Raw genomic sequence first — 72,089 nt, 5'->3', positions numbered from 1 at the left:
GGATAACACTGTTAGACCTCCACACATTTACAACCCTGATATACTAGAAAAAACAACACCAATTGAAGAGCATTGTTCCTTTCTATTGAGTAATGTCACTTGTTTTTGTATCAGGCCTCTCAAGCCAGTATGAGTGGCCAGCGCAGTGCCCTGACCAGACCTCCCGTCCAGCTGCTCCACACAGAGTGAGTACTGTACTACTGGCACTGACCTGAGACACTGGATCTGTGGGCTTGGCAACTTCCCAGTTCTCCAGGAACAAGCTGCAGCAGGTCCATACGAGACAAATGACTTACATGTCCTCTAACTCTTCACTAGTTTCTTTGCTGGGGCTCTAGAGACAGCATCAGTGACAAAGCAGTGACTTCCCGGACTGAGTGAATTCCTCTCTGTGTGTTTCTAGAGTAGAGCTGAGACATGGGTCAATAGCAACAATCACCAACACATCTCAGACAGTATTGGTTAAGAGCGGGAGCCCGTCTATAACTCATAAGAGCTATTGGCAGCCATGTTGATTTCTGTTGTTCTGGGATTAGCATCTGTGTTTCTGGGGGCTAATGGTCCGTGTCGTCCGGCTGTGAAATCAGTGGCCTGAGAGCCTCTGAGAAGCCTGCAGATTGGTGTTTCAAATCCCCACCCCCCTCTAATGCAGCACAGCCTGTCTCAGCCACTCTCTCCATCTCCCAGAGTAGAACAGTTTCGCTGTTCCCGAGTTCCCCCTCCTCACCCTGGGTGACCCCCACTGCAGTCTCCCCACGCCTGGGCCCAGACGCCACCAGCCCTTCCTGCCCCACAGGACCTCTGCAGCTTGTTAACACTGAAGATACATTTGTGCAGTCAGGCAGGAAATCCTAGAGGTGGCTATGGACGGTGGTAATCAAAGGCCTGGTGCTCTGACACTGAGGACTGGAGGAGGGCTTAGAGATGACCTCTAGTCTGGCCTCCTATCATGGCCGATCATCCCAACAGACGGACGGACAGACAGAGCCATCCAAGGACACGGTCTCCTCTCCTCTGGGCCAGACATGTCTTAGTCATGTCTGTTTTCAGACACTCAGACAGACATCACCCACACATTGCCATGGTACCGACTATATCTTTTTAAAATTGAACTTGCATTTTATATGTGATGCTGAGAAAAGGTGATTTATTGGTGAAATTGTGTTCCATATGGTTGTTTGACAGTTGAAGCCTTCTCATTTTGCGCTGCCTATACCTCCTCGCTTTAAAGTAAGCCAGTCCTGTGCTCACTGGCATTTCCCTGTAATACGTTCCCGTCGAATTTCCTCCTAAATTGAAATGCGGTAAAGTTAGGGCTGATTGGAGGGATTACTTTTGGTGAGTGTGAGATAGGAGGGAGAGAGAAAGAGACTAGACTGGTTGTGAACCCAATCAGAGCCCTGTGTTGACTGTGCTGATTTAGAGGCTTGTAGTGAGTGGGATCCATTCTATCCCATCATTCCCTGTTTGCTCTGATAACGGAACCTCAACACTCATCATGTCCCTAACCTCATCTTCATGCTGTCACTTACAGCACACCACACTGATCCCTCTCAAACGTCTTATGCAAGGTGGGTAATGTACCAAAAGACCCTTTAGAACTTGAAACCTGTTTTGAAAGAATAGTTGGCATGCTTTGGAAAAAATTCACTGGTTGGCTGAGTGTTAAAAAACATTTAAAAAGTTGCAAAAAGTTGGACATTGCTCTGGAGAGAGTACCGTACGCTAATAAGTGTGTGCGTGCGTTGTGCGTGTTGCTTTGCCTGATACCAATGGAGGGCAGATGCAAACTCAGCCCATAAAGGCCCACTGGATGGCTGCGACTTCACTCAGCTAATGTTCCAGGACATCCAGGAAGCCTGTAGGGAGCTGGGAGAACACAGAGGAGCGCTAAAAAGCAGCCAGAGAGAGAGTAAATAGAAATAAATAGATAAATAAGTGAATGGCATGAGAGGAGCAGAGGGAACAGTCGTCCATTCTCGTGTACGCACCGTGTTTGTTTATTTATGGTGTCTGAGGGCCTGAGCAGGGCTGGTGGGGGGAGGAGGAGGGTGCTGGGGGAGGACACTGGGCCTCTCCTTCCTTACGCATGCCTGGCTCTGCTCCCCAGCTTTCATTAAGTGTCATTACCAGGGCTTTCAGCGCTACAGCCAAGCTGAGACCTTACATCCACTCCATAGATATGTGTGCATATGGATGGACTGCTGATCCTTCTTATCCGCCACTGAGGAGGGAGAATTAGGCCGAGGAGAGGAGAGGAGAGGAGAGGAGAGGAGAGGAGAGGAGAGGAGAGGAGAGGAGAGGAGAGGAGAGGGGGATTCCAGAATATAGCTATTACTTAAATGGAGGACAGTATTCATGCCTGATTGGTTGTCATGAATATGCCATACGGGTCAGGTTATCCACATTTAAAGTGTTTGTACACTGGTGATTGTAAGGGCTATGTACACTGGTGATTGTAAGGGCTATGTACACTGGTGATTGTAAGGGCTATGTACACTGGTGATTGTAAGGGCTATGTACACTGGTGATTGTAAGGGCTCTGTACACTGGTGATTGTAAGGGCTACACTGGTGATTGTAAGGGCTATGTACACTGGTGATTGTAAGGGCTATGTACACTGGTGATTGTAAGGGCTCTGTACACTGGTGATTGTAAGGGCTATGTACACTGGTGATTGTAAGGGCTCTGTACACTGGTGATTGTAAGGGCTATGTACACTGGTGATTGTAAGGGCTCTGTACACTGCAGTGTGTTGTAGATCAGGATGACTAGGATGCATATTGATACAGTTACATATATCAGGATATTCTAGTTGACTGTAGCTGCACCAAAACACCAGTTTTTTTCCTTCATCTTTTTAATGTGGGAGCCAAAACAAATTCAGCACTTCATTTCCATGAATGATCAAAACTTGTTTTCTCATGACTCTTGTCACTGCAGCAGACATATGGTGAGCCATATGATTGGAACATCAAATCACAATAAAATCACAAATACCGAATCACAACACATATAGAATCGCAGTATATATCGTAATCGGCACCTAAGTATCACAATAATATTGTGTTGTGAGATGCCGGGCCATTCCCAGTCCTAATGGCCAGTAGCAGAAATAAAGGCATGCAGCTGATGTGAGATGCCGGGCCATTCCCAGTCCTAATGGCCAGTAGCAGAAATAAAGGCATGCAGCTGATGTGAGATGCCGGGCCATTCCAGCCCTAATGGCCAGTAGCAGAAATAAAGGCATGCAGCTGATGTGAGATGCCGGGCCATTCCCAGCCCTCATGGCCAGTAGCAGAAATAAAGGCATGCAGCTGATGTGAGATGCCGGGCCATTCCCAGTCCTAATGGCCAGTAGCAGAAATAAAGGCATGCAGCTGATGTGAGATGCCGGGCCATTCCCAGCCCTAATGGCCAGTAGCAGAAATAAAGGCATGCAGCTGATGTGAGATGCCGGGCCATTCCCAGTCCTAATGGCCAGTAGCAGAAATAAAGGCATGCAGCTGATGTGAGATGCCGGGCCATTCCCAGCCCTAATGGCCAGTAGCAGAAATAAAGGCATGCAGCTGATGTGAGATGCCGGGCCATTCCCAGCCCTCATGGCCAGTAGCAGAAATAAAGGCATGCAGCTGATGTGAGATGCCGGGCCATTCCCAGCCCTCATGGCCAGTAGCAGAAATAAAGGCATGCAGCTGATGTGAGATGTGCATTTCCTTCTACGCAAGGTGTTCATTATCAATGTCCTTTTCCAGTTCACTTCCTGTTAGAAGGCCGGCTGATTGATGGCTTGTACTGTTTATTTGGATATCAGCGAATGAAATATTCATGTCGTACGCTTTCCCAAGCAGAAGTTATCTAGATGCAGCGTAAATGGTACTTGGGATTAGATTTTCACAGCAGATTGCTGTTATTACAGGAGAAAAATGTGAAAAGAGACTGTGTGAGCAGTCGTTTTCCTGGGAGGCAATCTATTTCTCTTCCACTCAGAGCACCGGAGCGCTGGACCAGGCTCTTAATGCGCGGGAGAGAAAGTGCTTTGGTCTGCAACCTTTCACACCTTCACCTCCCCTTCATGTGATTGAATAGTTAATAACTTTGACTTTCCTTTGAAAGCCTGTGACGTGGCTCCTACTGAACAGCCTGTTGTCTGGCTGACACACCTGCCTATTGCTCTGTCTGGCCCAGATGCCAGATTGTCTGATAGCCCACCTCTCACTTCTACAAGCCCTCTCACTTTCAAGCCTGTCCCTCGCCTGAATTACGACCTAGCTTATCTGTCTTTCTTAAAGGAGCCTGTACATTATCAGAATTTTGATGGAAAGGGGTTTGTCTTGCTTATTCTTCCTTCCTCCCTCAAGACACACACACACACACACACAGGGAGCTCATTAGCGCACCCCGTGCTCACAGCTCCAGCAGAATGTAACCTTGCCTAATTGTGCGCCATGCTCATTTGTTCTCCCTGCATGATGTGGCGATTGCTTATTTATTCTCCTCAGGGCTCCTCTCTCACATTAAAATTATTGACTTATTTCATTCACTGCACATTTGCCAAGCTTTATTTGATAAGCTCATTTCCCTTGGTGCCCAGAATCCCCCCTGTTCCCATGTTTAAAAGTTCTAATGTTCCCAATGCAGATTATTATTCATACTTGTGATTGTTTCTTCGTCTAATTATCTGTGTTGGAATAATTTTGCATCTGTGAGCCTGTTTATCCCGGCGGACTGAAACGGCACAAAAGGGCACACATTAACGATGCGTCCGGAATAGCCGAGGAGCCAGTTGTGTACTCAAAGCTGGCAGACGCGGTCAACAAGAAGCTTAACAGGGATTGGGACATCGTGGAAGGTTTACCAAAATAAGCAGACTGAATTTGCATTTGGTTAGAGGGCTGTTGACAAACAGAGCCATCAACATTTGGTCCATCAGGTAATGAGACAGGCTCTTTTGATGTGGATATATGCAGCGAGGTGGAGCTAAACTAGTTGTAGTCAATAGAGGTCATGGTTAAGGTGGGTAGTGCAGATCCATTCCACTCTGACCCATTGACAACCATCAGCCCTCTCCTCCCCTACAGTGGGGAGACCCTCCCTGCCCCACACCAAGAGGGGAGTTCTAGAGAGACTCAGCAGTTTAGAGAACAGAGCCAGTACCAGAGCAGAGACAAGCTAGTAGCAGGAGACCTGTTCAGTAGTGTACCGGTAGGTTAATACACTGAAATGGACATCAACTCACCAACAGAGGACACAGTGGGATAGTATTAGGTAGGGGAATGATTGGCAGTATTTCTGCAGTGGGAGGTGAATGATACCTCATGAGTCATGTATTAACAGTAATTATATGGATAATATTCATGATGACAAATATGCAAACTTAAGGTCCATGGTGATGCCAACATATGAAATAGTAACACTGAGCTCTGAGGCTGACTATTGAAGGTATCTTATTTGAATAATCTGTTTCTGTCTGCCTCTGCTCTGTCTCAGATCTGCTCTGACTGCGACAGGAGCCTTGAGTGGCCAGAGAGACAACCTGTGGAGGAGGAGCTCTGGCTGCCAACCTGCATCTGCACTAGTGCCAGACTCAGCCTGTGTCTGCCTGGCAGGGAGGGGGGCCACGTTTGCTGCTTAGGTGGCCAGAAGAGACCCTGGAGCGCAGACCCCTGCCATGTGACCACCACCGCTGGAGCAGACCCGCTCTCTCAGCTGGGACAAGCCACGCCCTACACATCTCAGGGAGGGACACTGGTGGGGGCTAGTATGAACCAATGAGAAGGGAAGTACAGGTAGTTATGACTCAAGAGAATACAGCACACAAATATTTATGATTTTGTAGCTTGATAGATATGAATAAATTATTGTATTATATTTAAGATTATTTAATGACAATACCTAAACTTGAATAATTTAATTTCTTTGGTATTTTCAGTATATATTTTTTCAAAAATGAATCTTTGTGGGACAATATTGTAATAATAATAATAATAATATTGTAATATCTAACCATTACTCCTTCAGCCCAGTTCTACATTATGATTGTCTACGTATTCACAACAGATTCTGTTGAACACATATTCTGTGTTGTGAATAAGTAGACAATTACAATCTTACCTGTACAGTATCTGGGTCCTTCCACCAGTTCGGTGCCTTTTTAGAAGTGTAACTTGTGATTTCACAAAATGTTGACATTCTGTCCTAAAGAGCACATGTTCAACTTCATAAAAAACACGTTGCCATTCCAATAGGTTAAATAAAAAAATACTATAGCTAGTGCCTATTAAGTGCTAAATAAAGTAGCAGGGTTGACGGTATCAGGGTTGACGGTAATCAGGGTTGACGATCTCGTTTTAAATCAGCCATAAATCCTCTCGTGACAGGGGGAATGGAAGCTTGTGTGTAACAGGAAGTGGCAATTGAAACCCGTTAGTTTTCTATCACAAAACAGAAAATGGCCCAACAAGTTTTTACACTATGATTTGACTATTTGATGTTCAATGTTTCTTTTGAAAAATACATTTTAAATGAACAGTTTCACCATATTAAAACTAGAGGGTTGACCTTAAAATGAGGGACAGATGTGAAAGAATCACTAATCAAATGAAATAAATATAATCTTCAGAACTGACTTAAGATAACTAGGGATGTACAATGGAGAAATGTTTGGATTACATGGGTTGAAGTCTTCCTAGAAGTGACACAGGGTTGGCAGAGGGACATGTCAAAATGCTGAATTTAGCAAGCCTTTATTCATATTAAAAATCAGATTAATTGAATTTTCCATGCCGTTTATATTAAAGGGCACTTCATTGAGTAGAACAGGCTTTTAAAATTAATATCAAAAGGCACTCTTCGTGGAACGACCCATCTGACAAATATTTGTATCTATCCATTCAGGGTTTTGATTTACATTTTTATAGAAACCTAGAAAGAATTAGAAAAAAGTGTCCAGCCTTTTATTGTGGTATGAGAAATAGTCCTGCTTATTTCTGAGGTTGTCAAATGATTAATTGATGTCTAGATCAAAGTACTAAAAATGTATTGGGGGGGATTTCATGGTTTCAGTCACCTAGAGCAATACATCCTTGAGTTCATCGTAAGTCCTAATGAATTGTGTAGGCAGAGAAGTCTTTGTGGCCAAATAAAAGTCTGGTAAAGGCATCTAAACCCATAACAAGTGTCCCTTTGTTCTAGCGCTACTCTATTCATCATGAGTTGGCTGTGTGAATCCAGGCATTGCTGCAGCTTTGAGAGCAACTCTGAGTTCCATGCCCACCAGCTTTCAATAACTGGGGATGTCGGAGCTTGACAGTAGAAAGTATTTTTTCTGACTAGAAGAAAATAAGAGCCCTAAGCAATAGTAGATGAGCTGTTAGTAAGCACACAGTCCACTGGGAGAGAGACATGGCAGCATACTATACATAGTGCAGTGGTGAAGGCGAAACAAAAGCGAAATGTAATACTATTGTTTGCAGATATTAAAGATATCCAAACTATAGTGCCCCCTAATTACAGTACTAAACCATAACCATCATTGTAATGATCCACACCAGCATGCAGGGTGAACTTTAGAGGAGGTGTGTTCACAGAGAAGGTTTGTGTCCTAAAGAGGCCCTAGTCAGCCAATGGGATCGAGCAGTGGCTGTTGTTCACTGGCAGCCTGCTAGGATTAATCCCAGCCTTACAGGAAGACACCATCTTTTTCTGCCTTGGTCAGATCAATAGGCAACATTCTCTCCAGCACAGCAGTCAATACCCAACACTTAAGGTGTCTGTGGAAACTAAAGAATGCCAATAATTGTTATTAATGCCTAGCATTTCCCCAAGTACTGCATTTATAGGGTAATTCCAGTGGAACAGACATTCAACCAACATCACACACACAACACCAATGCCCTCCAGAGACGTAGTGTGTACATTAAGAAACCTATACACAAATACAAAGATGGAAAAAAAATCTACAAAATGGAAGTGCATCCTTTTTTCAAATAAGTATTGTGTTTGTAACCTGATTTATAAATGGTATTGCTCTTTTGAGTCTGATACTATAATGGTACTGAGTAGTGAGCTACTGCACCATGCTCTGGGTAAAACCTTGGCCCATTCAGGCCTTATGGAGAAATTGGTCACACTAAATTCCAATAATTTGTCCACGGTGCTAGTTTATTCAGTATGCCTGATGTGCCTTTGGTATATTAATCAATACGGCCTGAGGTGTGATATATAAGGCACAAGTGGGTGTGGTATATGGCCAATATACCATGGCTAAGAGATGTTCTTATACACAACGCAATGCGGAGTGCCTGGATACAGCCCTGGGTGGTTCGAGCCCTGGATGCTGATTGGCTGACAGCGGTGGTATATCAGACCGTATACTACGGGAAGGACAAAACATTTATTTTTACTGCTCTAATTACATTGGTAACCAGTTTGTAATAGCAATAAGGCACCTCGGGGGTTTGTAGTATATGGCCAATATACCACGGCAAAAGGCTGTATCCAGGCACTCCACAATGCATCGTGCGTTAGAACAGCCCTTAGCCATGGTATATTGTCCATATACCACAAACCCAGAGATTCTTTATTGCAGTTGTAAACCAGTTAACAACATAAATATAACAGTTAACAAGTAGTTTTGCGTTATACCTGTGGTATGTCTGATATATGCACCGATGGAATGCTGTTTCAGCCAATCAGCATCCAGGACCCAAACTGCCCGGTTTATAATGGCATTTAATAAAATGTTGAACATTTTGTGTGTGTGTGTGTGTGTGTGTGTGTGTGTGTGTGTGTGTGTGTGTGTGTGTGTGTGTGTGTGTCTTTAATAGCAGGTGTTATTCCGGCCATGTGCTGAGGAATGGATTTGTGTTGATTGTGGAGTGTTATGAAACATGATGACAGACATTAAAGAAATAGCACATTGTAATGCCTTTCTCCTTGCCTCTAAGATCAAGAGGATTTTTTCTGAGAGCCAAAGAAAGGCCTTGATTATTTTGTCTGATTGCTCAAGGATCATAATTATACCTCTGCCACTTTGAAGCTGCTCTGTCAGGAAGATTTCTTTTTAAAAAAAAAAAGTAAAAAAAAAAGAGAATTCTAGGCATTGCCTGCCATATGAATAAGATCGCATTACATACATTAAAATATGTCAATTTGACCTTTCTCCCATCAACCCTACCTCCTGAAGTCCTTTTTTCATCTACTGCCTGTTAAGATTCCAGGAAGTAACAAAGAATACAACTTCAGAATTGACTTTGCCATGAGTATCTACTCCAGCATGGACGTGGGCTGTCCTGTATGGATTTTGGAATTCCATCCAATTGTGTGTTAATTCATTCTGAAAGCACAGGGTCAGAGTTCACAGGTTTTAAATGTAAGCCATCGTCATTTCACAAGGCCTAAATACATACTGTACATAGGTGTTACAAGGACAAGATCTCCCATTGGGTGGGCTGCAGCAGAAAGAGTAGGACCGCTTCAGGGAGAGGGGCCCTCGGAATTGCTTTTATTTCACTCAAGCACCACCACTCCACACGACACAACAGCCGCTCTAGCAGTGGAAAGTGAAGGACAGTAAACTCCAAGCATACATTCCCTACCTCCTCTTTCCATTGAGAACCACGAGTGAGGGGGGCGGGGGGTGTTCTAAATTCAATCAAGCGAAGGCCGTCCCCGGCAGGCAGGGGCACAGAGAGAGCGAGGGGACGGATGAGGGAGAGGAGGGAAAACTCAACTTAAGTTTCCACTGGGCCTGCTGGGCTCCTAATGCGGCCTCGGATGTAATTGGGTCCCAGAAGGCTGTTCATTATCGTGGCTGTTCATTATTGAGGCAACAAAACAGGGGTGGAAAGGAAATAAATGCCTCGCTCCACTCTGTGCCCTTCGCTCTGTCCTAGCGCCATTGTGGGATTGGAGTTAATTAAAAGAGCAGTTGATGCCACTGTTTTCCTCATCAATCTCACTTGTGCTCTTATTACGTTTGTAATGACAGTGGGGCTTGTCCTGGTCTGCCACACAGCAGGGGAGAGGGGGAAGAGAGTGGGTACGAGGTATGAGGGACAGATATTTCAACAATTTCAATTTCAACAATCTCTGGTAAATAATGATGGAAATGTCTGTGGCATGGTGTTTCTGGACCTCCAGAAAGCCTTAGATACAGTAGACCATCCTATTCTACTCTACAAGCTAATGGCCCTAGGTTTTAACAGCATGGCAGTAGACTGGCTCAGATCGTATCTTTCAGGAGGGTATCAGAGGGTTGATGTCAAAAGCACTTTTGTCTATTGCCAGGTTAATCAGCTGTGGAGTTCCACAAGGGAGTGTTTTAGGGCCCCTCTTCCTGTTATATATCAACTATATGAAATCATCTTGTTCCTGTCAGCTTTTTTTGTATGCAAACAATTTAGCTATTTTGGTCTCACACAAAGACGAGAGTATGGTAGCAACTAGGGAGCCAGCTTTTGCAGAACTGGAGGAAACCAGAAAGTCACATTTTTTGCCAGAAAAGCCACATTTCTGGATAAGGGTACCTTGAAAGTACTTTCAACAGCATTAGTGCAGCCTCACTATGATTATGCTTGTACTACTGGTACAGTAGCTCCCCAAAGGTTTTAAAAACAAATTGCAAACGGCACAGAATAAAATGGTAAGGGAGATACTGAATCTTAGCTCTCGTTCTCAGGTTGGCCCTTCTCAACTCAGAGAACTCCAGTGTCTAACAGTTGATAAAAGGGAATTGTTGGGATTGACTCACAAAATCCTGTATGGCACAGTCCCCGGTATCTAAAAAGCTATTTTACTTCAGTGAGGGACTCACACTCTTATGCCATGAGGCAGTGCCACAGACTTTGTGCCATATTTTTTACTTTTGTTTATTTAGTAAATATTTTCTTAACTCTATTTCTTGAACTGCATTGTTGGTTAAGGGCTTGTAAGTAAGCATTTCACAGAAAGGTCTACACCTGTTGTATTTGGCTCATGTGACAAATAAAATGTGATGTTATTTTAAGAGCTGTACTGGGGAAAACATGTTTTTATATATATATATGGCATTGGTAGTGTGGAACAAAATCCCGCCTGCGATGAAACAGTATCTGACAGTCATAGGTTCAAACACCCCTGCAGGGCTTGGTTAATAATGTAAACCACCCTGCTCTATTGAGGGATTCTCTATGCGTGTATATTTGCCTTTTTGTCTACACTGAGTGTACAAAACATTAGGAATTCATGCTCTTTCCAGGACATACACTGACCAGGTGAATCCAGGTGAAAGCTATGATCCCTTATTGATGTCACTTGTTAAATCCACTTCAATCAGTGTAGATGAAGGAGAGGAGACGGGTTAAAGAAGGATTTTTAAGACTTGAGACAATTGAGACATGGATTGTATTTAAGAGCCTTTGAACGGGGTATGGTAGTAGTAGTTGTGACTGAATAGAATGTTGGGGTGTACAGTATGTCTTTTGCTGGGTGTTAATTGTTTGTATTTTAAATTGGCAAATCAATTTTTTTTAAATGGTGACTGCTGACACTAACACACAAGGACTATTTCAAAATGTCAGCCTATAGCCCAGATTTGTCTCATTAAAGTTGGTGGAGTCCATTATAGCCTCCCTCTCCTTCATTAGCCTACTCTCAATCAAGCAGACTTGGGGAATTGAGAGGTTGAAGGAAATGTTCACAATTATCTGCATTTGCATAAGGGTTACTGGGAGAGAGAACTAAATTGACCAAGTAGAAATTAAAATTCAAGAGGGAGGCTGCCTCCACACAGCACAGGGGAATAGGCAGCAAGTTGTTGCACAACACTCAAGAAGGAATAATTCACAACAAAGCATCTATTTTTCATCTAGTCCTCCAAATGGTTGCCAAGGAGAATATAAGGTTTCAACTAGAAAACAAGGACATCAAGACATGTCACCAGAAACACGATGATGACACTGGCACATCATTAAGGCTGTTTGTTTCATACTGGGTATGACCTCAGAGGATTTACATATGGCTTCAGACTCAAGAGAGATGCGAGACACATCTACTTAGCTCCTCTCTTTACACTCAACATCTCACAGCTGAGAAAATCCAAAGCACTGGAATCATTCATCTAGAGCTGTTGCTGCATTATGGGAGGAATTCAGACCTGAGTTACGTGCATGTAAATGGAACTTATTTCCCTTTTTATGCACTCTCTCGAGACACATATTCTGACCTTGGGGAAACGCATGTGCCAGACAGGTATTTGTTTGGGGTGTCAGAGGTGTGTCTACTCTAACAGTAGTGGTGTGTGGGTAAAATCACCAGGGAAGCCAAGCCAGGGAAAAAAGGCACATTTTAACCTGTGTTGTGATAATTGGGTTGTTTGCTCTATAACCTGCTAGTTCATATGCCTTGACACCGTGATATATAGGCTTATGGCAGAGACAATAAGAAGACACAGTGGCAGGATAAATTGAACCACACCTTTGTTTCACCACAAAACCCGAGAGCAACATCTGTCTGGTGAAGTCCACAGAACATATTGCATGTAACAAAGAGTTACATGACCTACAGCATGGTCAAGCAAGTTCATGTTTCTGACATTTTCAGACTACTATACAACTATTGATTTAGAACCATGGAGAGCTGCCTCCACTATTATTCCAGCACCATTTCAACAGCAAATCAAATCAAACATGGTTAGCAGGTGTTATTGCGAGTGTAGCTAAATGCTTATGCTTCTAGATCCAACAGTGCAGCAGTATCTAACAGGTCATATCTAACAATTCCACAACAAAACCTAATACACACAATCTAGTAAAGAAATTAGATGAGAATATATAAGTATCAAATATATAGATTAGCAGTGACAGAGCGGCTAAGATACAATAGACAGTAAAGAATAGATAGTGAAGGATACAGTATATACATATGAGATGAGTAATGCGAGATATGTAAACATTCTTAAAGTGGCATTATTAAAGTGACTAGTGTTCCATTTATTAAAGTGGCCAATGATATCAAGTCTGTAGGTAGGCAGCCGCCTCTCTGTGGCTGTTTAACAATCACCTATGCTTAGTCTAATACAGTGAAATCTAAAAGATACCAAAAATGATTTGTCCAATTAACGTAAATCAAATCAAATTTTATTTGTCACATACACATGGTTAGCAGATGTTAATGCGAGTGTAGCGAAATGCTTGTGCTTCTAGTTCCGACAATGCAGTAATAACCAACAAGTAATCTAACTAACAATTCCAAAACTACTGTCTTATACACAGTGTAAGGGGATAAAAAATATGTACATAAAGATATATGAATGAGTGATGGTACAGAGCAGCATAGGCAAGATACAGTAGATGGTATCGAGTACAGTATATACATATGAGATGAGTATGTAAACAAAGTGGCATAGTTAAAGTGGCTAGTGATACATGTATTACATAAGGATGCAGTAGATGATATAGAGTACAGTATATACATATGAGATTAATAATGTAGGGTATGTAAACATTATATTAGGTAGCATTGTTTAAAGTGGCTAGTGATATATTTTACATCATTTCCCATTAATTCCCATTATTAAAGTGGCTGGAGTTGAGTCAGTGTGTTGGCAGCAGCCACTCAATGTTAGTGGTTGCTGTTTAACAGTCGGCCTTGAGATAGAAGCTGTTTTTCAGTCTCTCGGTCCCAGCTTTGATGCACCTGTACTGACCTCACCTTCTGGATGATAGCGGGGTGAACAGGCAGTGGCTCGGGTGGTTGTTGTCCTTGATGATCTTTATGGTCTTCCTGTAACATCGGGTGGTGTAGGTGTCTTGGAGGGCAGGTAGTTTGCCCCCGGTGATGCGTTGTGCAGACCTCACTACCCTCTGGAGAGCGTTACGGTTGTGGGCGGAGCAGTTGCAGTACCAGGCGGTGATACAGGCCGCCAGGATGCTCTCGATTGTGCATCTGTAGAAGTTTGTGAGTGCTTTTGGTGACAAGCCGAATTTCTTCAGCCTCCTGAGGTTGGAGAGGCGCTGCTGCGCCTTCTTCACGATGCTGTCTGTGTGAGTGGACCAATTCAGTTTGTCTGTGATGTGTATGCCGAGGAACTTAAAACTTACTACCCTCTCCACTACTGTTCTATCGATGTGGATAGGGGGGTGTTTCCTCTGCTGTTTCCTGAAGTCCACAATCATGCCCTTAGTTTAGTTGACGTTGAGTGTGAGGTTATTTTCCTGACACCACACTCCGAGGGCCCTCACCTCCTCCCTGTAGGCCGTCTCGTGGTTGTTGTCCCGGTTCCGGGTTGGAGCGAGCGGTCGCATCTACACTTCGGTCCGCAGGTAGTATAACTTTTCATTACATTTTCATTACATTTTCATTATAGTACAACGGTTTGATTTGTCTAATCTTAGCAATTTCTTCTTAGCTAGCTACATAGCCGTCTTTGTATCAAAGATAATTGCGTAACTATCGTATTTCGTCGTCCTAACGTAGTCTACACTGCTATCTGCCCAGCAGCTAGCTAACGAATACCAGCACTGTAGAAACTATTCACTCAACTGAACGACTCGATTAGTGTAGTGTTAGCTAGCTACATAGTTGTCTTTGCTGTCTTCGTATCCAAGATAATTGTGTAGTTTAGAGTGTGTAGACTTAGAGTGATTATCTTAATTTACCGAGGTTAGCTAGCCAGCTATTTGTCGTCCTTAACGTAGGAGATACTGCTAGCTAGCTAGCCAACAGCTAGCCAACGTCTACCGAATAGAACTTCAACAACCCGGTCAACATTCCGCTTCGCTCCACAGGTAGTATCACATTTTCATTTCACTTCATTACAGTACAACGGTTTGATTTGTTTGATCGTAGCTAGCTAGCTACATAGCCGTCTTTGTATCTAAGACAATTGTGTAGTCTAGAGCGATTTTCTAGGTTAGCTAGCCAGCTATTGTCGTTCTTTTAACGTAACGTAACGTAATCAACACTGCTAGCTAGCCAGCTATCCCCGAATAGCAGCACTGTAGAAACTATTACACTCGACGGAACGACTTGATTAGTGTAGTGTCAACAACGCAGCCACTGCCAGCTAGCCTACAAAGTCAACAACGCAGCCACTACCAGCTAGCCTACTCCAGCAGTACTGTATCATTTCAATCATTTTAGTCAATAAGATTCTTGCTACGTAAGCTTAACTTTCTGAACATTCGAGACGTGTAGTCCACTTGTCATTCCAATCTCCTTTGCATTAGCGTAGCCTCTTCTGTAGCCTGTCAACTATGTGTCTATCTATCCCTGTTCTCTCCTCTCTGCACAGACCATACAAACGCTCCACACCGCGTGGCCGCGGCCACCCTAATCTGGTGGTCCCAGCGCGCACGACCCACGTGGAGTTCCAGGTCTCCGGTAGCCTCTGGAACTGCCGATCTGCGGCCAACAAGGCAGAGTTCATCTCAGCCTATGCCTCCCTCCAGTCCCTCGACTTCTTGGCACTGACGGAAACATGGATCACCACAGATAACACTGCTACTCCTACTGCTCTCTCTTCGTCCGCCCACGTGTTCTCGCACACCCCGAGAGCTTCTGGTCAGCGGGGTGGTGGCACCGGGATCCTCATCTCTCCCAAGAGGTCATTCTCTCTTTCTCCCCTTACCCATCTGTCTATCGCCTCCTTTGAATTCCATGCTGTCACAGTTACCAGCCCTTTCAAGCTTAACATCCTTATCATTTATCGCCCTCCAGGTTCCCTCGGAGAGTTCATCAATGAGCTTGATGCCTTGATAAGCTCCTTTCCTGAGGACGGCTCACCTCTCACAGTCCTGGGCGACTTTAACCTCCCCACGTCTACCTTTGACTCATTCCTCTCTGCCTCCTTTCCACTCCTCTCCTCTTTTGACCTCACCCTCTCACCTTCCCCCCCTACTCACAAGGCAGGCAATACGCTCGACCTCATCTTTACTAGATGCTGTTCTTCCACTAACCTCATTGCAACTCCCCTCCAAGTCTCCGACCACTACCTTGTATCCTTTTCCCTCTCGCTCTCATCCAACACTTCCCACACTGCCCCTACTCGGATGGTATCGCGCCGTCCCAACCTTCGCTCTCTCTCCCCCGCTACTCTCTCCTCTTCCATCCTATCATCTCTTCCCTCTGCTCAAACCTTCTCCAACCTATCTCCTGATTCTGCCTCCTCAACCCTCCTCTCTTCCCTTTCTGCATCCTTTGACTCTCTATGTCCCCTATCCTCCAGGCCGGCTCGGTCCTCCCCTCCCGCTCCGTGGCTCGACGACTCATTGCGAGCTCACAGAACAGGGCTCCGGGCAGCCGAGCGGAAATGGAGGAAAACTCGCCTCCCTGCGGACCTGGCATCCTTTCACTCCCTCCTCTCTACATTTTCCTCCTCTGTCTCTGCTGCTAAAGCCACTTTCTACCACTCTAAATTCCAAGCATCTGCCTCTAACCCTAGGAAGCTCTTTGCCACCTTCCCCTCCCTCCTGAATCCTCCTCCCCCTCCCCCCCTCCTCCCTCTCTGCAGATGACTTCGTCAACCATTTTGAAAAGAAGGTCGACGACATCCGATCCTCGTTTGCTAAGTCAAACGACACCGCTGGTTCTGCTCACACTGCCCTACCCTGTGCTCTGACCTCTTTCTCCCCTCTCTCTCCAGATGAAATCTCGCTTCTTGTGACGGCCGGCCGCCCAACAACCTGCCCGCTTGACCCTATCCCCTCCTCTCTTCTCCAGACAATTTCCGGAGACCTTCTCCCTTACCTCACCTCGCTCATCAACTCATCCCTGACCGCTGGCTACGTCCCTTCCGTCTTCAAGAGAGCGAGAGTTGCACCCCTTCTGATAAAAACCTACACACGATCCCTCCGATGTCAACAACTACAGACCAGTATCCCTTCTTTCTTTTCTCTCCAAAACTCTTGAACGTGCCGTCCTTGGCCAGCTCTCCCGCTATCTCTCTCAGAATGACCTTCTTGATCCAAATCAGTCAGGTTTCAAGACTAGTCATTCAACTGAGACTGCTCTTCTCTGTATCACGGAGGCGCTCCGCACTGCTAAAGCTAACTCTCTCTCCTCTGCTCTCATCCTTCTAGACCTATCGGCTGCCTTCGATACTGTGAACCATCAGATCCTCCTCTCCACCCTCTCCGAGTTGGGCATCTCCGGCGCGGCCCACGCTTGGATTGCGTCCTACCTGACAGGTCGCTCCTACCAGGTGGCGTGGCGAGAATCTGTCTCCTCGCCACGCGCTCTCACCACTGGTGTCCCCCAGGGCTCTGTTCTAGGCCCTCTCCTATTCTCGCTATACACCAAGTCACTTGGCTCTGTCATAACCTCACATGGTCTCTCCTATCAATGCTATGCAGACGACACACAATTAATCTTCTCCTTTCCCCCTTCTGATGACCAGGTGGCGAATCGCATCTCTGCATGTCTGGCAGACATATCAGTGTGGATGACGGATCACCACCTCAAGCTGAACCTCGGCAAGACGGAGCTGCTCTTCCTCCCGGGGAAGGACTGCCCGTTCCATGATCTCGCCATCACGGTTGACAACTCCATTGTGTCCTCCTCCCAGAGCGCTAAGAACCTTGGCGTGATCCTGGACAACACCCTGTCGTTCTCAACTAACATCAAGGCGGTGGCCCGTTCCTGTAGGTTCATGCTCTACAACATCCGCAGAGTGCGACCCTGCCTCACACAGGAAGCGGCGCAGGTCCTAATCCAGCCACTTGTCATCTCCCGTCTGGATTACTGCAACTCGCTGTTGGCTGGGCTCCCTGCCTGTGCCATTAAACCCCTACAACTCATCCAGAACGCCGCAGCCCGTCTGGTGTTCAACCTTCCCAAGTTCTCTCACGTCACCCCGCTCCTCCGCTCTCTCCACTGGCTTCCAGTTGAAGCTCGCATCCGCTACAAGACCATGGTGCTTGCCTACGGAGCTGTGAGGGGAACGGCACCGCAGTACCTCCAGGCTCTGATCAGGCCCTACACCCAAACAAGGGCACTGCGTTCATCCACCTCTGGCCTGCTTGCCTCCCTACCACTGAGGAAGTACAGTTCCCGCTCAGCCCAGTCAAAACTGTTCGCTGCTCTGGCCCCCCAATGGTGGAACAAACTCCCTCACGACGCCAGGACAGCGGAGTCAATCACCACCTTCCGGAGACACCTGAAACCCCACCTCTTTAAGGAATACCTAGGATAGGATAAAGTAATCCTTCTCACCCCCCCTTAAATGATTTAGATGCACTATTGTAAAGTGGCTGTTCCACTGGATGTCATTAGGTGAATTCACCAATTTGTAAGTCGCTCTGGATAAGAGCGTCTGCCAAATGACTTAAATGTAAATGTAAATGTTGGTAATCAAGCCTACCACTGTTGTGTCGTCCGCAAACTTGATGATTGAGTTGGAGGCGTGCGTGGCCACGCAGTCGTGGGTGAACAGGGAGTACTGGAGAGGGCTCAGAACGCACCCTTGTGGGGCCCCAGTGTTGAGGATCAGCAGGGTGGAGATGTTGTTGCCTACCCTCACCACCTGGTCTGCGCATGCTCTGAGGGCGCGGCTGGGGATGCCGTCTGGGCCTGCAGCCTTGCGAGGGTTAACGCGTTTCAATGTTTTACTCACCTCGGCTGCAGTGAAGGAGAGTCCGCATGTTTTCATTGCAGGCCGTGTCAGTGGCACTGTATTCTCCTCAAAGCGGGCAAAAAAGTTATTTAGTCTGCCTGGGAGCAAGACATCCTGGTCCGTGACTGGGCTGGTTTTCTTCTTGTAGTCCGTGATTGACTGTAGACCCTGCCACATACCTCTTGTGTCTGAGCCGTTGAATTGAGATTCTACTTTGTCTCTATACTGACGCTTATCTTGTTTGATAGCCTTGCGGAGGGAATATCTGCACTGTTTGTATTCGGTCATGTTACTAGTCACCTTGCCCTGATTAAAAGCAGTGGTTCGCGCTTTCAGTTTCACGCGAATGCTGCCATCAATCCACGGTTTCTGGTTAGGGAATGTTTTAATCGTTGCTATGGGAACGACATCTTCAACGCACGTTCTAATGAACTCGCACACCGAATCAGCGTATTCGTCAATGTTGTTGTCTGACGCAAAACGAAACATATCCCAGTCCACGTGATGGAAGCAGTCTTGGAGTGTGGAATCAGCTTGGTCGGACAAGCTAAATATGATGTGGCTGTCCATGGTAATGATGTGTGTGTGTGTGTGCGTGTGTGCGTGTGTGTGTGCGTGTGCGTGTGTGTAAGTAAATTATATATTTTTTTACTCACCCTACTTAGAGAAATGCCAATGCCATCCCCCTCTTTCAGGTTGCCTAAGCGGTCAATGACTGTCATATACACTTTTAGTTTTTGTTGTCCTACCTAGGCTACCTGGCTAAAATGCTTGCTCGCTAGCTTAGATCCCTTTCATGGGCAACGATGAGCCGTGTCCAGCTAGTGAACATTAGCCTAACGATTACTACATCTAGCTGCATGTTTAACTTCCATCTTCTCAGGCCAGGAGCAAATGTATGAATTTATGGTTGGATCAGAATCACCGTTATAATCATTGGCCAGTACAGAGAATTAAGTTTAAAATAGTCCAAATCCCTATCTCCGTCCATGGCTAATTTAGAAAAGGGACGATTTTAGCTAGCTAGCTAGCCACTGGAGGACAATGACACAAGGAGATGGAACAATTCAAGTCTTGTTAATGACGTTTGGCTTCTAATGTGATGCGATTAGTGTGACGACAAATCAAAACTGGCTTCCGTTAAGACTTTTTTGGGGGCGCCAGGACCATTCACAGCTGAGCTCACTCTGTTTAGCTCAACTATTATTTAATTTACAAAAATATCAAGAGGCCAAATGCTCGCTGGCTTCCCTGGTATTCAATGCTACAAGTGGCAACAATGTCACTCTTTTTTTAATACTATTACCCCTTATTCTCCCAAATTTCATGGTATCCAATTGATAGTTACAGTCTTGTCTCATCACTGCAACTCCCGTACGGACTCAGGAGAGGCGAAGGTCAAGAGCCATGCGTCCCCCGAAACACTCAAACAACCCGTACTGCTTCTTGACACTTAACCCGGATGTGTCAGAGGAAACACTGTACACCTGGCGACCGTGTCAGCGTGCATGCGCCTGGCCAGGCACAGGAGTCGCTAGAGAGCGGCCAAACCCTCCCCATGGGTCTCCCGGCCGAGGCCGGCTGCGACAGAGCCTGGACTCGAACCAGGATCTCTCGTGGCACAGCTAGCAACTGCAATGCAGTGCTTTAGATCACTGCGCCACTCGGGAGGCCCTGTCTTTTTGACCAGACAGCATAGATGGGATACACATGCAGAGATAGAGGAGAGCTGTTTCGTTCGCTTGGATGCTTTCTCCAGTGAGATACATTCAGCCTCTTGTGAATTGAAGGAATTTTATGAAACACAGAGACAAAATAAATATTATTTGGTATATATTTTTTCCTTAGTAATTGTCTTTGCATGGCTTCCCTTGGTATCTATGAATACGAACCACTGAGTGTCTACAGATATGCCGTATTCTGACCTTGACTTAATTCTCTCTCTAATACCACCACTTTTACGTGCAAGGAAGCCATGAATAAGGTCACGCAAACCTCTCGGTTCGAAGAAATAACACCTTTCTCCATGCACTGTCATTTATAAATCGATGAGAGCTATTAATAAGCGCTAAGTAAATGAGTCATCCGTTTGGAGAAAGGGATCTTAAATACAATTAGCCATTGTTTTAGATAATTTAATTCATTCTGATCGCTGGAGATGAATGTCATGGACACAAAGTGAAAAGCATATCAACATGACAAGCATTCCCGCCCCTTTCCACAGTGAAGTATAAAATGCTGTGACCTTATGCATAATTTTTATTGTATGACATTTGAAGAAACTTGGAGATGCAAGCCAAATGGGTAGGCCTGGAGCATGTGATGATGATGCAAGCATTGTGCAATGACAGTCACACCATATTTAACCTTTGGGCACTGTTGAATGTTTTAATTATATGCCCTGACTTTCTCTGTGTCCTACTATTTATTCATGTCAAATATTAGCCTCTATCAGTATTGACTGTCAGTAATAACCACACATATTTAACTGCCAATTTGGTTGGAATAATACTGTGAAATTGTAGAAATTATCATAATGCCCTTTTAGTGTTAGTTGAAAAGGCCGCCTGAAATTTCTGCATGTTTTGGCTTACCTGGTGACATCACCAGGCAATGAATTAGTTAGACTAATAAAAAGAGTTCCAAACCTCTCCCAATAACAGCTAGTTCCCCCCTCCCCACTCAGACCACTCCCAGACAGTCCTAGCAAAGTTCTTACTTGAGAAAGTGCTCTTTGCTAAGAAGCTATTTTTATTTTTATTTAAAACCTGCCACACCCGCAAACCTCGTTACGCACATGCATAGGGTAAGTTTGAATACCAAATACTGAAGTTCTTAAATCAAAATGCATCAAAAGGCATACATTTCTTTTGCCTGAATTGGACCCTATGTGCTGGGGTTTAATTGGGAATTCAGAGGTTGGAGAGTTATGCCAAGATTAGGGGTAGGACTCGATTCAATCCGTATTGCGGAAGTTCAGCACTATAGTGCACTTGAAATTAAAAGGCAATGTCCCTACGTTTGCGCAGACTGCATTCACGGTATACGCTGCGCATATGTCGGCTCAATTGTAAATTACCTTTACATTTGACCTTTAAATTGAGCTAAAGCACTGAACTTCCGCAATATGGATTGAATTGAAGCTAAGGTTAGGGTTGTGGCTAGGGTTGAGGCTAGGGCTAGGCTTGAACCTGGATGTGGACATAAAACTATGGTTAGAGTCACGGTTGGAGCTAGGGTTAGGGTTAAGCTAACATTCAAAGATAAGGCTTGGGACAACACTAGCCCAATCCCTATTCCTAGCTCAACACAACCCTAACCCTAGCTTCAAGTCCACATCACGGTTCAACCCAAACCCTAGCTTCAAGTCCACATCACGGTTCAACCCTAGCTTCAACCACAACCCTAACCCTAGCTTCAAGTCCACATCACGGTTCAACCCTAAACCCTATAGGAAGGGTTGTGGAAGGCCACCAAAAGTCCTGAAATGTCCATCCCTAACGATAACATTTTCCGACAAGATAAAACTGCCAAAGGGGGCGGAGTTGCAATCTACTGCAGAGATAGCCTGCAGAGTTCTGTCATACTATTCAGGTCTGTGCCCAAACAATTCAAGCTTCTATTTTTTTTAAATCCACCTTTCCAGAAACAAGTCTCTCAACGTTGACGCTTGTTACAGACCCCATTCAGCCCCCAGATGTGCCCTGGAGACCATATGTGAATTGATTGCCCCCCATCTATCTTCAAAGTTCGTACTGTTAGGTGACCTAAACTGGGACATGCTTAACACCCCGGCTGTCCTACAATCTAAGCTAGATGCCCTCAATCTCACACAAATTGTCAAGGAACCTACTAGGTACAACCCTAAATCCATAACCATGGGCACCCTCTTAGATATCATCCTGACCAACTTGCCCTCTTAATACACCTCTGCTGTCTTCAACCAGGATCTCAGCGACCACTGCCTAATTGCCTGCGTGCGTAATGGGTCCGCGGTCAAACGTTCCCTAAAACACTTCAGAGAGCAGGCCTTTCTAATCGACCTGGCCCGGGTATCCTGGAAGGATATTGACCTCATCCCGTCAGTAGAGGATGCCTGGTTGCACTTTAAAAGTGCTTTCCTTACCATCTTAAATAAGCATGCCCCATTCAAAAAATGTAGAACTAAGAACAGATATATCCCTTGGTTCACCCCAGACTTGACTGCCCTTGACCAGCATAAAAACATCCTGTGGTGTTCTGCGTTAGCATCGAATAGCCCCCGCAACTTTTCAGGGAAGTCAGGAACCAATATACTCGGTCAGTTAGGAAAGCTAAGGCTAGCTTTTCAAACAGAACTGTGCATCCTGTAACACTAATTCCTAAAGTTTTGGGACACTGTAAAGTCCATGGAGATTAAGAGCACCTCCTCCCAGCTGCCCACCGCACTGAGGCCAGGAAACACTGTCACCACCGATAAATCTACGATAATCAATCATTTCAATAAGCATTTTTCTACAGGTGGCCATGCTTTCCACCTGACTACCCCTACCCCGTCCAACATCTCAGCCCCCCCTGCAGCAACTCTTGCAGCTGGTGATTCTCTGATCCAACTCTACGCAGACGATGTGTGTAAAACCCAAGGCATGCTGTATACATCTGGCCCTTCTTTGGACACTGTGCTACCAAACCTCCAAACAAGCTTCAATGCCATACAACACTCCTTCCGTGGCCTCCAACTGCTTTTAAATGCAAGTAAAACTAAGTGCATGCTCTTCGACCAATAGCAGCCCGCACCCTCCCGCCCGACTAGCATCACTACTCTGTACGGTTCTGACTTAGAATATGTGGACATCTACAAATACCTAGGTGTCTGGTTAGACTGTAAACTCTCCTTCCAGCCTCACATTAAGCATCTCCAATCCAAAATGAAATCTAGAATCGGCTTCCTATTTCGCAACAAAGCCTCCTTCACTCATGCTGCCAAACATACCCTCGTAAAACTGACTATCCTACCGATCCTTGACTTCGGCGATGTCATTTACAAAATATCCTCAGCAAACTGGATGTAGTCGACCACAGTGCCATCCGTTTTGTCACCAAAGCCCCATATACTACCCACCACTGCGACCTGTATGCTCTCGTTGGCTGGCCAGCACTACATATTCATCGCCAAACCCACTGGCTCCAGGTCATCTATAAGTCTTTGCTAGGTAAAGCCCTGCCTTATCTCAGCTCACTGGTCACCATAGCAACAACCACTGTAGCATGTGCTCCAGCAGGTATATTTCACTGGTCATCCCCAAAGCCAACACTTCCTTTGGTCGCCTTTCTTCCAGTTCTCTACTGCCAATGACTAGAACGAATTGCAAAAATCACTGAAGCTGGAGTCTCCCTCTCTAATTTTAAGCATCAGCTGTCAGAGCAGCTTACCGATCACTGTACCTGTACACAGCACACCCAACTACCTCATCCCCATACTGTTACTTATCCGCTTGCTGTTTTGCACACCAGTATCTCTACGTGCACATCATCATCTGCACATCTTTCACGCCAGTGTTAATGCTAAATTGTAATTATTTCCTATAGCCTATTTATTGACTTACTCCCCTACTCTTCTACATTTGCACACAATGTACATATATTTTTCTATTGTGTTATTGACTGTACGTTTGTTTATGTGTAATTGTGTTGATTTACACACTGTATCTAGACTTTATTTTTTCTACTGTGTCATTGACTTGTTTATTGTGTTATTGGCTTGTTTATTGTTTACTCCATGTGTAACTCGTTGTTGTTGTCTGTGTCGCACTGCTTTGCTTTATCTTGGCCAGGTCGCAGTTGTAAATGAGAACTTGTTCTCAACTGGCCTACCTGGTTAAATAAAGGTGAAATGAAAAATAATAATAACTAACCCCTAATCCTAGCTTCAAGTCCCAATCACGGTTCAACTCTTACCCTAGCCTCAACCACAACCCTATTTATCTTCAAGTCCACATCATGGTTCAACTCTTACCCTAGCCTCAACCACAACCCTATTTATCTTCAAGTCCACATCACGGTTCAACTCTTACCCTAGCCTCAACCACAACCCTATTTATCTTCAAGTCCCAATCACGGTTCAACTCTTACCCTAGCCTCAACCACAACCCTATTTATCTTCAAGTCCCAATCACGGTTCAACTCTTACCCTAGCCTCAACCACAACCCTATTTATCTTCAAGTCCCAATCACGGTTCAACTCTTACCCTAGCCTCAACCACAACCCTATTTATCTTCAAGTCCACATCATGGTTCAACTCTTACCCTAGCCTCAACCACAACCCTATTTATCTTCAAGTCCCAATCACGGTTCAACTCTTACCCTAGCCTCAACCACAACCCTATTTATCTTCAAGTCCACATCATGGTTCAACTCTTACCCTAGCCTCAACCACAACCCTATTTATCTAAGTCCACATCATGGTTCAACACTAACATCAACCACATCCCTAGCTTTAAGTCCAAACCATGGTTAAATCCTAACCCTAGCTGCCTGCAACTCTAATTTTGGCTTAACCATAACCTTGGTTTATCATACTTTTATCCTACTTTGCTTTTTGGACCCGTAAGGTGCTGAAGCTCAGCATGGCACACTCTCGAACAAGGTGCAGGAGTCTGGCTCTGGGTTGTCCAGCTCAATTTAACCACTGCATATCTGAAGGGAAAGGGGATAACTAGTCAGTTGCACAACTGAATGCATTTAACCCAACCCCTCTGAATCAGAGAGGTGCGGTAGGCTGCCTTAAATCGACATCCACAGAGCAGTTGTTGTCTGGGGTTAATTACTTTGCTCAAGGGCAGCAGATGTTTCCACCATGCCAGCTTGGGGATTCTAACCAGCGACCTTACGGTTACTGGCCCAACACTGTTAACCGACAGGCTACCTACCCGTGTTTGTGTGAGGGGGATGCACTGATTTATTTTGTTTTATCTGACAGGTTTACTCATCTAAGCTCAAGTTGTGTTCACTCTCTCCTATATCAATAGATTTGATCAATTTGATCTTGTCAGAGCTAGGTGTTGAGCCATTTCTACTCTACTACACAGTGACATCAGTCATCATGACCTTTGCACTCCACCCCTATGGTCAAACATATGAGAAAAGAAAGTACAAAATACCACAAATCCATACTAGCTGGCTGGGAGAAACAGAGAGTAAAAAAAGACACTGCTTTGTTTGGCCACAGAGGGTCATCCATCATAATTAGAATTAGAAAGTGTCACCTCACCTTTCTGCCAGATCAGCGGCTGATTAAATATTCTCTGGCTGCAGCCAATAATTGAATTGTGTGTGTATGTGCGAGCATGTGTGTAAAACCCAAGGGCTGCTGGGAAAAGCAAAATTAATTACGGACAGGTCTGGCGCCGCTAATGAACGGGCCATGATTAGCTGCATATTTATTCACATTGGGTTGTTGGGCAAGGTTCACCATTCTCTGGCAGAAAAGCTGTTGGAACTGTAGTCACTAGTCAGACATTAGCAGGTTATATACATGAAAATCTATCCACCTGTCAATCATTAGCAGGTGATTACATACAGGTAAAAGACTGCACTAAACTACATAAACATGGACTATGGGCTGGATAAAATCTGTATCACAGAAGATCCGTGTTGAAATGTAAGAGTTATTTCCAATTGAGCCAACATGGCTTATGCAGTGTTTGCCGTGAATGCAGTCTCCGCGAACAGGGCCTTTAAAATGTCATTTGAGCTATAAACGCAGATCTTCCGTGAAACGGATTGAATCCAGCCCTTCAAGCATTGATCATTAGCTCAGACATGAGGTTTAGGAGATGGATTCAATCCGTAATCGCTGAAGTTCCGCGGTAGCATTGAAATGTAGGGCTGGATTCAATCCGTAGCATTGAAGATTGGAGTTGTAGCGCGGTAGAAATGGTAAAATCATTTTTGATTTAGACATGCAGTCTGCGGATACATTGCCTTTAAATTTCCAATCACGTCATAATGCTGATCTTCGGCAGTACAGATTGATTACAGCCCTTAAAGGCAATGCTCCCGCGTTCACAGAGACTGCATTCACAGTAAACGCTGCATGTCGGCTCAATCAGAAATGACCTTTACATTTCAATTGCACTTTACTACAGCACTTCCGCAATGCAAATTCAATCGAGCCCTTAGGCTCTGACTGAGATAGTGTTTACTTTGTTTTACCTGTGGTGAGGGAATCAAGGACACATAAACCAACAGAGTAAAAAATAAGACCATTTATTTTCAGTTCCCAAACTGTAGTCAAGTTAAAAATTATATTCGCAAACCATGGGCTGGTGTTACCAGAGCCTAATTTCACATCACAAAACAGAATCACTGACCACCACAAGACAAGATACTGGTCTGTACAAAACTATACAAAGTCAATCTAGTACACAGAATGAATGACTTCAGAATCAAGTCCACCGCTTGGAACTTGCTGAAACACCTTGCTAAACCTGACTACTCAAGTGCAGGACATATCAGTCTGGTGAAGAGACATGATGTAAGACAGGGTTTCCGAAACTCAGTCCTGGGACCCCCCAGGTGCCTGTTTTGGTTTTTGCCCTAGAACTACACAGCTGAATCAAATAACCAACTAATGATTAAGCTTTGATTATTTGAATCAGCTGTGTAGTGCAAGGACCAAAACGTGCCCCTGGGACTGAGTTTGGGAAACCCTGATCTAAGAGACGTGCCACAGTTACACACACACATATCAACTCCAACCATGGGCCCTGCAAAATACATTTCTGGGATCATTCACCCACTTGACTTGGAGGGGAATCTCAAGATAAAATTGGTGGCCATTTTCAACACAAGGACCATGAGAGGCTGAGGCCATCATGAGTTTCATCCAGGTTCTGACATTCATGTGTAAACGGAGAGAAGCTGAGGAATATTACAGTGCTGTGGAGGGCTAATGGGGTTAGGAAAAGCTCAATTGCTAAAGCTTGTCCTCCAAACAGTTTGCATGAAGGGTGTTTTTAAGGTAGCTCCAGATATAAGGTCTGAGCCACTCATGCCACAAGCACATTTTGGATAATGCTTCAGTCAGTGAAGGGGCACTTCACCATGGCACAGGCCATTTGCTACACACGACATACAGAAGGATACAGAGGTCAGCCAGTTGTACAAGGTGAAAATGATCTCTTGAAGGAGATTTGAGAGGGACATGATGAAATTTAAAAATAAATCAGGCAGAATTCATGGACACACGACAGTACTACTTCTGCCTCCTCTCTCTACTCACACTGAATGACATACAGCCCAATGAACACACTACGGGATCAGACTACTTTGGACCAGCCGTCCACTTATGACTGACAGCACAATGCAGCACTACTTAAACACTAGTAATGGGGGGCTCTATACAGTTACATATCGTTTTGACAATATCGTAATATTATTTTTGCGCTAGTTGCCTGTACCAAAACGCCAGGATTTTCCTTCCATTTCTTGTTCTTCTCCATCTTTTGTATTCAGAACTTTTATTTCCATGACTGATCAAAACTCGTTTCTCATGGATCTCTCTCTTGTCCCTCTGCAGCAGATACATGGTGAGCAATATGTTCGGAACATCGACTCACAATAAAATCACAGTATCGAATCGCAATACATATCGTATCGGCACCAAAGTATCATGCTAATATGGTGAGGTCCCTGGCAATTCCCAGCCTTATTGAACATAGTTTATATTGATCGGGAGAGACTACCATCAAGAAAACAGCCCCTTGTAGGGTACAGTAGGAGATGGAACAAATAAAGGTTTCCTGCTTGGACACTAGCCTGTGAAGGATTATGAAAGGCTTTGACAGATTTTCAAAGTATATCAAATACCCTTTAAAGACGATACCTTTTCAATGATGTTTCATCATTGTTTTTTTGTTTTTTTACTATCACAGAAATAGAAAATACTGCATTCTAACAGCCGTATACTGTATCTCTCTGCACGTAAAAATGGAGGGACGCTATGTGGATTTGCTGACAGAAAAGGTCTGTTACGGGAGCCTCATGTCTTATACAAGTTCTACCTCTGCTGGCCTCTGTCTGAACTGCAGCTAGTACCGAACAATAGGAGGGGACAGTTATCCAAGCCCTCTCAGCAAAGCTCATCCAGTGATGGTATGGTACACATACAGGTGATATTTAGTGGTGAGTTCAAGTGTTTAAGTCTTAGCAGAAGATCTAGAGCCCAAATCGAGCTGGGGTGCGCTTTGGGGTCATGGGTGCCTCCTCCTTCCTTCCCGGGGTGCAGATTTTCACAGCCCTATCGAGACAAAAGAATAGACAATTGGCAATGACAGAAGGTACTTTTTTTTTTTTTTTACTTGCCATGTCAGACATAATGAGACAGGCTAATAGGGGGGGGACAGGCTAACAGGAGAGAGACAGGCTAACGGGGGGGGGGACAGGCTAGCAGGGAGGGATAAGCGGACGCTGCTGACAGCAAAATCTATCATCTTTAATTACAGCAGCGTGACACTGACACTACCCAGCATTCCCTCCTCAGTCCTCACACACACCAGCAGTTACAGCCATCAGGTCATAACCCAGTCCTTCCCTTCATCCCTCAGTTCTGTCCCCCCTCCTCTGTCCACCCCACCTCACCCACAGCTAAAGTTACAACAATGTCCTCAGGCCTTCAAAATGTATTTATTTATTAAATTAAACTTTAATTTAACAGGGTGATTTCTAGAGGCTAAGAAAGTCTTTCACCTTTATTTTCCAATGTCTTACACACACACACACACGTCCTGAGAGGCCTGCTGGTAGGAGGATATGGAGAAGTGAGGAGGACAGCCTGACTGAGATTAATGCCAAATCCTAACTAATGTGCCTCCCTTTACATAATCCTCAGTAAAAGCAGAGTTTGGAAGCAGGATGGATCATTCTAGGTCTAGTAGACAGACATATTGTTGTCAAGTGCTTTAAGAGCTCTCTGTCTGAGGGCCACTCTTCTTTCCACACACAGGTGTTTGGTGAACACAGCAGAGGGAAGACGGCACCCTCATTCCTACCACCACCTTCACATACAAGGACAGAGCACTTCTCACAGCTCTGCCTTTACATTGAATAAAAGCTCCCTTAAAATCACTGACTTAAAGCTTTGAGCCCACTTATCTGAGTAAGGGTGGGGGTTGCTGAATGACAGACAGGAACCAGATCAAAATGTGTCGTAGAAGTGTTTCATGGGGGCACGGTGAAGGGATGCTTGTGTTCACAGGCAGAGGCGGACAAAAGCAGCTGACAGCCCACGAGAGCCGGCCATGTTTATTATCATAATTCTGAGGCGCTCGCTCTCTAATCTATTCCTTAATCCTCTGCGTTTTAATGTGATCATTTTGGAGACTGACAGACACACACTCTTATTGTTAATTAATCAGCAGATTTATTGCTATATCAAAGTGTTATTTTTTACCCTCCCAAACACATCTCTTTTGTGAGCCTTATGGAACAGGTGCAAACTAAAAAGGTGTCCCTTCTAATTTGAAAATAAACGCTGTCTTTTTTCTCCCCTCTGCTGTGGCACCATTTAAATTGCAGCAGTAATGGAGGTCAGCCAGGAGTCAATATTATTTATTTTTGTCTCGTCTGGAGGGACTGGAGGTGAGAAAAGCTCATCATGGAAAATGAGAGGTAGAAAAGACAGAGGATAAGAGAGGAGAGGCAGAGAATTAGAGAGATGGTAGAGAAGACAAAGAGGATAAGAGAGAAGGAGAGGCAGAGATAATTAGAGATGGTAGAGAAGCAGCAAAATTAACCAGTTTCTACGACTCGGAAGGGGCCCATTCTGGAAAAAGAACATTTCCCATTGACCCCCATTGTAAAAGAGCAAACTTTGTATCGATTTTTCTGTTAAACAGAAATAACAAAACATACAGAAAAGCTGCAATGTTGTTCAATGTACATTTAACCAGGTCAAAAATCCCGACCTACGGTTCACAATGTTCCCACGTAGAGAAATAGAACCTGCGAGAAGAGCCCTGTGGCCTCAGGGTATTCGGTGTGGGAGAGTGGGAAATGTAGGGACGCGGTGTCCAAGTAGGCTACACATAGCAATGTGTGTAAAAAACATTTAATCACAGGTAAGACATTTAACTTGTTAAGTACAGTCTGCTTGTTAATTCCACTCACTACTTGTAGCTTTATAGTGTGTTGTTGGTCTTGGCTAGCTTAATGTTCTGGTTGGTAGCTTGCTAGCACTCACATGGCTCAAGTTAACGGCGTCATGAAAAGGGGCATGAGGGAAGCCTTTCAATATTACGTTTTTCTAAGTAACGGGAACGCTCGGCAATGTGGAAAAGTAATCTTTAGACATGTACTTTTCTTAAATGTAGCTTTGTAAGAAACTTGCGTTTGAAAAAGGTAAAGATTTTGCTGTGAGCCAATTGGGTAACCAAGGTAACCACAGGCGAGGCCGCGGTGGTCTATGTAATAGCGACTGGGACTATTGTCAGAGTGAAACCTCTCCATGAAGAATAGATGAAGATAGAGGAGTGTATACCTGACGCTGCCCACGTTACTCTTCCTGTCCTGATCCTCTCTCCTGCTCCTCAGTTGCTGCTCCGCCAGAGACATCTCCTCCTCCATGTTAGTGATCTCCTCCTTGGCCCGCCGCCGGTTCTCCTGCACAGAGAGAGAGGAATAGAGGGGTGAGAGGAGAGAAAAGGACAGAGGGAGGAGGAACTAACCATGAGACGTAGGGAGGGAGGAAGTAAGGGCTGAAGAGCTTACCATCCTGCTCTTCCCTGCCTGTTTGACGCTGTAGAACATGGGCCCCAGCTCAGCCAGCCACTCCCCATCCACCGCAGTCACACACTGCATGTACTCCTACAGGAGGGACATCAAGCAACACAGGTTACAACACATTAGAACACAGTATCAGAGCTAGAAGGCTGATATATATATGACAGCTCTTTCTGGTGAGTCAAGGTGTAGAACATCATCTCTGAACAGTCCAGATCATAGCTGTGTGGAGGCTGGGTCTGTTACCTTGGTGGTCATGACCAGCTCGTGGTAGGTGATGTAGTCTGGGGTGTATCCCATGCCAAACAGAGAGCTGGTGGGGTGGAGGTGGCAGGGCATGCCTGTCCTCACGTTCACATACTCCCCTATGCCCTTCAGCTTGGCTGCCTGGTGGAAGTAGGCAGCACAGATACACTTCCTGATGATGTCCCAGTCTGAGCCACAGGACACCAGGTTCATCCTCTGCTGCACCATGATGTCTTTGAGCTGCGAGCGCACCTCACGCACCTGCAACACCCACCCACAGAGACACGTTAGCTACCGGAGAACCAACACAAGAGGACATTCAATACACATTGCTCAGTGTGTGACTATTGTGATGCAAAGTGGTAATCAAGTGCATTTCGATCCTAAACCAGGGAGACTGGTCAGAGAGGGTAAAGGACAAGGGCATGGTCTGACCTTTCGCATGGCCTTGGTGTGGATGAAGTGTTCGTTGCACCAGATGCTGGAGTAGTTGTTGTTCTTCCACTGCAGGTAGACGTTCAGGTAGGTCAGGTGGTCACTCTCTGGGACAGAGAACTTCTCCCTCACCTGGTCACTCTCCTCCTCACGACCCTGGAAAGGTCGGGACACAGAGGAAATACAGGGGTCATTTTTCTTAACAGTAAGATAAACAAACATTAGCAACATATTAAGACATTCATTGGTTGGCAAACTCAATGACATCTACCTTAGGCCTGTAGAAGATGGCCGGTACAGACAGCATGGAGACGATGATGAGGATGTCAGCACTGCAGCCCATATCACATGATACGATCAGCATCTTGGACAGAGCCGGGTCCAGAGGGAACTCCACCATCAGCCTCCCAGTGGGCGTCAGGGAACCTGAGGGGGACACAAATATTAACACTTCCTGTCTACAGACAGAGGAGAGGGGAAACACAATACAGGTGACACCTTCCTGTCTATAGCCCTGAGAGAGAGCGATAAAGTGCTGACATAGGAGAATGGTTACAAAATCATATTTAAATCTAACTTTGCCAGCTCTGATTTAAATGATTACATGACAGACTATAAAGGAGCTTAGAGGGAAAGTGCAGAGGCAGAACAGGCTGTATTGGCCAGGTAAACCTTAAATCAGAGATAATCTGCTGTTAACACACCACACAGGCAAACGTCAAAAGTCCTCCACAGACACCAAATCCCCTAATCCCCAGGGATCTGGCTCAGATGAGACAGAGATGAGACTCAGCCAGTCAAATCTAACAGGATAAAGCACTATGTAATTACTCCACTACCTACACCACAGTGCTACCTAGCTCTATACTTTACTGTGTGCAGTGCATACACATACCATTACAGCAACCTAATGTCTAGTTCCATCATCCAAGTCTCTCCTCGCACATGTAGTTATTGTTAATCTGTAGTTATTGTTAATCTGATGGCTGTATTGCTGGTGGGGAACACATACTTATCCCAACATATTTTAACCTTGTTTTCTGAGATAAAATATAATAATTTATCAATTTGTACATTTAGTGGCCTAATCTTGAGTGATGTGGGCCAGGCCAGGCCAGAGACACACCTGTGTTGTCCAGAGCCCCCAGGATCCACAGCTGGTACATGGAGTTCAGCATGTTGTCCTCAGGCGGGGGGTCCATGAAGTGGAAGAGCAGCAGGTCCTGGACCCCCAGGGATTTGAGCAGCAGCACCACGTTTGCCAGGTTGGTCCGCTGAATCTCTGGGATGGTGGTGGTTAACATCTCATTCTTGAAGGCGCTCTGGGTGTACAGCCTGGATGGACAGAGGAGGAGAGGAGGAGAGACACCAACGGGGGAGGTTATTGAATAATCTAGCAGACACATTTTTCTGTAAATGCACAAATGCTCCATGGAGTGACAGGTCTGGAGATTCTGTCTTCACCACCTGGTTAAACCCGCTCTGCATGGCACTGATATGACTTCACACAGTGCTCTAACCCCTGTAACAACGGCACAGTGCTCTAACCCCTGTAACAACGGCACAGTGCTCTAACCCTGTAACAACGGCACAGTGCTCTAACCCTGTAACAACGGCACAGTGCTCTAACCCTGTAACAACGGCACAGTGCTCTAACCCTGTAACAACGGCACAGTGCTCTAACCCTGTAACAACGGCACAGTGCTCTAACCCTGTAACAACGGCACAGTGCTCTAACCCTGTAACAACGGCACAGTGCTCTAACCCTGTAACAACGGCACAGTGTTCTAACCCTGTAACAATGGCACAGTGCTCTAACCCTGTAACAATGGCACCGTGATTGAGAAGCCTCCGTTTCCATGAAAGCTGAATGCTCCCCAACTGACATTTAGAGAAGGGCAAAGAGACAGGCCTACTGCACATCATAAACATTTAACCAAGCTACTTATGAGGTATTTACTAACCAAACTATTTAGAGCAGCTCCCATTGCTGCTTCAGACTGATAGGTCTGGCCTAACAAAGCATCTCTCAACCATTTCAGATAGTGGCTAATCCCTCTGAAGTTTGTGCATTATGAGGGAATGATCTGTGTTTTTTTTATGCCGGGTTGTGTGAATGTCCTCAGGGCTGGAGATGTACTGTGTGTGTGTTGGGTGCAGTCACGGCTAAGAGGTGCTTTGAGTAGCAGATTCGCCACACAAGTCGAGTCACCCAGCATGGCACACACACGTCACCTCCCGCCCCTCCAAACGCCTAGACCCCACCCACTCTAAAGCTCAACTCCCAAATTGATTATTCACAGGGGGTAATCTTGGTAGAGGGGCTTTTATAAAATTCCAAGCTCATTTACAAGGCAAAACAATCTTGTGTCTGGTGTGCGTGTCACCATCTCCCTCAACTTGGTGTAGTATGACAGATAGGTGAAAGGTCATGTGAAATCTCAGAGAGAACAGGCTTTTGGTGTCACATTCTCCCTGCTGTAAACAGAGTTAAACTGCATGAAATCCTGTGGAGATTAGGATTCTCCCTCCTTCTCTCCCTCCCAGCCTCTGATGGCTTTGAAAGCAGCCCGGCCGCATTGCAGATCAGAGGCCTGGACAGCCCATCTGAGGGGAGCTCTGATGTGCATCAGCCAGAGGATGAAACACCGGCGGCGGCACGACACACAACACACACAATCACGCTTCAGATAGACACCCGTTTCAGCACGACTCACCATACAAATGGATGCTAATGTTGTTAGCTGGTGTTCTACCTTTTTGGTGGATAGGAGCAGTTGGAATGAGATAGCAGGCAGAGTGAGGAGAATTGTGTAATTCAGCCTGTTTATTCCTGTATCCAGGCCCAGATAGACATGAAAAGGGGAAGATATGGCTGATCTAATATTTTAGTTCCAGACTGCTTCAGTCAGATGTAGAGGAGTATTGAAGTATCTTTCTAGAAGTCAGGACACTCTTGACATGTGAATACTCCCTTCCTGCTCGCCCTGACTGGAACTCTCAAACATCACACTACGGTGACACCTTCCAATAACTGCCTTTCATTATGGCTCCATGCTTCTCTACCACAACTGGAGGACAATGGCAGTCCTCCGGAAACTGAGGAAGGTGGGAGGACTGCACATTTGGAGTGTGAGTAAGTGTGTGTGTGTGTGTGTGTGTGTGTGGAGACAGGGACTTACCTATAACACTGGCCCGGCCCTGTACGTCCTGCTCTGCCCGCACGCTGATTGGCGTTAGCCTGGCTGATGGGGTACACCTGCAGGGCATCCATGCCAATGCGAGGGTTGAACACCTGTCAAAGAGAACACATCCGCAACAAACACAGTGAAATACTATCCTAACATGGTTTGTCTTATTGCATTTGATAGTCTGGGGAAGATAGTGAGGGTGACAGTGTACCTTGAGTTTGCAGTATCCAGCATCCACAACAAACATGATACCATCCACAGTCAGGGAGGTCTCGGCAATGTTGGTGGCAACGATGCACTTCCTCACGCCATCTGGAGCCTGGCGGTTAGAGAACACAACAAAGACATTAGCTACACGTCACTTCACCAGTAAGAAGGACGTGTTCCTTTTTCTGTAATATACAGTGCCTTCGGAAAGTATTCAAACCCCTTGACTTTTTCACGTTACAGCCTAATTCTAAAATTGAATAAATTGCTGTTTCCCCCTCATTAATCTACACACAATACCTCATAATGACAAAAATAAAATGTTTTACACAACTATTCAGACCCTTTACTCAGTACTTTGTTGAAGCACCTTTGGCAGCGATTACAGCCTCTAGTCTTCTTGGGTATGAAGATACAAGCTTGGCACACCTGTATTTGGGGATTTTCTCCCATTCTTCTCTGCAGATCCTCTCAAACTGTCAGGTTGGATGGGGATGGTCGCTGTATAGCTATTTTCAGGTCTCTCCAGATATGTTAGAGATTGGTTTCAAGTCCAGGCTCTGTCTGGGCCACTCAAGGACACTTGTCCCGAAGCCACTCCTGCATTGTCTTGGCTGTGTGCTTAGGATCATTTTCCTATTTGACGGTGAACCTTCGCCCCAGTCTGAGGTCCTGAGCTCTCTGGAGGAGGTTTTCATCAAGGATCTCTCTGTACTTTGCTCCGTTCATCTTTCCCTCGATCCTGACTAGTCTCCCAGTCCCTGCCGCTGAAAAACATCCCCACAGCATGATGCTGACACCACCATGCTTCAACGTAGGGATGGTGCCAGGTTTCCTCCAGACATGACGCTTGGCATTCAGGCCAAAGAGTTCAATCTTGGTTTCATCAGACCAAATAATTGTTTTAATTTTTATTTTTACTGGTTTTGCTTTGTCATTATGGGGTATTATGTGTAGATTGATGACGAAATGTTTTATTTAATCTTAGAATAAAGCTGTAACCTAACAAAATGTGGAAAAAAAGTCAAGGGATCTGAATACTTTCCGAATGCACTGTATATGCATTCCGATGACCTAACAGCAAGTGCGCATGTGTACAAAGGATACTGCAGTATGTTAAGAGTTCCAACTGTACATGTTAGTGTAACAGTAACTGGGTGTTATTGGTTACCTTCTGGAAGATCTTGGCCTGGAGGTCAGAGGGCAGCTGGGAGTAGATGGGCAGTACAGTCAGAGGAGGGGCGCTCTCCAGATCCTCCAGACGCTCCACAATCTGGTCTGACGTCACCTCGATGTCCTCCTGGCCAGGCATGAAGATGAGGATGTCTCCCCCCATACCACTAAGGTGGATCTGTAGGGCCTGCTTCACTGCTGCCTCCACATAGTCTTCCTGGGGAGTCTGCACAAACACACAACACTGTTAGAATACACAGCAACCACACACTACCTTGGTACAAATAACAGTAGTCTTACTCCATGACGTAACCGGCCCGTGGCCGAGTCCATTGTGCGTGTGACCATTTTCTCTATCCCCACCAGGCGCGATCATTACACGCAGGTTAAAACACCAAAACCAACTGTGAATCAATTCTATTCATTTCAGGAAAGGTGGAAACACATGAAACGTTCATGGACATTCAGCTAGATAGCTGTTGCTCGCAGCTTCTCCAGGGATGTTATTTTACCAGACATGCAAATGGTCCTCTTTTTAGCTGGTTGTTTGTCAATTTGACAAATGTGTGTGTTTCTCTAATGTGACGATTAACCCACAGACAAAGGTGAAACCAAGTTAGTTATAACTAAGTTAGTTCTTAGTTATCTTTGATTCCTCTCTCCTTGTTAGTCTTTAAAAGCACCCACATGGGTTTGTATCTTCGTGAAAACCAATAAGGAGATGGAAGAGGCGGGACTTGCATTGCATCGAGCATCTGAAATACAACCAAGTAGTGTGGATGAAATGATTGAAAAACATGCATGTGTACATATATTTTGCAACCGTCGCGCACGAAATGTGGCCGGTCTAGTCAGGGTATAAGTCATTATGCAAATTAAATGGCTGTGTTGACTCCCTGTAAAAACATATATATATAATAAGGAAGGGATGTTGAATGGAGAGTTGGACACAATACCTTGCTGAATAAGATGTCTACAGGGAATGTTCTTCCTGGAATGTGGAATATGGGAACGTTGCCGAAAAATGCAGCAAATTTGTCAGAGTCCATGGTGGCTGAGGTGACTATCAGCTTGAGGTCAGAACGCCTCGATACAACCTGGAAGAAAAGGACACGGAGTTCTACTACTGCTTACAAAACAAACAAAGGCTCTGAATAAAACATATGCAAAAGATTCACAATTGAATAACATCCAGGGAGTTGTAAAAGTGTCTCCCTGGACTGGCAGTCTAAGCCGGCCCACTGCTCTTTCAGCACTCTCGATCCTACCTTCACCTCTATACCACTTTATTCACTAAACATACAAAAGACCTGGAGAAATTAAAAAAAAAAAAAAGGTGTCTCCCTCACCTCTCGTAACAGGCCGAACAGCACGTCTGTGTTGAGGGAGCGTTCGTGGGCCTCGTCCATGATGACAGCACTGTAGTGGTCCAGATCTGACTCTCTGAGAGACTCTCTCAGCAGGATACCGTCTGTCATGTACTTTATCACAGTCTTCTCCGACGTACAGTCCTCAAAACGAATCGCATAACCCACCTGCAAAGCAAAAACAAATTAAAATAAATGGTTTAGTCGTGAACTACATACATTTACATTCCATGTATGAATTACGGCCTGCAAACGACAGTGCTACGGGTCAACCAAAGAAACGAGCTGGCGAGGAGAGTTCCATCACAAGTTGTAGAATGGAAGCGGTGTACAATCTCTGAATCACCACTAGATAGCGGTGTTGCACAACATATGAATACAAGCGTCAAATCCATAAGGAAAAAACCAAGACAGCACCATGACTCAACATCAATTAACAGATTACCTCTACACACAGTGTACATTGATATCTGGTAGGAAGGGGGCACACACACACTTATTCTGTTCTGGGATAGTTCCGTTCCTCTATAAACAAGTTCATTGCAGTTCATAAACTCTTGCCAGGTCTGTTACACTGGGTTAACTGATAAGACTAGTTATCCACTGCTTTGACTAATCCATAGATCACCGTTTTCTAAGATCTAGTTAATGTTTGTCTAGTGGCTCCTCCATAAGCCAGCTGAATGGTCACCTCCTCTCCCAGGTTGCTGCCCAGCTCCTCGCTGACTCTCTTGGCCACGCTCATGGCTGCCACTCTGCGGGGCTGGGTGCAGCCCACCATGCCGTAACTGGTGTAGCCGTCCTCGTGAAGGTACTGGGTCAGCTGGGTGGTCTTCCCACTGCCCGTCTCCCCCACCACGATCACAATGCTGTTGTCCCTGGACAGAATCACATCACAACCAATAACATTACAATCCTGATGGGACTTTCAACCTTACGAAACTGTGGAAACATGAATAACGGCTTTCAAAAACAGATCTGGAAGTGTATTTGTCAATGATTTACAAATGCTGTTTAACATTACCTAAGTCACCTTTGATGTGGTCATTCTCTAACCAAAGGTAAATCACATATGAACATTCTGACTTCACAGCCCCAACTCCCCCCTTCATTGCCATACATGTCTTTATCATACATCCTGAATGAAAGCCTGCATCTGGGATAAGACCGGGGGTGACAGGATAGTGTGGTCCCAGGATAGCCAGGCCGGGTCCAGTAGAGTAGCTACCTGATGATGTTGAGCAGCTGCTGCCTCACAGCGAAGATGGGTAGATACTGCCTCTGCTCCAGCAGGGTCTTCTTCTTAGCAAACTCACTGCTGGCCTCACTCTTATCTTTCATATGGTCTGCAAACTTCTGATCCGTTCTGGAGGGAGGGAGGACGGAATTAATGAGGTTGTTCTTGCCGCACATTCTTGTCACAACAGATGTTTAATAAACATTCAGAATGGAAAAAAAATAAGCCTTTGGTAAAAGGCTTGTTACCTGTAGTCCACCCTGCCATCCTCACCCACTGGCTTGCCCCCAGAGCTATCCCCGTCCTCTGTCTTCTTGATACCCATAATATCACCCAGCTTGGTGCCTGCCAGCTCCCAGTGTTTCTGTTGAGCCTGAAGAAACAATCAAAATGACATATTCAGCCAGTAACCATACCATCAAGTACTGCATAGCCGTTTTAAACATTGCCTACCTTCTTGCGTTCCTTCTGCTCGCGGTGCTTGCGGACCAGCTGGCTGCCCTTGCGGGAGATGATGGCCATGTCAGAGGTGGCGTCTTTCACAGGGATGACAGGCTCCGGCTAGAGCACAGAGAACCATCAGCAACAGTACGCATTCAGTACACAGCAACTCTAATAGTAAGTCCACTACTCAGCCAGTTCCAAATACTTATCAGCAGACTCTCACAATCCCTCAACAAGCCTGCAACAGCTCTCCGCCAATGGCTCAGACCTTAAAAGTATATACACTCCCCAAAATATTTGGAAAGTGAAGAAAAAAATCAGATTTGTCTCTATACTCCAGCATTTTGAATTTGAGATCAAATGTTTTATACGAGGTGACAGAACAGAATGGCACCTTATTTACATAAGTATTCCGCCGATTTCCTAAGAACCTCAAAATTGAGCTCAGGTGCATCCTGTTCCCATTGATCATCCTTAAGATGCTTCTACAACTTGGAGTCCACCTGTGGTAAATTAAATTGATTGGACATGATTTGGAAAGGCATACACCTGTCTACAGTTGAAGTCGGAAGTTTACATAAACGAGTTTGACTCCAAACTAAGTGTTTCAACCACTCCACAAATTTCTTGTTAACAAACTATAGTTTTGGCAAGTAGGTTAGGATATCTACTTTGTGCATGACACAAGTCATTTTTCCAACAATTGTTTACAGACAGATTATTTCACTTATAATTCACTGTATCACAATTCCAGTGGGTCAGAAGTTTACATACACTAAGTTGACTGCCTTTAAACATCTTGAAAAATTCCAGAAAAGGATTTCATGGCTTTAGAAGCTTCTGATAGGCTAATTGACATAATTTAAGTTAATTGGAGTTGTACCTGTGGATATATTTCAAGGCCTACCTTCAAACCCAGTGCCTCTTGACATCATGGGAAAATCAACAAACAAAAAAGAATCAGCCAATAACTCAAAAATTGAAGACCTCCACAAGTCTGGTTCATCCTTGGGAGCAATTTCCAAACGCCTGAAGGTACCACGTTCGTCTGTACAAACAATAGTACGCAAGTAAAAACATCATGGGACCACGCAGCCATCTTACCGCTCAGGAAGGAGACGCGTTCTGTCTCCTAGAGATTAATGTACTTTGGTGCAGAAAGTGCAAATCAATCCCAGAACAACAGCAAAGGACCTTGAAGATGCTGGAGGAAACAGGTACAAAAGTATCTATATCCACAGTAAAACGAGTCCTATATCGACATAACCTGAAAGGCCGCTCAGCAAGGAAGAAGCCACTGCTCCAGAACCACTATAAAAAAGTTAGACTACGGTTTGCAACTGCACATGGGGACAAAGATCGTACTTTTTGGAGAAATGTCCTCTGGTCTGATGAAACAAAAATAGAACTGTTTGGCCATAATGACCATCGTTATGTTTGGAGGAAAAAGGGGGGTGGCTTGCAAGCCGAAGAATACCATCCCAGCCGTGAAGCACAGGGGTGGCAGCATCATGTTGTGGGGGTGTTTTGCTGCAGGAGGGACTGGTGCACTTCAAAAAGTAGATGGCATCATGTGGAAGGAAAATTATGAGGATATATTGAAGCAACATCTCAAGACATAAGTCAGGAAGTGACTAAGAACCTGATGGTTACTCTGACAAAGCTCCAGGGTTCCTCTGTGGAGATGGGATAACCATCCAGAAGGACAACCATCTCTGAAGCGCTCCACCAAATCAGGCCATTGTAGAGTGGCCAGACGGAAGCCACTCCTCAGTAAAAGGCACATGACAGGACTCGCAGACCATGAGAAACAAGATTCTTTGGTCTGATGAAACCAGATTGATCTCTTTGGCCTGACTGCCAAGCGTCACGTATGGAGGAAACCTGGCACCATCCCTACGGTGAAGCATGGTGGTGGCAGCATCATGCTGTGGGGATGTTTTTCAGCGGAAGGGACTGGGAGAATAGTCAGGATTCGGGGAAAGATGATCAGAGCAAAGTACAGAGAGATCTTTGATGAAAACCTGCTCCAGAGCGCTCAGGACCTGAGACTAAGGTTCAACTTCCAACAGGACAACGACCTGTTGGAAGGTGAGGACACAGCCAAGACACGTAAGCACACAGCCAAGGGATAACGCAGGAGTGGCTTCGGGACAAGTTTCCGAATGTCCTTGAGTGGCCCAGCCAGATCCCGGAGTTGAACCCAATCGAACATCTCTGGAGACCTGAAAAAAGCTGTGCAGCGACGCTCCCCATCCAACCTGACAGAGCTTGAGAGGATCTGCAGAGAAGAATGGGGGAAACTCCCCAAATACAGGTGTGCCAAGCTTGTAGCGTCATACCCAAGAAGACTCGAGGCTGTAATCGCTGCCAAAGGTGCTTCAACGAAGTAAAGAGTCTAAATAGTTATGTAAATGTGATTTCATTTGTTATTTGGAATAAATTTGCAAACATTTCTAAAAACCTGTTTTTGCTTTGTCATTATGGGGTATTGTGTGTAGATTGTGGGGGGGACGATTGAATCAATTTTAGAATAAGGCTGTAACATAACAAAATGTGGAAAAAGTCAACGGGTCTGAATACTTTCTGAATGCACTGTATATTTGGCCTTGTGTTGTGCTGCTGAAAGGTGAATTTATCTCCCAGTGTCTGGTAGAAAGCAGACAACCAGGTTTCGCTCTAGGATTTTGTCTGTGTTTAACTCAATTCCTTTTCTTTTTATCCTAAAATAAACATCCTATTCCTCACCATGACCCATAACATGATGCAGCTACCACCATGCTTGAAAATATGAAGAGCGGTACTCCGTGATGTGTTGTGTTGAATTTTCCCCAAATATTTCTTTGCCACATTTTTTGCAGTTTTACTTTAGTGCCTTACTGCAAACAGGATGCATGTTTTGGAATATGTTTTATTGTGCACAGACTTCCTGCTTTTCACTCTATAGTTACTCCACAATACTAACTTAATTGACAATGTTGTTGATCCATCCTCAGTATTCTCCCATCATAGCCATTCAACTCTGTAACTGTTTTAAAGTTACCATTGGCCTCATCGTGAAATCCCTGAGTGGTTTCCTTCCTCACTGGCAACTGAGTTAGGAAGGACGCCTGTACCTTGGTATTGCCTGGGTGTATTAACATGCCATCCAAAGTGTAATTAATAGCTTTACCTTCCTCAAAGGGATATTCAATGTCTTCTTTTGAAATAAAATTACCAGTCTACCAATAGGTGCCCTACTTCACAAGGCATTGGAATACCTCCCTGGTCTTTGTGGTTGAATCTGTGTTTGAATTTCCCTGCTCGACTGATGTACCTTCCCGAAATAATTGTGTGTGTGAGGTACAGAGGTATTCATAAAAAGATCCTGTAGAACACTACTATTGCACACAGTGAGTGAGTCCATGCAACTTATTAAGCACATGTTTACTCCTGAACTTATTTAGGCTTGCCATAACAAAGGGGTTGAATACTTATTGACTCAAGACATTTCAGATTTCTATTTTTAATTCATTTGTAAACCTTTCTAAAAAGATAATTCCACTTTTACATTAAGGGGTATTATTGTGTATAGGCCAGTGACCTAAAATCTCAGATTAGATTTAATTCAAGGTGCAACAACAAAATGTGGAAATGTAAAGGGGTGTGAACACTTTCTGAAGACACTGTATTTGGACAAATTCACTAATAATGTATAAAATTTTGTGAATGTTTAGTATTTGGTCCCATATTCCTAGCAAGCAATGACTACATTAAGCTTTTGAGCCTGGAAACGTGTTGGATGCATGTGCAGTTTGTTTTGGTTGTGTTTCAGATGATGTTGTGCCCAATAGAAATGAATGGTAAATTGTGTCATTTTGGACTCACTTTCATTGTAAATAAGAATATAATATGTTTCTGAACACTTCTACTTTAATGTGGATGCTAGCATGATTACAGATAATCATGAATGAATTGTGAATAATGATGAGTGAGAAAGTTAGAGGCATAAATATCATACCCCCCAAAAATGCTACCCTCCCCTGTTATTGGTAAAGGAAACAAAACCCGAATCACATTTAACTTCTTTAGGAAAACTGCCCTAATGTTGGAAACAGACATCGTTATGCTGTCACCTAGAGTCCCAAAAACATTCAAAGCTATAGTACAGAATATTTTACATACAGCAGGTTTTTAAATGACCAAAGAGAGTGGTCTGCTTTGCGTTTTCATTTTTGCCATGGAAAAGAATATTGCGACACTGGTATGGTCAGAGCCCAAGTGTCGCCTCACAAAACATTTGATCTCAAATCCAAAATGCTGGAATATAGAGGCAAATTAAAAGTTTTAGCTTCCCTGTCCAAATAAACAGGTAGCGGCTGAGTGTTGGTAATTTAATTGGCCCATAATGTGCTGTAATGATGTATTACCTGCTTGGTGAAGACTATCCTCCCATCCAGGAAGGGGGGGACCAGGTTGTGAACCAGCAGGTGGACCTTGGCAGCGTTGTCCTCCTCAAAGTCATCATCCACCTCCAGCCTCTGGACCACTCCACTGGTCAGCATACGATTAGTCTCCCAGCGCTCATTATCCTGGCAGGAGGAACACAACACGCATCGTTAAACACAGTCAACACACACACACAAAATTAAAATCCATGGGTGGTATTAACGATAACTAAACGGGCTACATACACCCAGGGCTGGAGGTGGTTATAGAGTGCCATACCTCATTGATCTGTCGTCTCTGGGCAGAGATGCGTTTCTGTGTCTGCTTCTGCAGGATCTGCTCTCTTTTCTTCACATAATCCTCAGAGGTGGAGGTCAGTGGGTTGTGGAACTCGTCATAGCCTTCGTCCATCATGTACCAGTCTCTGTCCGCTTGCTGCAACACCGCAGGGCAATAGTCAATACATAGAAATGTGCATTTATGGAAGTTGGGAAAGCTATTAATTTGTGTTACTGCCAAGACTCCACATGTCCACTGACCTTCTGGTCCTCTTCCCACTGCTGCTTCTCATCATCATTATCAAAGGCGATGCCATCCTCTCCTTCATTCTTACCTGGGGCACAGAGACACAATCCACAAACATCAGCAAGCCTTATCAGAGCATTAATAAGAGCTCAAACGTGACTGGAGAAAGAGGGGTTTACCTTTCCCACGGGACAGACGAGGAGTGGAGCCCAAGTGCTTCCTGTCATTGGCCCATTCGTTGTACTTGTATGATGGTGTGGGAAGGGGCGTGTCATCAGGATACCGGCCTCTGACTGACCTGGGAACAGAAACAACAAAAGTTCATTTAAAAGCTGAAAATAACATTTCTAATAGCCACTGAAAAGGAGTATTTTAATAACACTATTAAACCCAGTTAAATTAACATACAAGTGTTGAGCTGCAGTTGCTTACTTGTCCTTCCTCTCACTCTCCCGTCCAGAGCGGGGGCTGCGCTCCGACCGTTCAGACTTGTCAGAATCCTTGTGTGAAGGGGCAGGAGAGGGAGATTCCCAGTGGGAACGGCGTGAGCTGGCATAGCCGCTGTCATCCTCATCCCAGCTGGTGCGCGAGGGAGTGCCATCTGATTCAAAGGGTATGAAGAATGGAGGGAGAGAGAGTGGTTTGTGTATTGTAAGCGTGACCTAAGGACCTTAAAGAACTGCCTGTCCGGGGGTGTGGCAGGGTTACTGACCTTTGGGGCGTGTCTGGGGCGTTGAAGGCTCCTCTCTCTTGCTCCCCCGGCTGATGCGTTCGGAGGACCAGCCTTCTCTCTGTGAGCGCTCACTCCTCTCACTGCGGTCTCCACGCTCCGACCGGCAGCTGCCGCCGCCGCGGCTGTGACTGCGCTCCCGCTCATCTGCCATCAAAACAGTTAGTAATTACTTCAGTCAGAAATACACAATAGATAGAAAAGATCGCTATTGCCAGAATATTAACAATGTGCATGCAGATGTATACATTTTTTGCTCACCTCTTTCACCCCTTCGATCTCTGTCCGTATCTCTGATCCTCTCTCTGTCCTTCTCCCTCTCTCTGTTCTTGTCCTCTTTGGAGGAGGCGTACATTCCATGCTCACGCCGGTCTTTCTCCCTCTGCTGGTGTTTGCGACGGAACTCTTCACTGACCCCTCCAGGGTTAGAGGGTGTCTCTGAGCCAGTCACACGGTACTTCCTGCTACTTTATGAAACATAGAATAAAGTGTCAATAAGACAACACTGCATGCATCAGTTTAGATCTCTTGATAGGGAGAGTTTGTATTCTATGCCAGTACAAAAAGAGGCTACAGTAACTCAAACCAAATCACAAATCACATAACATACCTCTCTTTTTTACCACCTTGATCCTCCTCATCTTTGTCTTCTTCATCAGACCCAGAATCACTTTTCCCTTCCTCCCAATCCTTGTAGGAGGATACCTTGGATTTCTTGTTATTCCTGTCATCACTGTCAGCCTCAGCCTGCTCCTTGCCCTCACGCTCTTTTCTCTTTTGAGCTGCCAGCAGATCCAGGCCCAGGAGAGAGGTGCGTGGAGTGGGTGCACGAAAGACATGAGGCTCTACTGCTGCACTCTTCTTCTTCACAATCAGCCCGCCAACCTGCGCAGTGGGGTCACTGCCCTCCAGTCGATGCAGTGACGCATCATCATCCATGGTCTCAAACAACTGTCTGGATTGGATACCACATTTTTGGGGAGATTAGCCAACAACTAATTACGTAACGTTAATGATGTGTCAGATAATTTAACCAAAAGCACTTCGCATACGAAAATTTGACCGACTTGAGATTAATACATTAAACTAATCGATCAAAAGTATAAAATCGCTTGAATAATTCACGGAATGTATTTTATATTGCTACAGTAGCTAGCTACGTAGCTATTTAGTCAGTACTGTAGCTACACTAGCTTCTTATATTATATTTGTTACTACTACATCTAACGCCAATGAACGACCGATTATAATTTAGTGACAGACGTGACTTCAAATAAAACACGTTAAAGTAGATAACTGGATATCGCTCAGCCAATGAATTAAATAGCGAGCTAGCTATTACGTTACAAAAAGGAAATTAAACTAATAGGTACGACTATACACCCGATATTACAGTACAATTGTAAAATCCCATTTAATAAAACACGGGCTTGCTTACCTTTAACAATAGGTGGTGAGTCTATCAAGACGCTTACACTAGCTAGTCTTTTTTTAGCGAGCTAGCTAAACCTGCCACATGTATTTATTGTAAATCAAAAAACGATCTTCATTAACAACCCGAGTTATTGGGAAAATAACATTAATGTAATTACGAAAACTGTGCCACCCACTTGAAATGATTCAAACCATTAGCTATTATCTTTTGTAAATTGTGCGTTTTTTGTTTACAAAGACAGAAGCCGCCATTGCTATCCCACAATTCCACGGGATATTCCTAAAAAAAACTTTATTAAAATTATGTACCAGAACACTGGACAATCGAGTTTCTTCTTTGTTTGGCTTTTTCCGGCAGACTAGTTGCATATTGCTGCGTTTCGCAGGTTGGAGTGCGAATTGCACATTTTGGTCACCAAAAAAAAGGGAAAGGGAGATTAGAATCTCCATCTAACCCTGCACCTATACACTTGAATCGTACTACACTGGCTTTGACGCTTGTCGGATGTGGCAAGGCTTGCAAACTATTACAGACTATAAAGGGAAGCACAGCCGCGAGCTGCCCAGTGACGCGAGCCTACCATACGCTTCGAGGCAAGTAACACTGAAACATGCATGAGAGCATCAGCTGATCCGGACGGCTGTGTGATCACTCTCTCCGTAGTCGATGTGATTAAGACTTTTAAACAGGTCAACAGGTCCATGATTGAGTCTTTGAATGAAGAGATTGATATAAAATGTCATCTAGAAATCTATGATAGGTAAAGCTCCGCCTTATCTCAGTTCACTGGTCACGATAACAACACCCACCCGTAGCACGCGTTCCAGCAGGTATATCTCACTGATCATCCCCAAAGCCAACACCTCATTTGGCCGCCTTTCCTTCCAGTTCTCTGCTGCCAGTGACTGGAACGAATTGCAAAAATCGCTGGCGTTGGAGACTTTTATTTCCGTCACCAACTTTAAACATCAACTATCAGCAGCTAACCGATCGCTGCAGCTGTACATAGTCCATCTGTAAATAGCCCACCCAATCTACCTACCTCATCCCCATACTGTTTATATTTTATTTACTTTTCTGCTTTTTCACACCAGTATCTCTACTTGCACATCATCATCTGCTCAATTTTCACTCCAGTGTTAATCTGCTAAATTGTAATTATTCGCTCCTGTGGCCTATTTATTGCCTACCTCCTCATGCCTTTTGCACACACTGTATATAGACTTTTTTTTCTGTGTCATTGACTTGTTTATTGTGTTATTGGCTTGTTTATTGTTTACTCCATGTGTAACTCTGTGTTGTTGTCTGTGTCACACTGCTTTGCTTTATCTTGGCCAGGTCGCAGTTGTAAATGAGAACGTGTTCTCAACTAGCCTACCTGGTTAAATAAAGGTGAAATAAAAAAATGTACTGTCCAGTTTGAGTGTTTGTTGCAGTTTGTTTTTGTGGAGGATGAGGGCTGTAGTAGATATCTCAGATAGGGCGGAGTGAAGCCTGAGAGGGTTTTATAAATAAGCACCAACCAGTGGGTCTTGCGACGGGTATACAGAGATGACCAGTTTACAGAGGAGTATAGAGTGCAGTGATGTGTCCCATAAGGAGCATTGTTGGCAAATCTGATGGCCGAATGGTAAAGAACATCTAGCCGCTCGAGGGCACCCGTGCCTTCCGATATATAAATTATGTCTCCGTAATCTAGCATGGGTAGGATGGTCATCTGAATCAGGGTTAGTTTGGCAGCTGTGGTGAAAGAGGAGTGATTACAATAGAGGAAACCAAGCCTAAATGTAGCTTTAGCCTGCAGCTTTGATGTCTTGAGAGAAGGACAGTGTACCGTCTAGCCATACCCCCAAGTACTTGTATGAGGTGACTACCTCAATCTCTAAACCCTCAGAGGTAGTAATCACATCTGTGGGGAGAGGGGCATTCTTTTTACCAAACCAAATGATCTTTGTTTTGGAGGTGTTCAGAACAAGGTTAAGGGTAGAGAAAACTTGTTGGACACTAAGAAAGCTTTGTTGTAGAGCATTTAACACAAAATCCAGGGAGGGGCCAGCTGAGTATAAGACTGTATCATCTGCATATAAGTGGATGAGAGATTCCTACTGCCTGAGCTATGTTGTTGATGTAAATTGAGAAGAGTGTGGGGCCTACGATTGAGCCTTACTCCCTTGGTGACAGGCAGTGGCTGAGACAGCAGATTTTCTGACTTTATATACTGCACTCAAATTCAGGCTTTGTGTAAGGAGCCAGGAGAGATCTTAGGGCAGGTAGGGTACAGGCCGGTGCTGATGGAGGACGATAGCACCCAGCAACAGTCAACAAAGAGCCATTTAAAAGTGTAATGTTTAAAACCAGCAAATTAAATTGTTTGGGAAGACTTGGTGGAGACAACCGAGCACTGAAGTTAATCCTTGGTAAAGATTGCCACTCCCCCACCTTTGGAAGATCTGTCTTGCCCGAAAACGGTTATAACCAGAAAGGTTAACATCAGTATTGAAAACACTCTTCCTTAACCACGCTAGTGTTATTTTACTGCTGCTGTTTAATGATTTGTTACTTTTATTTTCTATTTTTTTACTTAAGTTATTTTTCTTAAACCTTCTTAATGCCCTGTTGGTTAAGGGCTTGTAAGTAAGCATTTCACTGTAGTATTCGGCGCATGTGACAAATACAATTTTATTTTATCCCCCACCCAATCCTACTACTTTGGCCCTAAATGATCCTACACCAGGCCGTCAGAACCCCTTTTCTCAAAACTTCCTGTAACTCTTCTGCACTAAAATCTCTCACACCCAAATATTCCACTGCAACTATCTATCTTCTGAGATTTCTGCTCCATCATTGCAGTGCAGTTGGCTATAAACGCAAGAAATTCAACCATACTGAAAAACTATTAGTTTCTGGTTCTCTTTCTTCGGGCTACCTCACTGGGGACTTCCCAGTCAACTCACTGACCCTTGGGCTATCCTCTACTCTCTTCACTGCCTCAGCATAAGAATCGTTCTACCCCATTCAAACTCTGGCAATCTCAATCGGTCTCTCACAGGGCACGTAGAATCTCCAGCTGAATGGACACCCCCACAGTTGACACATAGTGCTTTCTTTATCCCAACTGTACACTCCCTCTGGCTATACCCTTCTGCACATTTCTCACATCTTGGGATCTCCCTTCTACACACTGCTGCAAGATGTCTGAATCCTTGGCACCTAAAGCACCGAAGCGGGTTCGAAAGATAGGCCTTCACAGAATGCAAATATCACCTAACCTGACCTTATCAGGTAGAAGCTCTGTGTCAAAGCTCAACAAGACAGACAGGGTATTCTCAGTCTCGCCATTGCCATCTGGGTCTACCTCTCACCAAACGGCAGGCGTCACAAACACAAGGAATATTCCTTTCAATTTTATTGACCTCTACACTCAATGCTACCCCATTGATCACCCCTTTTAACTGCACTCTGCACCGGAGAGCAAAGCACACGCAGGTTGAGCCCAAACCGCATGACTCGAAGCGCCCGCTTCCTCTGGGAGGAATCCACTTTCCAAAAATCTCACTCCTAGAGGTCCAAAATCATCTCTGGTAGAATTCTCAAGGTGAACGTTGGAAGACTCTACCACACCAGTCGCCGCAGGTAGGCCCACTACATCCCGGACTGCACAGAAGGCTGCTCCAAATATTGGTGGGGCAAATGGAATGGCATCAAACACATGGAAACCATAGCACTTATTCTGCTCCAGCCATTACCACGAGCCTGTTCCCCCCAGTTAAGGTGCCACCAACCTCCTGTGCTGGACTGACACAACATCAGAGCTCACCTCTGCTTACTGACTCCATTTCGAGATCATCAAAGTTCTCAAGAAAGCATGAAGACCTATAAGTAAGACTACTTGGTTTGTAATTTGGAGATGTACTGTGGGGCTAAAAAAGCATTTAGTCAGCCACCAATTGTGCAAGTTCTCCCACTTAAAAAGATGAGAGAGGCCTGTAATTTACATCATAGGTACACTTCAACTATGACAGACAAAATGAAAAATAAAATCCAGAAAATCATATGTACAAATCAGTATTATGTCTTAGGCAGGTTGTTTTCAGGTGCTCCACAAGTTGTGAATAGCAACATTTAAAGGAAACATACGACTGAAATATTAAATATATTGTTGACATATACCAATTAAAATTGGTACTGCAATTGAATATCCACATATGCTTTCAAGTACTGCTGTTTATCCACAATTCCCAGATACAGATTTACACTTAAAAATGTCACAGTGGCACCAACACTAATAAACAGACAGCTAACACAATACGAATATAAAAGTGTTTTATGCCTTCAAGAGTACAATTTTAGTCCAATCATTAGAATTCAACAACACTCACTACATAAGGCAGTATTTTTTAATTGCTAATGGATGTGCATAGGAAGAGACAAAAATATATCCTGCACAATGTGTGTAATGCAATAGAATTAATCCAGGTTATAATATATATAACACACACCAATGATCTCATACTCATGTTTTTTAAAGCATAGTATCACCAAAATAAATGCTTAAATAAATGCTTAAAAGTAACTAGAAAAGGGGGAGTTGGGGATAAGTACATTTCACTTTTAAATAATATCAATTTAACTTATCAATACCACATCAAGAGAATATACTTGGCGTGGAGCCTTTGTAAGGCAAAATATAGATATTCCGAGAACGAGGCCTACTCAATCAGTCGATGCATGCATGCAACGCAATTAATGGCTGAACATAAATTATGTACTTTAACTATGAGGCATACTGTTCAATCAAGTCATTGGTTCAAATCAATGATCATTTTTAAGTTTGAAATGACAAATTGCATAACAATCTATTCTCAAGCAAACAGATAGCTTTTCCTATGTTATTCAGTCACCAGATATGAAATACTGGGCAGCAGTCTGAGGAGAATTAAGACTCACGAGGAGTATGCAACTTAACCTAAACTAAAAAAAACATGCTAATCAGATTTCTCAGTGTAAGAAAACAGCATTCATTCTTATAGATATGACCCCATAACCCCATAGGTTGCCATGCTCTACTACACACAAATATATTTATACTTCCTAGACCTAGAGCATAGAGATGGTGGGGTTAGCCACTAAACATGTCTGAACAAACAGAGAGAAATACAGAGAGCTCTAAAAGTTTTGGGACAGCAAAGTCCCAATTTTTCTGTTCTTTTGAAATGCTAAGGACTATGAGGTTAAAGTGTAGACTTTTGTTATACATAGTCTCCCCCCCCATTTTAGGGGACTAAAAGTATTGGGACAAATGTGTTGGATGCATTTGCTGTTTGTTTTGGTTGTGTTTCAGATTATTTTGTGCCCATGGTAGCATCCATTAATGTGGATGCTATCATAACTATGGATAATCCTGAATGAATTGTGAATAATGATGAGAAAGTTAGATGCACAAATATAATCGCCCCCCAAAATGCTAACCTCCTGTTATTCTAATGGTGAGAGGTTAGCATGTCTTGGGGGTAAAATATGTATTTCTCACTCATTCACGATTCAATGAGAATTATCCGTAATCATGGTAGCATTCACATTAATGTAGAAGTGTTTAGAAACGTATTATATTCTTATTTACAATAAAAGTGACTCTGAAATTGCACAATAATACACTATATACCATTCATCCCTATTGGGTACAAAATAATCTGATACACAACCAAAACAAAAAAATGCATCCAACAAATTTGTAGAATCACAACCTTAATGTAGTCATTGCGTGCTATGAATATGGGACCAAATACTTCACTTTTTACAACTTTAATACACAAGTGAATTTGTCCCATTTGGTCTCCTAAAATGGGGGGACTATGTACAAAAAGTGTTTTAATTTCTAAACAGTTCACCCGATATGGATGAAAACACCCTGACAGTCTGCACCTTAACCACATACTCATTGTATCATTTAAAATCAAGTGCTGTAGAAGAGTCAAAACAACAACAAAAATCACTGTCCCAATACTTTTGGAGCTCACTGTAAAAGTCCCACAAAGCAGATAGCAACAAGAGTTTGCAGATATACATTACAGTTGAGATCACTTGCATATGAATAACTAACTTAAAAAGACACCACACAATAAGGATCAAAAGTCAGAGTGCGTAAACAATATGAATAGATTAGAAAACAATTTAGAGAGACTGGGGGCAGAAGGTTTCCAGATGCATCTCACCCCACAGCCTGTTGGGTGAGGTCTAGAAAAGAAAGCAGAGGGGCAAGGGGATTGTTTTATCCTTTCCCTCCCTTTCCTTCAAGGTGAGGGCACTGTGTGAGTTGAGTGGGACGCACCTCTGAAAAGTTGTGTACGTTCAATGCAAGGGGGGTTTGGTCAAACATGTCAAGGCCTCCAGACAGAAAGAATGAGAAGCGACGACAGCGTCAGGGCTCAGGAAGACTTGCGCTCCAGCATGTAGTATCGATACATGATACCCACAACAACTGCAGCTATGGCAGGTATCAACCATGTGGTCCACGAGCTAGAGAAAGAGAGAGCACTTAAACATTCAGCCAGGGAACAAACACAGCTCAGTGAAGAATGATTAGGAGACAGAATACTTTGTCAATGCAAATGGAATAATCAAATTCTTATTGCTTATGACTGACCTCGAGCCATCTCCTGTTGTAATGAATTCTTCCTGTGGGAGTATTTTTGTTGTTGTTGATAAAATTCAAGCGTTAGCATTAGTAAAATTGGTGTTACATTATTATAAAACATTTTTACAGAACATTTACTTGAATACTTTACCTTTGTGCCATCCTTCCTGTCATCCTAAAAGACAGGGTGAAATAATCATTTACACACTTTTACAATCAGAATAAATCATGGCACAGATTATTTTTTTGTTCCATCATTAATCGAAACCTATGTTTCAATGATTGAGAGTTCAACAGTTGAGAGAATGCAATCTCTGTACCATATGGAGCTCCCCAATGTAGTACTGGATAAGCAACTCTCTGGCATCTGTAGAGTGACCAACATCCTCGAAGCTCTCTGTGGCATCTGCACCTGCCTGCTCCACCAGAACCTCCTCTCCTCCTGGATGCTGGAAACACAGAAACAAGTGGTAGACTTAATTTCATCATGATCTGTCACTACCGACAGTTACTGCATGGTCAGAACTAGAAGCACAAGTATTTCGCTACACATCTGCTAACCATGTGTATGTGACAAATAAAATTTGATTTGAATGTAATCACAGACTACACAATAATCACAACTACTACAGTATAATGTCCTACATGACACGGATGGCTGGCTTATGTCGACCTAAATGTTAATATGATAAATGTGTTAAATAAAGCTCTGGACTCTTAATTGTCTGATATCCTGAAATTATTATGTATTGGCATATTATAGGGATAGATTGCTTCATTAAAAATGGTTAAAGCTCCAATGTCAACTTTTTTGTTGGCAGGCTCACTCTTTGAAGGTAAACAAATCTTACAGTGTGGTGTTTCTTCACAAATACAGCCCTGATTATAACACATGAAAAAGGTCATGCCAAAGATACTTGTAACTAACCCCTTTAATCTTAACCTGAAATCCAGAACCTGTACCATTAGCAAAAATGGTTTGTCATGACATGGAGTGGAACGATAGCTAAACAGACTGGTACCCCATACTACTTTCATTGTGGTCATGCTGTGCCATTGGCATTGTATTTCGACTTATTTTCCCATTATACCTTTAATTAATAGATGGTGTGTTGCGCAACTTTAGGCGACTGACCTCTGGTAACCCGCCCTAGCTACTTTTGTAACCTTTGCCAAGTGGACGAAAGTCCCGCTGTGGTAGTTATAGCTACGGTAAGAGGACCAGGCAAGTGTAAACTACCTATCGAACAATTAGGAGTGGTCGTGACAAAATGTTACAAAATTATTTTGGGCCAATTAAGCTTGCAAACTAGTTACGTGAGCTAGCTAACGCTACGCTAGGTATGTACCATAATAATGCATATCCAGTCCAGGTGCAACATTACACCGTCTCTGTTAATATTATTGGGAATATGCAGGTAGACACAGATAGCATACACAGTTAAATTAGCCACATTAACTAGCTAGTTAAACTGGCAAAACACACACTAGCCAAAATAACAAATGCTATTGCTGGCAAGCTGCTTCCCTCAGCATGTGTTGACTGAGCGTTAGATAAATAACGTTCGGATATGGTAGCTAGCTAGAAAGCCCCATACCTTCACATATGTGCATTGTTACGTAGATAGACAACTAACTATTTAGCTAGACGTTTGGTTGGCGAGAACCGAAATTAATTTGAAACCAAGCAACGGAGACCAATATTCCAGCTGACGTTAGCTAGTAACGTTAGTGTCGTAGCTAATGCTATTCAGCTAACGTTAGCACGGGTGATATTTTGATCATACCTCCGCCAAGAAACTGGTGATGTTATACACTTTATCGTGGATGATAAGCCATGCGTCCTTGCTCATATTATGAGCTTTTATTTCTTCCAATGTGTAGTATTTCACATCGCTATCGGTTGTCTTTTCTGCGGTGTGATTCACATCCTCCATGCTGTTAGCAGCACCATTTGTGTTGATCATGTTCTCGTTAATTTCCTCGCCCATTATCTATTTTAACACTATTTGCCAGTTACACTTTGATTATCCAACGTTGAATCGTATGCTGTAGAGCTTATAAAACAGCATGAAGGTTAGTGTATCCAATGTGGACTGCCTTAGCAATGCATAAGCCCGAGTTTCCCCTTTGCATCCGGCATATCGTTACATCAGCAGACATGCGGAAAGAACCAATGATTTCATTCCGATGTCACCTTCCAATGAACATGTATTGACTTTTAGACAAGTAACCAATGAAAGGCAACATTGTAGAATTGTAACCAATCACAGGTGACCTTTAGATGATCATGAGACCTCGTCATTTAGCATGTTCATGGAAGAGTTAGATCATTTTACATTACTCACATATCAAATCAGTTTTGTTGCTCCTTTGAAATGTCATTGGATTTGGCTAATGATCAATGCAATTCCATCCTGCATACTGTCTTTGTCAGTAGTGTTGTTTTTGAGTAGGTTACACTTCCAACCTCACCCACTGAAGTGATTTCTATGTACACTGAACTAAAGTATAAACACAACATGAAACAATTTCTAAGATTTTACTGAGTTACAGTGCATATAAGGAAATCAGTCAATGGAAATACATTCATTAGTCCCTAATCCATGGATTTCTCATGCCTGGGAATACATACAGCATGCATCTGTTGGTCCAAAAATACAGTTTCCAGGAATTTTGTACAGATCCTTGTGAAATTGGGCTGTCCACTATTATGCTGAAACATGAGGCGATTGCTGTGGATGAATGGCATGACAATGGTAAGGACGACAAGCACGCAGATGAACTTCCCTGAGACGGTTTCTGACAGTTTGTGCAGAAATTCTGTGCAAACTCACAGTTTCATCAGCTGTCCGGGTGGCTGATCTCAGACGATCCTGCAGGTGAAGAGGCCGGATGTGGAGGTCCTGGGCTGGTGTGGTTACAGGTGGTCTGCGGTTGTGAGGCTGATGGACTTATTGCCAAATTCTATAAAACGACATTGGTTGCTTATGTTAGATAAATGAACATTAAATTCTCTGGCAACAGCTCTGGTGGACGTTCCTGTAATCAGCATGCTAATTGCATTCTCCCTCAAAACCTGAGACATCTGTGGCATTGTGTTGTATGACAAAACTGCACATGTATTACCTTGGTAAAGGAGAAATACTCACTAACAGGGATGTAAACAAATTTGTGCCCAACATTTTTGTGCTTATGGAAAATGTATGGGATCTTTTATTTCAGCTCATTAAACATTTTTTTTTATATATTTTTTTATTGAACCTTTATTTAACTAGGCAAGTCAGTTAAGAACAAATTATTTTTTACAATGACAGCCTATGGAAACAACACTTTACATGTGTTTATATTTTTGTTCAGTGTAGTATGTTTCTCTGCATCCAGTGATAAGGAGGCAGAGGGAGGCTACATGTGCAACATTGACATGCTGGTTAAGGGGTGACAGGAGTGTAGCAGAGTTTTTATCAGGCCTGCCTGATAACATACACAGAGATGTCATGCATTACTGTCATCTCATCACCAATGTAGACCACACCATGCAAACATTGCTCTGAGTTTGAACTAATAACACCTGATAATGTAGTAACCTGAATATGAATTCATAAAACATAATGTAATTTTCAAGAAAACACTAAATACTTCCACTTATATCATGCATTTCATCCTATAAATATATTGAAGCAATACTTGCTATATGAGCCACGTTACAATTCCCACCTAGTTGGTTAAACCTATTTGCGTGATGTGTAAAATGTTTTCCTTTCATGCCAGTGACCCAGGTTTGCTTCCCTGCCATTCACTACATTGGTGTCAGAAGTGGGATGGCGTCATTAGGCTATCGGAACGCACGGGCAGACGTGTGAAGGGGTTTGAAAGAAAGTCGAAGCACTGGGTCGTGCCTTCCTGTTCGAAAGGAGGCAGTGTAGCAATCCATGTTATATGAGCTAAGTTACAATTCCCAAGTGTGTTTACCCTATTGGCACAATGTGTAGGGTGTTTGCCTTCCATGCCAGTGACCCGGTTTGCTTCCCTGCTTCATTGCTAAGAAAAATCATGATCTTCACATGCTACACAAGATGGCAGTAAGCTAATACCCTTTGGCACCTGTGTCTAAACTAAAAACCAAACACCTTGAACTTGTGGATTTATTTTGCTTTGTTCACAGAGGTCCTTCTTGGGTCATCATTGCACTATTCAATATGTGTACAGATGTAGGATCTTAATTTTAGCTAGTTTGCTACAGCAGAAAAATAATCAGGCAGCAAAAGGAAATGTGAATTATTTGGTTTACAATTAATTGTATTTATTGAAGGGGTTGATACATTTTCAATTAGGGCAAATCAAGTCTGACATTTTAAAGTGGGAATTACAAACTTTAGAAAACTTTTAAACCTTGAATACACCACAAGTTTGCAATTCCTGCTGTACAGGAAAATTATCAGCAACAAAAGTGATCAAATTAAGATCCTACATCTGTATGGCATGATATGAAGTGTGTAAGAATGGCAGTGCCAAACCATACATACAGAATATCAACCAATAACAGAAACATGAGTCAGTCTCATCAACCTCTTGTATGAAATATCTCCCTTGAAAATATCTACTCTAATGTTGAGTAAAATTAAGCCTCCCATAAACTGGAGGACATTCTTTCAATCCTTCAAATGCACTTATTTCAAAATAACACGTTCACCTAATCTCCAGCAGATAGGCTGTTTGCATCTACAACCAGGGAATATCTTTGGGCAGGGGTCTAGTTCTCTCTTAAGCTGTATCCACATCCCAGGGGGCCCCGTGTTAGACACCTCGATAACAGAAGGAACATTGATGGGAGTGGAGCAACAGCAGAGTGAGCAACATTTGAAGCCAGCCAGCAGCTGTCTTGTCCTAGCCCTCACAGAATAATTGCCCTCACTTGGGGGAACAAAGCATTCCTGTGTCACCAAAGACCACACCCTGAGACATAATCTGTGCAATTAGGCTTGCCCTCAGGCAGGTAGATACTGGTCGAGAGGTTGACTGGCTGCCAGCAGAATCATAAGACAGGACATTTCATATTCTTCTAGAGTTTGTCACGAACCAGCTCAAAGTTCGTAACAAAAGGGAGACAATGTGGAGCCAAGGAACAACAAAGTATATTTATTAAATAAAGTAAACTAAATACAATTAACAATGGTGTGTGTGTAATCTGTAGTGTTTTTTATTTTTATTTTTATTACCCCATTTTCTCCCCAATTTCGTGGTATCCAATTGTTAGTAGCTACTATCTTGTCTCATCGCTACAACTCCCATACGGGCTCGGGAGAGATGAAGGTTGAAAGTCATGCGTCCTCTGATACACAACCCAACCAAGCCACTATGCTTCTTAACACAGCGCGCATCCAACCCGGAAGCCAGCCGCACCAACACTGTGTACTTGGCAACTTTGGTTAGCGCGCACTGCGCCCGGCCCGCCACAGGAGTCACTGGTGAACGATGAGACAAGGATATTCCTACCGGCCAAACCCTCCCTAACCCGGACGACGCTAGGCCAATTGTGCGTCGCCCCACGGACGTCCCGGTCGTGGCCGGTTACGACAGAGCCTGGACGCGAACCCAGAGTCTCTGGTGGCACAGCTGACGCTGCAGTACAGCGCCCTTAACCACTGGATCAAATATTTTGGGTAGCCTTCCACAAGCTTCCCACAATAAGTTGGGTGCATTTTGTCCCATTCCTACTGACAGAGTTGGTGTAACTGAGTCAGGTTTGTAGGCCTCCTTGCTTGCACAAGCTTTTTCAGTTCTTGCACACAAATTTGCTATAGAATTGAGGTCAGGGCTTTGTGATGGCCACTCCAATTCCTTGACTTTGTTGTCCTTAAGCCATTTTGTCACATCTTTGGAAGTATGCTTGGTGTCATTGTCTATTTGGAAGACCCATTTGCAACCAAGCATTAACTTCCTGACTGGTGTCTTGAGATGTTGCTTCAATATATCCACATAATTGTCCTGCCTCATGGCGCCATTTATTTTGTGAAGTGCACCAGTCCCTCCTGCAGCAAAGCACGCCCCCACAACATGATGCTGCCACCCCATGCTTCACGGTTGAGATGGTGTTCTTCGGCATGCAAGCCTCCCCCTTTTTCCTCCAAACATAACGATGGTCAATATGGCCAAACAGTTCTATTTTTGTTTCATCAGACCAGAGGACATTTCTCCAAAAAGTATGATCTTTGTCCACATGTGCAATTGCAAACCGTAGTCTGGCTTTTGTTATGGCGGTTTTGGAGCAGTGGCTTCTTCCTTGCTGAGCGGCCTTTCAGGTTATGTCAATATAGGACTCGTTTTACTGTGGATATAGATACTTTTGTACCTGTTTCCTCCAGCATCTTCAAGGTCCTTTGCTGTTGTTCTGGGACTGACTTTTCTACACATTTTTTTTCTGATGTCTTGGCTGATTTCTTTTGATGTCAAGCAAAGAGGCACTGAGTTTGAAGGTAGGCCTTGAAATACATCCACAGGTACAACTCCAATTGACTCAAATGATGTCAATTAGCCTATCAGAAGCTTCTAAAGCCATGACATCCTTTTCTGGAATTTTCCAAGATGTTTCAAGGCACAGTCAACTTAGTGTATGTAAACTTCTGACCCACTGGAATTGTGATACAGTGAATTATAAGTGAAATAATCTGTCTGTAAACAATTGTTGGAAAAAGACTATGATATGAACCTCTGACATCTGGTATTTCCACAGTGATCTTCACATTGGTGAGCAGAGTGCAGATGAGACCTGTGATATCTGTGTTATTGCACTTCTGCTGGCAGGCTTTCATTCTTAGTGACACTATTGTATGAGCAAAGGCACCACAGATCAATTGTACGAAGCTAGGATTTTGCTGCTCATATTCAGAGGGGTCACAGGGCACAGACTACGCTCTCCTTATTTTCAGCCTGTCACAGACAGGTCAGCAAACTCCATTCTACACACACACACAGTCTCAGTCATGGTGCACCTATGTCTAAATAACACATTCACCTAATCTCCAGCAGACATGCTGTTTAATATGATGTTGAACCAAGGACAGTTGTTCATGTAACTCCCATGAATTGCCATTGAGAATGAAAGTAATGGGTTAAGTAAGCCCGATTTAGAAAGGCATTAGCGTGAAAACTCGAGTAACTACATCTCTGTTCTTGCAAATGAATCAACAATATTACTTTCACCTTTACATAACTTTCAGGAGACAATCTTACATCAAGTGAAGTCATAGCTGTTGTCTCAATTCATTCATTTTCACATCCAATACCGAATGACTTTTGGGGGAGGAGGGTGGCACATAAACGTAATGTGGTCACTGGCCACACACTCATATTCATTATTCTCTTAAACAGTCATTCCATGGCACAATACAAAGACACACTGAATAATGCCTTCCTTCCTCCAGGCACTTCCCTGATGAGGAGCGGGTGGTTATTGAAATAAAAGCGTTGCCGCCTACAGTCCCAACAAGAGCCCTCATGGAGAGTGTGCCCATGCCCGGCAAACCACAGGTGGCACAGATCAACAGTCACTGATTCATCAATCATAATCAGGTGTGGCCTCCCGGGTGGCGAAGTGGTTAAGGGTGCTGTACTGCAGCGCCAGCTGTGCCATCAGAGACTCTGGGTTAGCGCCCAGGCTCTGTCGTAACCGGCCGCGACCAGGAGGTCCATGGGGCGACGCACAATTGGCCTAGCGTCGTCCGGGTTAGGTAGGGCTTGGTCAGTAGGGATGTCCTTGTCTCATCGCGCACCAGCTACTCCTGTGGCGGGCCGGGCGCAGTGCGTGCTAACCAAGGTTGCCAGGTGCACAGTGTTTCCTCTGACATATTGGTGCAGCTGGCTTCCAGGTTGGATGCGTTAAGAAGCAATGTGGCTAGGTTGGGTTGGGTTGGCATGGCTTTCAACCTTCGTCTCTCCCGAGCCCGTACGGGATTTGTAGCGATGAGACAAGATAGTAACTACTACAACAAATGGACACCATGAAAATTGGGGAGAAAAAGGGGTACAAATTTTTAAAAATAAATAAAAATCATAATCAGGTGTGGCACAAACATAAAACATGATGACCACTCTATAGAATGTGACAAGTAGACAAAGAGAAACGATGACATGGACATGGACATAACTCCAGCTACATGGAGTTTACATGTTAACTGGAAGGCTGGATACCAGATTAGTAATTTTTCTGTGCATAAATCTGTACATTGTTGTCTCAGTTTACCTTCAGTTCTTACAACCGACCTTCACCATAAAGGTGTTGAGAGAGAGCCATATGATCACGTCACACATTGTAGAACCTACTGTATATATCGGTAGGCCAATATGCATGAACACTAGATGGCACTACAAAGTCAAGCTGATGCTGCCAACTTTTCTCCCAGTCGCATCAATTGTTAAATTTTCTGTGAAGAGGAAGAACTGAAAATTAATAAAATACAAAATGCACATGGTTGATTTGATTCACGCATCCAGATTCATTATTCCTATTTATAATATATTAATCAAAGGAACACCACTCAGCTTGTCCAGGGGAGAGACATTAAACACCAAACCAAAACAGCAATAACAAACAACAACCAACAAGGACTATCATGATGGATAATTGGCGGAAACATTTGCATGAAAAGGTTTTCGATGCCACTAGAAATCCTCTTTGCCATCTAATGACAAAATTGCTATGTGCCCCATTGACAGTAACCTATTTCTTAAAGCAGGTCATTTGATGACAACATTCTATCTGTTACCTCCTTTATCTTGCCTTTCCATGGATTTACACTATGCACATAGCAGATTCTTTGGACCAGACAGATGGTGGTGTTTATACACAGAAAATTGGACAGCGATTTCCCTGCTCTGTGTCTCTCTGTGTCTATCTGCCATGTGGAGTGGGCATTTAGATCATTCATTCTGGTCAGACTGACTAGGACTTAAGAGCAACAACAGTTGCATCCACGGCCCTTGCATAATCTTCCATTTGGTTACACAGCTGCCGACACTGTCAATCATTGCACTCTATCTCAACCCAACCTGTTGTATGTCAACAACTTATTTGCAGTATAGTACTGTATTCAATATGTGTATTTATAGAGGAACAATATACAGTATCTAGACTGGAGCGCTGATGCCCCATATATTGCCCCTGAGACAGACATACTATATTTTTCTGACAGGTTTTCAAAATCAACATTGCAAAGAAGAACAAAAAAAGTATTCCCCTAGCTATGAGATATGTTCAATAGCCCCATGCTGCATAAAAGGAGTGTCTGTCAGCCTGATATTAATTGTATGGTAAGTCAATAGATTAGTCTGAATAAACATTTATGTGGAAAAAGCAATAGGAAAGTCGCAGAAGCAGCTCTAATATTAAAATCGAAATACTTGATTTTTGTATACCGGCATTAAACTTTCTTACTGACTCAGCTATGTAAGGCGCACTTGGCCACAGACCATTTTGTCGGCTACATTTATTCTGTGGGTTGTGGCAAAGGCAATGGGCAGGCAGTAATGTTATTGGAGATCGCAGTGCAGACTGTAGTACTATATATTTGCGGCCCTGTTGGGAGCAGATGAAGACATCAGTCCCCATGGCTGAGGCAGCTGTCACATCCATCACAGCCACTCTTCAAGGAGAGCCTCGGCTGCCAATGCAAAACATCACAATGACCACAGTGACTGACAGTCTCCATACTATGCCAAATCCTCATCGGCTTGGAATGACCTTTTTGGCTATAAATGGAGTATTCAATATATGAATAATATGTCTAGCTGTACTGAATCTGTACTGAATCTAGCTGTATTCAATACCCAGATCCAGATGAAAATGAATTTTGGGACTATGATCAACAGATTAGACCAAAGCATGTCTATACATGTGCACATCAAACAAACACCTGACGCATATGTTGGTATTGGTAACACTGACAGTTCAGTCCTTTTAGTATTTCCACACCAGTGTTATCGACTATGACAGGCAGTTGTTAGAGACAATCAACTCTTCCTGGTAAATTACACACCTTTATCAAGGCCTTCTGTTTCTTTCGCTATTAATCAATTCTCTTCAGACTCAGAATAATGCCGAAGAGCAAAAAACTGTAATTTATCAATAAAAACATTCCAGCGTTATGTGATGCTATTCCTTCTATATCATAGAGATACAGACTTAGAACTACTGCTTTTTCCGATGCTTTCATTCAGAGCAGAATGAATGAGCGATTCATCCCACTTCATTTGAGTGGCCAAAGGACCTTCAGGGGAAAATCAAGCTTTACACTCATGTCAGATGCACACAAGATATTTCAAGGAGTGTCAGGGCTTTCTTCCTGGGAAGGAGAGGCGGACCAAAACGCAGCGTGGTTATAGTGCATGGTTCTTTAATAAGAAACACTTAACATGAACACAACTACAAAACATGAAAACCCAAAACAGTCCCGTGTGGCACAAACACTGACACAGGAAACAATCACCCACAAAATACCCAAAGCATATGGCTGCCTAAATATGGCTCCCAATCAGAGACAACGATTAACACCTGCCTCTGATTGAGAACCAATCCAGGCAACCATAGACTTACCTAGACACCTAAAATAACACTACCCCATAAATCTACAAAAAAACCTAGACAAGACAAAAACACATAACCAAAATAATAAAGAAAACAAAGATAACTAAGGCCAGGGTGTGACAAGGAGAGGAACTCAAATAGCAGCCCTTGTATGAAAGGTCCACCAACACATTTCTATACTGTGCATGGAGCGAACATGTAATCAAACTGAGTAAAAGGATAAAAACACAGCATGCATACTCTCTAGCAATGGAGAGGAGCTTTAGGTGGGAGGAGCTTTAGAAGGATGGGCTCATTGTAATGACTGGAATGGAATTAATGGAACGGAGTCAAGCATGTGGTTTCCATGTGTTTGATACCGTTCCAAATATTCAATTCCAGCTATTACAATGAGCCCATCCTATTATAGCCCCTTCCAGCATCAGCCATTGCTCTCTCGCCCAATATTTTGCCCAAACCCAAGCCTGATCCCATATCAGATATGGTGAACTTAAAATAGGTAATTGTACAATGTCAATTTGCCAGTCTTTGTCTCATATGATGCTGATACTTGGTGAATTGTCAGATTGGAAAGGAAGTTTCCTAAGGACTATTATTCTATTATATTCTCAAATGACTGAAAACTTTTGTATTCCGGCTATGACTGCAGCTGAAAAGATGTATTGTGTAACTTTTGTGGGATAATGAGGATCCTGCTCTACTTTTCACTGGATAAATTAGATCAATTCCTGAACTTACTTATTTAAGAGGTAGCCCAGAGCTATTTCTGCCAAGTCAGAACCATGGCTGAATAACTGCATATCACCCACTACCGTGTAAGCTAGAACTACCAATGTAATTGCATTGTGAAAAATAATTTTTAATTACAGATGTCAAACAGTTTTTCATAGCTTGTTTTACATTTTTTCAAAACTTCATTTTCAACAGTGTTTGGATTCAGTCATATTGAACCAACATCCTCCAGAAGGGCACACAATATTGGGATGTCAGATTCATGGAGAGGTTTCAGAAATGCAATATGCGGTGTTCTTATAATACAAAGTACAATCTTACCAGTCTACCTCAGTGGTGTGTTGCCATGTCCTCAGGGTCTGCTGTTAGGCCAAGTAAAGTGTTCCTTGTTCTAAAGCTTGACAGATCTACCTTGATGTCAGCATATCAATGAAAGGTAACTGAGCTAAATGACTACCGCCCCGTAGCACTCACTTCCGTCATCATGAAGTGCTTTGAGAGACTAGTCAAGGACCATATCACCTCCACCCTACCTGACACCCTAGACCCACTCCAATTTGCTTACCGCCCAAATAGGTCCACAGACGATGCAATCTCAACCACACTGCACACTGCCCTAACCCATCTGGACAAGAGGAATACCTATGTGAGAATGCTGTTCATCGACTACAGCTCGGCATTCAACACCATAGTACCCTACAAGCTCGTCATCAAGCTCGAGACCCTGGGTCTCGACCCCGCCCTGTGCAACTGGGTACTGGACTTCCTGACGGGCCGCCCCAGGTGGTGAGGGTAGGTAACAACATCTCCTCCCCGCTGATCCTCAACACTGGGGCCCCACAAGGGTGCGTTCTGAGCCCTCTCCTGTACTCCCTGTTCACCCACGACTGTGTGGCCACGCACGCCTCCAACTCAATCATCAAGTTTGCGGACGACACAACAGTGGTAGGCTTGATTACCAACAACGATGAGACGGCCTACAGGGAGGAGGTGAGGGCCCTCGGAGTGTGGTGTCAGGAAAATAACCTCACACTCAACGTCAACAAAACTAAGGAGATGATTGTGGACTTCAGGAAACAGCAGAGGGAACACCCCCTATCCACATCGATGGAACAGTAGTGGAGAGAGTAGCAAGTTTTAAGTTCCTCGGCATACACATCACAGACAAACTGAATTGGTCCACTCACACAGACAGCATCGTGAAGAAGGCGCAGCAGCGCCTCTTCAACCTCAGGAGGCTGAAGAAATTCGGCTTGTCACCAAAAGCACTCACAAACTTCTACAGATGCACAATCGAGAGCATCCTGGCGGGCTGCATCACCGCCTGGTACGGCAACTGCTCCGCCCTCAACCGTAAGGCTCTCCAGAGGGTAGTGAGGTCTGCACAACGCATCACCGGGGGCAAACTACCTGCCCTCCAGGACACCTACACCACCCGATGTTACAGGAAGGCCATAAAGATCATCAAGGACATCAACCACCCGAGCCTCTGCCTGTTCACCCCGCTATCATCCAGAAGGCGAGGTCAGTACAGGTGCATCAAAGCTGGGACCGAGAGACTGAAAAACAGCTTCTATCTCAAGGCCATCAGACTGTTAAACAGCCACCACTAACATTGAGTGGCTGCTGCCAACACACTGACACTGACTCAACTCCAGCCACTTTAATAATGGGAATTGATGGGAAATTATATATATATAATATAATATAATAATATATATAATATATCACTAGCCACTTTAAACAATGCTACCTTATATAATGTTACTTACCCTACATTATTCATCTCATATGCATACGTATATACTGTACTCTATATCATCGACTGCATCCTTATGTAATACATGTATCACTAGCCACTTTAACTATGCCACTTTGTTTACATACTCATCTCATATGTATATACTGTACTCGATACCATCTACTGTATCTTGCCTATGCTGCTCTGTACCATCACTCATTCATATATCCTTATGTACATATTCTTTATCCCCTTACACTGTGTATAAGACAGTAGTTTAGGAATTGTTAGTTAGATTACTTGTTGGTTATTACTGCATTGTCGGAACTAGAAGCACAAGCATTTCGCTACACTCGCATTAACATTTGCTAACCATGTGTATGTGACAAATAAAATTTGATTTGAAATTTGATTTGATTTGATTGAAAATGCACTCTGCCATGGGAACATAGACACAGAGGGAGGAGATAAAATAACAAAAACAAACCTCCAAACACTCATGAGATAAAACCAATTGTTTTGAGAGCTGAAACGGAACTATCCTGAAGTGCTTCCTTCCTATCAAGAATTCCTTCATAATCTGATTAATTCAGCGTGTGAACAACAGCTAAGTAATTAGCAAAGTCATAGTCTCTGGTGATGAGCTGAGCCATAGACAGACCTGTGACTGTTTACCTTTTCATTGGGATTGGAGGGATTGATGTTGTCCCCAGTCATTCACCTAGTCAATCATTGTTACAACGTGAGAGCACGGCTAATGAGAGTTATCTCTGTCAGTCCAGCTCAGCTTTAGCATCAAATCATCTGCTGAATCCATTAAGCTACTATACACAACTTGCTCAAAAATTGCTGGAGGGACTGATAATCAGATTTAGATAATACTAATTTGATGCTGAGATGATGATGATGCATGATAATGGTTCCAATCCCCTGGCAGGGCTTCTATAGTCCCACATCACTTTGATGGGCCTTTACTGCATCCAGAGGTCCTCTATAACCGTTCTCCTGAAGAGGACTTCACTTTAGCTTTATTGAGCCATAAAGAAAATCAATGTCTTCAATCTATATACACGTATAACCCAATATGACCACCTTGACGTATAGTCCATGACAAAGTAGCAGTCTGAAGGGCCTGTAAGGATGATCACATGATGTGGAGGGTAACCCTGAGTGGTGTGGGAGCCGTCCTGTGAAATAGATCGAATCTTACTACAGTAAGAGCATTATGTTCAGGCCCTGCTGCTTTATCTGCTCTTCCTTTGCCCATTTCAGAAGCAGTGAAATGGCTATAGTTTTAATCTGCCAGCCTCTGCACTGCTTTGATGGTTCTCCCCTTCACATCCCATAATAAGCGGAGGCTGCACTGTGCTGAACAGCACAGCAGGTGCTCAGGGAGGGATCATCATCAGGATGTGTGGGGTTGCTTAAGAATTACTCCTAAAGTAAATCCATGTTACTGGCAGCTGCTACTTTCTTATCTGCTTAATCAAAATGTTCTACTTACTTACAGTATACCCAGGGCTTGATTTAATCTTTCAACACTGTGCAATGTTACTCAGTACTGCATGCAACCATATGCAACATTATGCAATTAATAAACATTAGCCCAATTCTGTGACAAAACTAGCATGCGACTGTTCAATAAAATTGAATAGTTTGAACTCAGAAGTGGTGAAACATTTCATATCCATGGATACTAGCTGGAGGAAAAATGTATCTGTAAATGGTTGTTCTTTGTTGAGTACATCAGACCTTTCCCTGACAAAATAGCCCCCCGCTGTATGGCTGAGTGCCCGTGTGTCATTCCATAACATCACAGAGACCCAACCACACTGTCTGACAAGCTGGCACCTCCTACCCTGCCGTCAGCAGCCTGAACGTCTTTACGACAAAAGGCGCTATAAGCATGCAGCTGTGCTCTCCTCCACAGCTCTGACAGACAACAGGATCATGCCACAGCCGTGTGAAGCTTATCAAAGAGGAAATTAGAGGGGGAGGATAGTGTTTGCACGAGCTGTCCCTGCTAAGTAAACTGATGTTTTTAATTTCAATGTTTTGACACCTCTCTTTGTGAACATATAGAATAAGCACAAAAGTGCAGGCAGAGCTGATGTCTGGCTGCATTTAGACAGGCAGCCCAATTCTGATATACTTTTCACTAATTGGTCTTTGAAAAAGCTCTGAAAAATATCTGATGTCAAACAGATCTATTGGGATTGGTCAAAAGACCAATTAGTGGAAAAAATATAAAATTGGGCTGCCTGTCTAAATGCAGCCTTTGTAGACTGAGAGGGTAATGGACTAAAGAGTCTAGACTGATGGGTCGAAGCTGAAAAATGTGAAGTTGATCAATTCTTGTCGAGGGAAGAGATCATTTTTTGTATATCACAAACCACGTTTCCATCCACAGTTTTTATGCGAGTAGTCATACAGCTGTGATGGAAACAGGAAGTTTCTGTACATTTAATAAATGTCGACATGGCGTGTGCTCCTCCCACTACGGCCCTGCAGTTTATTAGGCTACAGATTAAATCAATTATGATGAACTTCACAGGGTGGTGAAAGTGCACGGTATGAGCTTGATGCTCCTTTGCAATAAATGTTGATGGTCTTATTCTGGTGGCATGATGATTATTCTCTCACTTATCCATAATAATCTCATTGTGTACTATAGGCAAACCTACCCACAGAGCTTACCTGCACTGTATCTGCAAGCTGTTGGCTAGAGCGCCAGTGTTGCCAACTCCTCAGTAAGGAAAGTAGCTATTGGCTGTCCTAAAAGTCACTAAATGATGTCATTACCTAATTTGCATAATTGGCCATGTGCATGTAATTGTGATGGACGCTGTAGGAAAGCGGAATAATGTCATGGGAGAGACAAAAAGTGAGTAAAAAAACACCCTAAATATGTTTAGAACTACAAATGAGCAAGCTGCAGAGAGTGGCACACACAGCGAATAAGAACCAGATATTTGAGACCACACTCCTCTTCAGCACTTTATGGACCGCATTGTTAATCCCTGTCATAACAGAGGCATCGTCAGTCCCTGTCCCCAGGAGTTTCTCTTTTTTAAGACAACACTTCTGGAGGAAAGCCACAACAACACGGGGCTATAGATCTGGCATCTCCACCCTCCAACTCAACAAGCCCCAGAAATGTCAGTACAATTGTCTGCTTGGTATCACTAAAGTATCTTATCACAACCCCCAGGTACTTAGAAACACGTACATCCGTGGACTCATCCAGGAGGGGGCTGAAACGCTGGTCACCCACATCTGCGACCAACTTTTTCAGAAAGTATGGTGCTAGAACACCATTAATAATTTCTGTGCACTTTGAAGTGGGTAGCAGCAGTGGAGTCTGAGAAAGCTGCTCTACATGCTTCTCCGATGTGATCACATGCCAGCATGGAACAGTGTTCAGCGATAGCTAATGCCATGGTGGCCTCAGCCTTTTTTGAGTCCATTTTTTTAACCATAAATGGCAGCTTGTTCTGGGTGAACTGTTATAAGGCTTTTGAGTATGTTTTTGAGTTGTCATGTGTTTTTTTACATCACTAAGTTTGGCGTAGAAATCAGCCTTACAATACAGGCAGTATGCCTGTGTATCATCTCCAACAAACGGCTTCACCCAGCCTTTGAATTCAGGGTTTGATTCCCACTCCTTTCTGTATTTTTGAGTGTAAAGTTTAGACTGAGACATGAGCTCGCCAGCGAGATGTTTAGCTTATGTCACAGAGGCACACACACAGTGGACAAGGTGAGTATGTGACTGAGGCTGTTTGAGTCAAATGCAGTGATTTCTTTTTGTGCAGTGATTTATTTTCGACAAAGAACATTTTACATTTACATCCCACCCTGAATGTAAGCCAGGGCGGGATCAGCCAGCGGCGGCTTCCGGCATGCGCGATTAATTTGCAGTCTGGACACGGAGGGGTGAACATCTCCTGCTCTGACTGCAGCTGGGAGGGACTGCTGCTCGAGCACTGGGCCACCTGTGAGTGCTTTGGGACGGGGGTGGGGCCCACAGCAGCACCCGTTGCTCATTGAGAAGAGTGAGAACGATACGTGTTTTCACGTCAGAGTCTCCAAAAGTCTGCAATAACACCAGAAAAAGTCACTAGATTTGTGTTAGATTTGTCGCTAGTTGCTTTTTTGAAAATGTATCGCTAGAAGGTCTGAATACTCACTAAATAGAGCGACAATGTCGCTAAATTGGCAACACTGTAGAGCGCATGTGCCAAAACCAGACTAGGCATATTTACAATTTAACGCAGTTGAAAATGCGATGGAAACAGACTGAACATTAGATTTTTATATGGTACATGAAAATATTAGCGAAAAATAACAATTTGTGTGCACTACGTCATCACACACTGATTTTTATCTGCAACAAGTACATTTGTTAGAAACACACCACTGGTGGGAAAATGTGCATATTTTCTCCATGCAGATTTTTTAATATTCGCAAGAAAATCTGTCGCCAATTGGATGGAAACCTAGCTAGTCCTCTCTCCACTGGGATTTTCTGCCTTAAACCCTAATACAGGGGCTGAGTCACTGGCTTACTGGTGCTCTTCCATGCCGTCCCTAGGAGGGGTGCGTCACTTGAGTGGGTTGAGTTACTGACGTGATCTTCCTGTCTGAGTTGGCGCCCCCCCTTGGGTTTTTCACAATTCCTGATATTTAATCCTCGTAAAAATTCCTGTCTTAGGTCAGTTAGGATCACCACTTTATTTTAAGATTGTGAAATGTCTGAATAATAGTAGAGAGAATGATTTATTTCAGCTTTTATTTCTTTCATCACATTCCCAGTGGGTCAGAAGTTTACATACACTCAATTAGTATTTGGTAGCATTGCCTTTAAATTGTTTAACTTGGGTAAAACGTTACGGGTAGCCTTCCACAAGCTTCCCACAATAAGATGGGTGAATTTTGTCCCATTCCTGCCGACAGAGCTGGTGTAACTGAGTCAGGTTTGTTGGCCTCCTTGCTCGCGCACACCTTTTCATTTCTGCCCACACATTGTCTATAGAATTGAGGTCAGGGCTTTGTGATGGCTTGACTTTGCTGTCCCTAAGCCATTTTGCCACAACTTTGGAAGTATGCTTGGTGTAATTGTCCATTTGGAATACCCATTTGCAACCAAGCTTGAACTTCCTGACTGATGTCTTGAGATGTTGCTTCAATATATCCACATAATTTTCCTCCCACATGATGCCATCTACTTTGTGAAGTGCACCAGTCCCTCCTGCAGCAAAGCATCCCCACAACATGATGCTGCCACCCCCGTGCTTCACGGTTGGGATGGTGTTCTTTGGCTTGCAAGCCTCCCCCTTATTCCTCCAAACATAATGATGGTCATTATGGCCAAACAGTTCTATTTTTGTTTCATCAGACCAAAGGACATTTCCCCGAAAAGTACGATCTTTGTCCCCATGTGCAGTTGCAAACTGTAGTCTGGCTTTTTTATAGCGGTTTTGGAGCAGTGGCTTCTTCCTTGCTGAGTGGCCTTTCAGGTTTTGTTGATATAGGACACATTTTACCGTGGATATAGATACTTTTGTACCTGTTTCCTCCAGCATCTTCACAAGGTCCTTTGCTGTTGTTCTGGGATTGATTTGCACTTT

The 72,089-nt window shown here is 43.9% G+C and overlaps 3 protein-coding genes across 11 annotated transcripts in view; 1 reads left to right on the top strand and 2 right to left on the bottom strand.

Annotated features, from left to right (window-relative positions):
• The window catches only part of LOC135548844 (chromosome partition protein Smc-like), a 36,424-nt gene extending 29,247 nt beyond the window's left edge, over positions 1-7,177 (top strand). For all 7 annotated transcript variants that reach the window (XM_064978880.1, XM_064978873.1, XM_064978863.1 and 4 more), the window contains exons 15-16: positions 115-185; positions 5,491-7,177. The gene's annotated coding sequence lies outside the window, so the exon portion shown is untranslated. The remainder of the gene's footprint in view (positions 1-114; positions 186-5,490) is intronic.
• A 19,647-nt stretch (positions 7,178-26,824) lies between these two features.
• Positions 26,825-47,068, bottom strand: LOC135548819 (pre-mRNA-splicing factor ATP-dependent RNA helicase PRP16-like). 3 transcript variants are annotated; one of them, XM_064978771.1, is made up of 25 exons: positions 46,774-47,068; positions 45,946-46,290; positions 45,597-45,802; positions 45,318-45,482; positions 45,038-45,206; positions 44,785-44,903; positions 44,620-44,693; positions 44,360-44,515; positions 44,062-44,223; positions 39,662-39,769; positions 39,457-39,581; positions 39,200-39,337; positions 38,663-38,849; positions 37,954-38,139; positions 37,561-37,701; positions 36,603-36,830; positions 35,436-35,543; positions 35,216-35,328; positions 33,160-33,368; positions 32,305-32,459; positions 32,034-32,189; positions 31,599-31,859; positions 31,341-31,436; positions 31,111-31,232; positions 26,825-28,872 (listed from the first exon to the last, which is right to left on the bottom strand). In XM_064978771.1, exons 2-25 carry the CDS (start codon positions 46,272-46,274, stop codon positions 28,791-28,793), a joined length of 3,795 nt encoding a protein of 1,264 aa, XP_064834843.1. In that variant the 5' UTR covers positions 46,275-46,290; positions 46,774-47,068; the 3' UTR covers positions 26,825-28,790. The 3 variants fall into 3 exon arrangements, with proteins under 3 accessions (XP_064834843.1, XP_064834862.1, XP_064834853.1); XM_064978790.1 differs by having other exon boundaries at positions 45,597-45,799; XM_064978781.1 differs by having other exon boundaries at positions 46,946-47,068.
• A 4,010-nt stretch (positions 47,069-51,078) lies between these two features.
• Positions 51,079-55,574, bottom strand: LOC135548840 (cytochrome b5-like). The gene is made up of 5 exons (XM_064978826.1): positions 55,192-55,574; positions 53,725-53,853; positions 53,556-53,579; positions 53,414-53,445; positions 51,079-53,286 (listed from the first exon to the last, which is right to left on the bottom strand). Exons 1-5 carry the CDS (start codon positions 55,393-55,395, stop codon positions 53,196-53,198), a joined length of 480 nt encoding a protein of 159 aa, XP_064834898.1. The 5' UTR covers positions 55,396-55,574; the 3' UTR covers positions 51,079-53,195.
• Positions 55,575-72,089: the final 16,515 nt, after the last annotated feature.

The sequence above is a fragment of the Oncorhynchus masou genome, chromosome 1 (genome assembly GCF_036934945.1).
Source record: "Oncorhynchus masou masou isolate Uvic2021 chromosome 1, UVic_Omas_1.1, whole genome shotgun sequence".
NCBI classification, from domain to species: domain Eukaryota; kingdom Metazoa; phylum Chordata; class Actinopteri; order Salmoniformes; family Salmonidae; genus Oncorhynchus; species Oncorhynchus masou.
This window is presented reverse-complemented; position numbering and strand designations above follow the sequence as displayed.

Bases quoted from the DNA above. Each gene is read 5' to 3' on its own strand.
- LOC135548840 (XM_064978826.1), bottom strand. From the start codon at position 55,395: ATGGGCGAGGAAATTAACGAGAACATGATCAACACAAATGGTGCTGCT. The intron at 53,854-55,191 runs GTATGATCAAAA...CTGTGTTTCCAG, and splicing joins TCACCAGTTTCTTGGCGGAG to CATCCAGGAGGAGAGGAGGT. The intron at 53,580-53,724 runs GTACAGAGATTG...CCTGTCTTTTAG, and splicing joins ACATTGGGGAGCTCCATATG to GATGACAGGAAGGATGGCAC.
- LOC135548819 (XM_064978771.1), bottom strand. From the start codon at position 46,274: ATGGATGATGATGCGTCACTGCATCGACTGGAGGGCAGTGACCCCACT. The intron at 35,544-36,602 runs GTAACCAATAAC...TCTAACCGCCAG, and splicing joins AGGCCAAGATCTTCCAGAAG to GCTCCAGATGGCGTGAGGAA. The intron at 31,233-31,340 runs GTAAGCTCTTCA...CTCTCTGTGCAG, and splicing joins AGGCAGGGAAGAGCAGGATG to GAGAACCGGCGGCGGGCCAA.